The 52678-nt window shown below is 42.5% G+C and overlaps 5 protein-coding genes across 6 annotated transcripts; 1 reads left to right on the forward strand and 4 right to left on the reverse strand.

Moving 5' to 3' along the window:
- Nucleotides 1–15259: 15259 nt before the first annotated feature.
- Nucleotides 15260–18656, reverse strand: LOC146980151 (transmembrane protein 182-like). Its single transcript, XM_085788415.1, has 5 exons — nt 18309–18656; nt 17082–17193; nt 16585–16683; nt 16031–16168; nt 15260–15697 (listed from the first exon to the last, which is right to left on the reverse strand). Exons 1-5 carry the CDS (start codon nt 18480–18482, stop codon nt 15477–15479), a joined length of 744 nt encoding a protein of 247 aa, XP_085644541.1. The 5' UTR covers nt 18483–18656; the 3' UTR covers nt 15260–15476.
- Nucleotides 18657–18999: 343 nt separating this feature from the next.
- LOC146980152 (sodium/hydrogen exchanger 2-like) lies at nt 19000–25480 on the reverse strand. The gene is made up of 13 exons (XM_085788414.1): nt 25218–25480; nt 24489–24711; nt 23766–24006; nt 23438–23688; nt 23106–23323; nt 22626–22822; nt 22409–22498; nt 21628–21698; nt 21052–21186; nt 20392–20488; nt 20126–20254; nt 19736–19799; nt 19000–19386 (listed from the first exon to the last, which is right to left on the reverse strand). Exons 1-13 carry the CDS (start codon nt 25459–25461, stop codon nt 19202–19204), a joined length of 2145 nt encoding a protein of 714 aa, XP_085644540.1. The 5' UTR covers nt 25462–25480; the 3' UTR covers nt 19000–19201.
- A 4053-nt stretch (nt 25481–29533) lies between these two features.
- Nucleotides 29534–31046, reverse strand: LOC146980153 (uncharacterized). Its single transcript, XM_085788764.1, has 2 exons — nt 30759–31046; nt 29534–30531 (listed from the first exon to the last, which is right to left on the reverse strand). Exons 1-2 carry the CDS (start codon nt 30922–30924, stop codon nt 29849–29851), a joined length of 849 nt encoding a protein of 282 aa, XP_085644890.1. The 5' UTR covers nt 30925–31046; the 3' UTR covers nt 29534–29848.
- A 1253-nt stretch (nt 31047–32299) lies between these two features.
- On the reverse strand, nt 32300–43123 carry sh3bgrl (SH3 domain binding glutamate-rich protein like). The gene is made up of 4 exons (XM_085788416.1): nt 42879–43123; nt 35848–36033; nt 33612–33692; nt 32300–33221 (listed from the first exon to the last, which is right to left on the reverse strand). Exons 1-4 carry the CDS (start codon nt 42921–42923, stop codon nt 33186–33188), a joined length of 348 nt encoding a protein of 115 aa, XP_085644542.1. The 5' UTR covers nt 42924–43123; the 3' UTR covers nt 32300–33185.
- Nucleotides 43124–44126: 1003 nt separating this feature from the next.
- On the forward strand, nt 44127–47365 carry hmgn6 (high mobility group nucleosome binding domain 6). 2 transcript variants are annotated; one of them, XM_085788417.1, is made up of 6 exons: nt 44127–44252; nt 45213–45239; nt 45425–45454; nt 46107–46154; nt 46256–46375; nt 46472–47365. In XM_085788417.1, exons 1-6 carry the CDS (start codon nt 44238–44240, stop codon nt 46517–46519), a joined length of 288 nt encoding a protein of 95 aa, XP_085644543.1. In that variant the 5' UTR covers nt 44127–44237; the 3' UTR covers nt 46520–47365. The 2 variants fall into 2 exon arrangements, with proteins under 2 accessions (XP_085644543.1, XP_085644544.1); XM_085788418.1 differs by lacking the exon at nt 45213–45239 and having other exon boundaries at nt 44127–44279.
- The last annotated feature ends 5313 nt before the right edge of the window (nt 47366–52678 follow it).

Below are 52678 nucleotides of genomic sequence, written 5' to 3' on the forward strand. Positions count from 1 at the left end.
TTATTAGAGTTTAGCTCCTTATTCTTAATAAATACTGAGGATGTTGTTGTGACGCATCAAAGGCATCAAATGGGAAATGATTGCCGTGTTTACTTCATGGTACACTGAGGAAAATTAGCAGTGGAATGGAAATGTCATCCTTCCATGCTTTCCTCGTTCGATCAGGTGCTTCCTCTCTCTCTGGATTTAATGTCTCTAGATCTCTGCGCTGACCTCAGCTCTCCATGACTCAACCAGCAGCGTGCTGGCTCCGTATGTCAGTGTGTGTGTGTGTGTGTTGGCCGTGTTCATCGGTGTGCGTCGACTTCCCGGATCCCTGCAGGTGTCTGTATTAATAATCCACAGGGCAGACTGAAGAGAACCAGCGGAGGCTACGTCCGCTGTTTGGTCTGTCTGCCCAGCACCGGCCTGTCTTCATGTTATGTCACAGAGTTTGGTGAGGTGGTCTGTCTTCTCAGTCATACTTAGCTTTTCTTTCAATCGTATCATATCTGTTGGTCATTTCAATAATTCTGATACATATTAATTATCAGAGCATAAAGTCAAACAGGTTCATAAGTCAAAACCTTAACTTTATGTGGCTGTTTCTGCTTTTAACTTTAATAAAATGAAGTGTCATGTGACCACCTCTGCTTTTTTGACAGGAGGTGTCATGTTTTTGGGTTGTCTGTGCATCTGTCCATATATATGTCCTCCCATCCCATTGAATTGTGAACGTTCACAACTTTGGCACAAACATTCACTTAGATTTCAATGGTCAAAGGTCAAAGGTCAAGATCACTGTGGCAACCTAAAAAAACATTTTGGCCACAAAATGGCTCACAAAATTACCAACTAAAACACAGCTTAAGTTGAACGCCCATTAGGGATTAAATAAGCGATGACATTTCATATCCAGATGGTCAAAGGTCAGCTTCACTGGGACTTCATAGCGCTCTCAAAAACACTCATGCTGTAGCTCAGGAAGAGGAGATTGGCAAACAACCGCTAGGCAGTAATTCTAGTTTTTCTGTTTGTTTTAGTGTTGTTTGGCTTTTTAATGTGTATTTTAATGTCTGAGTGACTGTAGGGATGCTGCTAAGTATGTGCGGAGATAATGATCTGTAATGCAGCGATACGGAGAAAGAGAAACATTTCCCAAAGGGGGCAATAAAGACATCTGATTGTAATGCATTACTGTAGTCATTCAGTGGAGGCAGATCTGTCTCAATATTGTTTGTGTGAGCAGATTGACAATCTGTGCGTGAATGCATCATCTGTAAATATATGACACCTTCCACTTCCACAAATACAAAGAATCAATTTGTCAACTCAAAAATATCTCGCAAATATGAAACGGATCCGCAAATACACAAACAAATACGGATCTGTGAATACATTCAATTAATATATAGAAATGAATGGGAAACATATCTCTCTAACATTTACAGCTTTCAAATAGGCACTAATGAACGTACTATTTGTGAAAAGAAAAAGCATTTGTGGATTTGAAGTGTGCTGAAAATGTAATTAATGTTTGGATACATCAGGTGGAAGATTACAACACAACCTCAGAAGGTCAGTGTTTTGTGTAGCATTATGTGTGATGGACGTCTCTACCATAGAGAAGCTTTCTTACTTGTAATGATAAAATTAATATGAGTTGAATTGATTTAATTGTGACTATACAAACCAAGACACTAGTTTAACAGGGAGTAAAGTGTCTGTCCGTCTTCCTGTCTGTCTGTCTGTCTGTCTGTCTGTCTGCCTGCCTGCCTGCCTGCCTGCCTGCCTGTCTGTCTGTCTGTCTGTCTGTCTGCCTGCCTGCCTGCCTGCCTGCCTGTCTGTCTGTCTGCCTGCCTGCCTGCCTGCCTGCCTGCCTGCCTGCCTGTCTGTCTGTCTGTCTGTCTGTCTGCCTGCCTGTCTGTCTGTCTGTCTTGCTTCATCTTGCACTGGGAAACCGTCTATCAGCAACTGACAAATCAAAGGAAAGACCTAAATCAATGAGTCATCAATCCATAAATGTGTCATAACAAATGCAGATGGAAACAGAGTATGAAAATTATTGATGTGTTAGCTTTGAGTTGAGATAAGCCTTTATTGTTCTTTCCAATAAGGCAATATAACACTTCTGACGATATTTATCTAGTGGTATTTTATTTTTTTTATCTAGTGGTACCTAAGTCGATCGAAACACTTCAACACTGTCAGGTTGACAACATGGCTTCATCAACCCTGATGCCTTTCACATCATCCAGGCCTCAACCCAAATGAACTCTCCATTATCAACTAAACACAAAAACTGAATGAAATTTTGGTCGTCATCTCAACTATATCACAAGGAGACACCAACCACACGATTAACTGACTTGATAGACGTGTTTTTCAGATTCATTCTAATCCGTGAGTCTATTTGAATATTGTTCCTGTCAGTCGAGCGTCCACAAACTTAATTGTCTTCAGCTCACCTCTCCTTCTCCTCTTAAAGAGCTTGTTATTGTTAACTCATCAGCAGGGTCAGACACTCTGAAAACACACATTACAACACAGCCAAAAGATCACATTACACAATTTGAATAAATACAAGGCAATTTGTCACTGTCATGTCAGAGTTGCCCCTTTCTCTGTCTGCCCTTGCCGCCTCTCTTATCCCTCGTCCTATCCCCGCTCCGGCTACACGCCCTTCCTCCTCTGCCCCGGCACAGCAGCAGGAAGCAGTAATGGTGATTGTATTAACCCCTCGTAGAGAGCACTGACCTTCGCTTCTGTTCAGCTGGAGGTAATAGTCCAGGAACACACATGTGGACATATGTTTGAAAGCATGCACGCTCACACTATGGGATTTAACACATTTTAAAGATTTAAGAGGAACTGGGGGCTTCGTCAAAAAAAAAAAAAATAGTAAGGTGATGTGCAAAAACATGTGTGTTTGGCTAACACCAGTTCTGGGGTCCATCACACGAGGGCCAGTGTCAACTGTGTGCCACATTATTGCCACTTTAATAAAAAACTAACTCACTAATGAGATAATTTTTGTCACCATTACAGTATTATCATCATGTCACCATGGTCTCCTCATCCACATATTCAATTTTAGACTACCAGTTATACTATCTGACTTGTCCCTGTCTTATAGTGTTATAGAGCTTTTAGTGCATGTAATCGGTCTGTAAAGTCGCTCAAAATTATGCAGCAAAGTGAACTCCCTGATTGGGGGTCCAGGTCTTACTTCCTCGACTTACTGACATGAGTATGTCCCTCAGCACACCTGCAATCTGGACACTCACTGCAAACTTAACACAAAACTACTTAAATTTAAGGCCAGGAGAAAGTTGTTTACAGAAGATAGCTACTCTACTAAAAAAGGAAAAAATTGCAGACCAGCTGGGAAAGGCATAGAGCCCCATAGGCAAGTTTTGGCAGCAAAGGAGAAACACCATCAACAAACCTAGAGTTTTGCCAAATGTCTGCGCATGGCTGCTGAGAGATCCTGAGGGTGATATGGAGTTGCAAAAAAAAGGCAAAATATAAAAATGTGGATGTGATGATTTTAAGTATTCTATTTGTAGACAGATCACAAATATTTAGATCAAGTTCACATTTTTACCAATGGATCAAAGGACAGTGCAGGATCCGCCAATACAACTTCAGTTTACAGAATGACATAGCCTATTTAAACTCATTTCTTAGCTGAGTAGGGTTGAGATACTAGGCTACTCAGTTCAGTCAAGAGCTAGACTAGGCTAACATTACAATCATATTCTTATCGATCCAGCTCAGCTATCACAGGACATATTAGCCAAGTAAGCTAGGCTATAAGGAAAGGAAATAAAGACCACAGTATTAAACTAACCAAACCAGAGACAGGCAGACAGACCTGCTGCACAGAAAACTTTAAGCTTATAGAGAGAGGAACATGTAAACAGGAGTCAGATAACATCACCACAAACTAAACTTGGAGCTGGCACTTCAAGGAGGCCACAGGAACTGACTTTCACAGAAGTCCCGCTCACTGGTTAGCAGCAAGCAGCAACACAGACATGCTTTTGTCGGTATTGACTTCTATATCTTTTGAGTATGGATAAACTATCCTTACCTTAAAACGGTCTGTCTGAAGTCCGATTCTCCGGCCATGTCACAATTATCCGGGTCCCTTCGGTCAGTCCTGAGTGTCCGTCCATGTCCGTCCATGTTTGTCCATGTGTTTTCTTCCATAGTCCGTTTGTCTGTAGCTTGTTGTCCTGCTTCGGTCCAGCGTTTGAAGGTCCATACGGTCAGTCATCTTCTTGTTAAACATCTGTCTCTAAGGCAAACCAATGATACTGACGGCCTTTTTAATACCCACACCGGTTTGTTTACAGGTGCGCGAGTTACCTGTAGTTCCCGCCATCGAGCTGACCAATCAGCTTCCGGGGGCTCTTAAAGAGCCTAGGCCGTTAATATAATACATCCATGACCTAGGCCCAGATATGATGCAGGATACAGTGAGATGTGTAATGTAAGGAAAATAATTTATTTTTGCAGCACTGAAGCATGTGACTCTATTTTAGTAGACACCAAGAATGAAAATTAAAATACAATAAATTATAGCCCTATGTTCTCTTTCAGTTTCATCAATTTAGTGAGGCTGTGCTCTTAAAAGCTGTTCAGTTCACACTTGACATTTTTCAGTTTCTGCTTTTAATAGCCTACATAGTAGGCTATACATCCTCCTGTGCAGTTGTTGATATTATGGATATTGTTGCTTGAACATACCTTCACACTTATGTTGTTACATTCACACCAAATCTGCGTAAACAATCAACTAATTTATTCCTGTGCACTTTATGATGACCTCTGTTCTAGAAAATCTTGAGGCTGCTCATTGGATTTTTTCCCATCCTTGTTTTTCTCTCAAGCCCCTCTATAAGAAGTAATTAGCTGTAATAATTAGCCAGATAAGGGATACTGTGGGCACGTGTAGGCTATTTTTGTATGATATAGATAACAGTGGTATGTAAGTCATATTGATACATGTTTGATACTGAAGTAAATATTTAATTACTATCTGAATGAACATGAGCTCTGTGGTGCTATGGCATTATACAGGTGGTTTTTCAGTATTATACACTTTAGTGTCAGTGGGTTGTCTAAAAGACTTTGTGGTTTAATAGGTTACTATGTAGGAATATTAGGCTATGTGATTGTTGTAGCTACTCAATCAACATGTCATAGCAGTTCTTCAAATGTGCTGTGGAAGTGTGTGGTACAGAGGTTACAAATGCATCTCTGAACTGATGGGTCAATGCTGATTCGCTGCTGTAAGTGACTGAGCAGCAGAGTTCAGCTGTGGAGCTCCCCTCACTGGTGACTGGAAGCACAACTCAGAAGGGATGAACTGTAGGCTACTTCACTGCCTTGCTATAAACTAACTTGAGGACCAGTCACAGAAATGCACAAGGTTTACTATAGTGAAGACAATGGGAATTCGAAATTAAAAAGTGCTCACTTTTTGTTGCAATTTAAATGAGTGAAAGTGATTCATAATTTACACCTCTACCCTGAATGTGCTGCATTTGTTTGTAAGTGAGCCAAATATCTCACTTGAGGCCTTATTTTAACACCAATGCAGTGCAAGACAGTGCTCGTACTGTATAGTCTCAGGATGAATGTAACTGGCTCAACTAAGAGAACAGCTGGCCCCTGACGTTTAAATGGGCCACGAGTGCTACCGCTAAAAACTGCAGTATCTCCAATACTCCCTCATAATCACTTATATCCTGAGGAATGAATGTCAAGACACTAAATACAGCTTCATATCTCTTCCCTTGAGAGTTACAACCTCATTGGGCTTATTTTTATTGCTGGTTTGACAGAAGATTAGTGTATCTATCACCAGTGACTCCCTGTCTGTGTGATGTCTAACAAAAATATCAGCCACATTTGCCCAGGTACCTATAACAGACAAATTGTTAAGAAAAAGAGGGCAACATGAAAATATCCAGATTGTTTTATAAGAATGAAAATGATATAGGCTGTTACAGTATAATAGAGACATTTTCTTTTTATACATTATAAAGCAGATGTTCACTCTCGTCTGGAGTAGACCATCTTATCTGGCTGGCCTGAGAGGAAAGCTTTTAATAAAAGAATTTCTCAGGGATGTGTGTGGGGCGGAAGTCACACGGGGCACCTCGGAGGGTACGGAGGTTAGCACAACAGCTCAGACCTCCTGCACTCTTTCATCTGGCTGTTTCAACATCCCACTGTCCCCTCCGCCCCTTCCACTGCACTCTCTTAAACAAATCCTCTTGTTTCTGACAACCTACTAACTCTTAAATAAATCCTGCCCAATGTGAGATCCCGGCCGTTCCCTCCTGACCCAGACAATACCCCTCTGAATACACACACACACACACACACACACACACACACAAACACACACACACTGGGCTCTGGCTCAGAACTATGACCTATGGAGACTTTGACCTGTGTGGGTGAAACAGTCCACGTCCTTGTGGACCCAGATGTCCTCTTGGCTTTTATAACCGCAGTTTCTCCTCTACTTGCTTTTCTCCTCTTCTCTTCCTCACTCTCTCTGCTTTCCCTCCAGCCCCTCTGGAGACTCAGTGATAACCAGGGTAGACGGGAGGAGGAAGGGAGCGGAGGAAAGAGGGATGGAGGGAGGGGGAGGAGAGTGGTGAGAGGGAGTTGTGATGTCCCGACTCAGGGATATTTAATCCTCTCTGTGAGGGGCGAGCGTCTCTCTCCCTCTGTTTGGCTTTGGGAGATCAAAGAGGCGGTTCAGATCCTGGCGAGATCGCTCGCTCTCTCCTCCTGAGTGGACCAGAGACTCACACAGACTCACACACACGCCTAAGTACTTGGGGTGACTGGCGAGGATGATGGTGGTGGTGGTGGTAATGAGGCAGTGATTGATGGGACTTTATGCTTCTTTACCACACTGTCTTAAACCACCAGTATATGAGTACACTCCAAATCAAATCAAATCTGTGTGCAGAGGAGAAATGCCCCACGTTTGGCCTAACATCAGTTTAAAAAGTGAACTTCTTGTGTGTTTGCTCTCACTGTGACTCACACTCTTCTTCAGGTGTCAGGGACATGATGAAAGAAATACACCTGGAGCTGCAGTCACTACAGTGGTATTTTCATTCAGCTTCACACTGAGATCACACAAAATGCAATTTTGTTTCAGAGTGTACTGTTGGCTTTAGGCTATGACCATAATGGTAATGTGGATGCATTTGAAAAACCATCCTTTTTTTCTGGTTTGGCCTTCCACCCACACTAAATTTATAATTCATCCTCCAGAAACAGATTATTTAAAAAATGCTCTCCAAATGAAGACATTAGAGAACTCCGGCTTCACATTATGCTGTGTGAAGGAAAAGTGGATTTTTTTTTGTTTTGTTTTGTTTATATTTGTTTGACAGGACTAATTCAGAACTGTTACAGGTGTCTGATCCGCTTGAGTTTGATCTTGGCTGGTGACCTTGACCTCCTCTCTTTTTACGCTCTTGTTGTTTTTAGTGTGTAGGTGATGAACCTTCAGGAAACAGACAAAATAGTTCCTAGAGATACAGCGAAATCAGATTTATACTGTAGGAGTCGGTCTATAACATCAGATGCTGTCCCTCGAAATTCCTACAGACTTGGCTCAGAGTTATACGTGTTAAACAACTCTGTGAATGTACTCATCATAGGCGGAGCGCTTCATTGTTGGATGCAGTAATTTTTTTTTTCATCTAATGCCTAAAATGAGTTTTACACCCATTGCAGTGGAACTCTTGCCAAGTGTTTATAATATTACTTGAAAGATATTCTGTGAGTCATGAAGTGAGTACATTTCAGCGCTTTCTGTTTCATCACCCTGGAGGAGTTTGTTAACAGTGGGAGCTGTAAACCGTATAGCAGGCGATAACAAAAGTGATGATTCCAATGTTTCCTTTCTATTTGTATTTTAATTTTATACCAATCCCCTGAAACACACACACACACACACACTCGTGCACTTCCACACACGAATGTAAACCCACGGCTCCCCTGCCACTCGGCTTCTGAGGTTTGCAGGTCTCTGATAGGAAGCCTCTGAAATGGAAAAGAGATAAGAGTAAATAAACAAATAAATACAATAAAAACGAATTTGTGCTGGTTCAGTGCACACAGAGGGAGAGGGGGGAGAGGGAAATGGAGGGAGTGCACTCTGCACGGCCTGACGACAAACCCCACAAAGATGCATTCTCAATAAAGCAAAGCAAGGTAAATAGCTAAGTGAATTCATGCAACTTCCATTTATTTAGTGAAATCTGTTGAGACTTTGCTCAGATAGAGAGAGACACCATTTGGCTCTCTAACAATGGAGCTATCAGTTACTGTCTGTGTTCCCTCGATATGATCTCTGTCCATTTTCTACAACTGAATCGCTCCAAAAAAAGCATTTTATTTCCATCACAATAAAGTTATTTGGTGTTGTCAGCTAATTCTCAATGGCATAACAAGCTTTCTTTTAGCCCTCGTCGATACCTTCGCGGAGGAACCGTGCTAAACCAAATGTTCTGCATAGCCAATCTTCCTTTAAAGCAGTGCCACAGGCTTTGATGTGCACCCACACCAACACGCCACTCCAGCAGCCTTTCTTCTCAGATGTTGCTTAATTACGCTATCATAGTCTGTTAATTACCTTATCAGTGCTGCATAATCCCATGGTCAGTGTCTGAACGCCATGTATCAAAGCAAAGCAAGTCTCTTTCATGTGCTGTTTTTGGTTCTGATTAGTGAATTCCGTGGTTTAGGATTGCAGATGAAGTAAGTTATTTTTTTTTACTAACAATTAATGTCTCGAGGAGAAAATAGAAGTAGGTGTTTGTTTTATTTTGTTTATTTAGTGTAGTGGTGCTCTGTTAACTCTAATTGTTGCCCCAGAGAATAAGTCTTATGTCATAGGAGTAATAAAACAAAGTAACATGCTGGCCTGGCATAGATATGTATACTGCTCAACATTTTTCTTTTTTGAGAATATGCTTATTTGTCTCTTTTTTTTCTGAGAAAGAAAGGTAGCCTACCACTGTCATGTCTGCCTTTACATACAGAGCTGGAGCTGGGAGGCGACTAGCACAGTATCACAGGGGTAAACAGCTATAGGTTCTGTTTCAAGTTATAAATGTGGTTATAAGGCCTCTTTAGCTTGACTTCTACTTCTTAATCGTATTCACAAAGAGAAATGTAAACCAAGTTTTCTTGTACTGTAAACACAACAATGACTGAAGCTCTCGGTTTGTAGGCCTGTAGGCTAACATCTTCACTGCCATGCTATGTAGCAATAGCAAAACTAATAGCTCCAGCTCTGGTTTCGAAAAAAAGGGAGGACATTAATGTCAATCTTTGAAAGAAAATGTTATTTTACAATTTATACAATTTTGACTGTCACTGACATGCTGATGTTTCCCTCTTAGCAAAACTGAACCCGCATGGACAGCCAAAGGTGCCGTTGCAAGTCTGGAGCCTATATCTGCATCAGCTCAGTTTGATTACATCTCGTCATGTTTGTTTGTTGCTGCAGAGAAGCACAGAAGTAATTTCTAGGTGCATAATCAAAATATAATGTCAGTCTTGACGGGCATCTGTATGTTTACCTTGAGTGCATATGATGTGTTGCATACATGTCGACTGTCTCTACACACAGCTCTGTTCCGACATGGAGATGGTAATTAAGAAATAATTGGAGGGGCTAGTGAAATGTTTCTCAAGCGTGGAAGATGCATGCCTAAATGTTAATTCCACTCAGAATATGTTAACGTATGCACAGATGTTAATGAAGACTCCACGTAGGGCTCTTGTGTTGTGCACCTCAGTGCTCTCCCAGTGCGCATGTGTTCTTCCCCTCAGCTCAGCCAGCAGCCTAGTGGATCTGTCAACTTGGGGAAAATTTCCATTTTGGAGCTAACTCTGCAGCCTTTTGATGGATACGTCTTGCCGACTTTTATCTCTCAGTGCGTCTGCAAACTAATTAATATTTTTTTCTCTCTCACTCTCTCTCTCTCCCCTTCAGGCAAATATTTGTTTCCTCAGAAGTGAACGTGGGCAAACCTTCCTCACAGCTCCATATGCTGCCAGCTGCCAATCAAGCGGGCTGGAACCCTGAAACTAATCGCAACCCCCTCCTCCTCCCCCTCTCCTACGTCTCCTCTTCCTCTCTTTCAGCAGAAATGAAAGAAGTTGGGGAGAGGACTTGTGTGTGTGCAGGGGGTGGGGGTGGGGGTTTATAGGAAAATAAAGACATACAGTTGTGAAGAAGAAAAGAGATGGTTGAGACACAAGCCCAATGCAGTGTGTCCTCTGTTCTGTCTGTCCACACAGAGCTCTTCATATTTATCTTTATACAACACTGATTGTTTCTATTTTACTTTAGTGTATGTATTTATTGTTAAATTGGATTGCACTGTATCTACACTGGACTTGGTTTGCCAGACAGATCCAACAGTGAACAGTAGTATTGTGACTGTGTGTATCTGTGTTTTTCACTGTTTTCTAACCAGGTAGTTGTGTCCAAAACAGCTTACATTGCCTTGTAGTTCAGCAGTAAGTGAAGGCTGAAGAAAGCTGCAACGAGAAATCTGACTTAGGTTTTTTCATAGTGGTCACACTGCTAGATTGAGTTTGACTGGGGGGTGAGCCCTAAAACAAACACAAGCACACATAATTGGACCGGAGCAATTTAGAGTAGTACATTTAGTTCCTGGATGCTTCTCCTAACTCAGATGATAAATGGTCCGTTTTTACATTGTGTTTGCACTGTGCCAGGTTTTCCTGAGCCCAGTGTCAGCAGTTGGGCTAAATATAGCATCAGGGTGTAGTGCCATATTTAAAATCAACTACATCCTGAAAAGTGATAATACAGAGTTGCCAGTAGGAGATTGAAAGAGAAGAGAGGGAGAGAGAGATAATGAACAACATGCAGGGAAGATCAACACCAGACTCATGGACACTGTTGTCATTGTCAAAAAGCTCACTCCTACCAGGACATCCCAGCATCACTGTGTTTTTCCATCATCCGTGTGTTGGCTGTATTTCTTATTAAACATGAAATGTCCTCCTCATGCATTAGTCACAGTGCATCCCTAACTATTCTTCAAGATTTCTGACTTCTGTGTGTTTTTGTGTGCGAATGACAGCTCACTCTGTTAAGTCCACAAAGTCACTCATGGTATTACACACTACAAATCACCGAAATAGTGTGTTAACTAAAAAAAAAAATTGACCTCTGCAATAGAGAGGATTGGATTTGCAGTTAGTTAATTCAACAAACACATGTGTTTTACAAAGGCCTTATACTGTATGTTTGCTCCGTACAATGCCTTCACTTTGACCAACAAAGATATAAGCAGAGTTATATGGTGGCTTCTATTTTTCAGTCTACAAACAAGTAGCAGCCAGTAGCAGCTCTTCCTCTCTGTGGTGAGTGCCAGTAAATGCAAATACAAAGCAGCACCTTGCCAGTACTTCATCCCTTTTCCTTGGCACCCCTGCTATCTGCACCTCACCTTGTAAAAACAAGCTGCTTCCATTTACTGCACATACAGTATTTATGTTCTCAGGATGACACACAACAGTGCTTACATCTTGACTTTTTAATTTCTTTACTTTTTTCAGCAGCAAAAAGCAACATCTGGTGAATTAGCGGGGACACCTGAAACCATGCTGCGTTCAGTAGTTTGAACATGTTTGGTGCTACACAGGAATGTTTGCACGTCCTCTCCGGAGACAGAGCAGGTGATATAATGTCCACTCATAAGTTACCCATTGTATCTTGACTATGGAGCAGAGGCTGTCTGTTACAGCAGCCAGTCACGCACGCACACTCCTCACTGTCTCCCTCTCACTATCATCATCAGAGTATGTATGTGTAAGTGATCCTGTCTTTGTGAGGTTAATTGAAGGCAGGAGCTCTGACTGTCTGAGACATAATCTGTCTGCATGAACAGTGTGTATGTGTGTGTGTGGAGAGGGGTGGTGTTTGAGGGAGGGATGTCTTTAATAAGACCACGCTAGTTATTTATAAAAAAAAAATGAAAAAGAAACACACACAGCAACTATTCTTTATCCCTCCACCTGCTCCCTCTTTCTACCTCGACTACGCACTCCCCAATACAGATTAGTGGTGTGTGTGTGTGTGTGTGTGTGTGTGTGTTGGGAGGTGGTGGGGCTCCTGGGGATTTGGGGTGTACAAAAGAAACAAAAAAAGCAAGAGTGATGCCATAAGGCTTGCTATTCTCTCATATCAGCTCTTATCAGGGCAGTCATTTTTGACAGGAGAAAAGCCTTTATCTGGGAGAAACTGTGTCCGTCTGGCCCTTTGCACACACACACAAGCACACACACACACACAGACACATACACACAAAGAGCCATGCTCAGGCCCTGGTGGCCGGGAGCTCACACACACACACAGAGCAGGTAATCGGCTCACTAGTAGAGTTAGGGGGTTAGAGAAAGGATGGAAAGAGCTCTCACCAAGTGTATCCCCCTCTTTGACTGGATTAGAGCGCACCAGTATTCAGTCCAGGTGCTCTGAAGGACGAAGGGGTGAGGAATCCGCCTAAAGGGTGCATTTTCCCCGACCTAGCGTGAGACCACATGGGACCTTTAGCAAATACAGGGAAATCATCAGCAAATATCCATATCCATGCAAATGCATCCACACATACACATAGATAGGATTCACGCTCATTACCCCTAATCAATGAGATATATGCTCTTTGGGTTCCTTGGGTCTGCCGGGGTTAATTTGCAAAGCATTTATTACTTTATTATCATGTCATGTCTTAATTCACGTGATGCTCACTATGCCATATGCATAATATTATAATGCCATTATTGCTGACACTTCAAGTGCAAGATTATTTCTTCCTTAAATGAAGTGATAGTGTGTTTCCATTGTTGTGGATGACAGGGGAGGAGACATAAGAGTTAATTAACTATGATTAGGAAGAGCTACAGTCATTGAACAAGCCAGCGTTCTAGCTCAATACTCTTTTCAGTAATTGCGTCCTTTCCTTTCCTTTCCTTTCCTTTCCTTTCCTTTCCTTTCCTTTCCTTTCCTTTCCTTTTCTTCCCTTCCCTTCCCTTCTCTTCCCTTCCTTTCCTTCCCTTTCCACTGACTCACTCTTCCATATTCTTCCTTCTGTCTGTCCATGCATGAGAACTAGAACTTATCCTATTGAAGAAGAGAGCTGGAGAGCCCTCTGCTGGCCGACTCTAATTATTCAGCCACCTCGAAGAGTATTTATCAAGGTTGTGGATAATGACTCATTGGTTTGCTGTGGTTAGTGAATCTCATTTGCATGACCTCAAAATGTTGGCGGGCCGATTCTTCAACCTCTTAACCTATACATGAAGTGTGTTACTGCAATAGTGTGCTCATGTTTCTTGGCTTACCCAAGAAACATGAGCACACACTCATTCCTTGCCTTAGAAGAAGTGAGGCCAAAGGATGGTAATAATCAGAGCTGCTGGTTTATGAGCCAAAGTGAGATGTGCCATCAACTGTTTGCCAGATTGCTGTTAAATCTACTGTGGCCCTGTATCATGACTTTGGTTGCCCTCCTGACCTTTCCACTGACAGGCCAATATTTGCACCAGTGAAAAAACAAGACACAAAGAGAAAAATAAATGCTAAACCCAGTTTTACATTCATGCCTCTCCAAGGATTCACCCTTTTGACTTTACTGTAATGACCCCATAACTTTTCATCCACTACCCTCAAGATGAATGTTGCATTTGTTTTTACTGGTAAGGAGATTATAAAAATGTAACTGTAACTACAGTTGTTGGTGACAGTGAAGTTAAGTTTCAGTGAGTGTTTTAGCTTTATCCAGTCCACCTTCACTCACTGAAATGAAGAAGCACAGATAGACACAGAACCTATAAATTATAATTTATTGGAAATTTAATTATTTTGCTTTTACAAGAGGAAAGCTTTATAGATGAGAAATATTTGGCAAATGTACATCGAGTCAATTTCTTTTTGTCTGATTAAAAGCTGCTTCCTACTCACTAGTGAGAGATTGTTAATATAATGATAAACACAAGCCACAATGCTGTATATAATATAACCACCACACTTACATTTGCCAAGAATCGTGTAGAAGACAAGCTCTGCAATGCTCTAAAGTTATAAGGTGTCCTTTTCACATCACAGGCAGCACAGTAAACTCAGCCAACCTATACCAGGGTGCTATATTACAGTCTTACCACAACTTATATAACATTACATACATTGACCAGGATCAGCGCTGTTTGTGGAAGAAGAGCACAGTTTATTTCAACAATTAGCCCCGGTGTGTTCTAGTTTGTTTGGTAGTTTGTGTGTGTGTGTGTGTGTGTGTGTGTGTGTGTGTGTGTGTGTGTGTGTGTGTGTGTGTGTGTGTGTGAATGTGTCTGGGAGCAGATGGAAGCTGATATGTGTGACTGAGAGTGCATGTGCATGTTTTCACATGCTGCCCATTCAGACCAATGAAAAGGAGGATGATCTAATTTTGTTGCAGTTATGCTACTATCACAAGTCTGTGTGTCTGTGTTTCCCCTTTTGGAGCACGAGAGATTGTGTGTATGCGTGCACGTGTGTGTTTGTAATGGATATGCCATTACAGTATCTTTTAGAGGTGGGGGGTTTCTGAATGTTACATTTTACATATAGGGTGGGATAGACATGGTAGAAAACAGAAAGCATAAGGATTTAAATGGGGGGTGAAATATGATTGGGGTGAAGGAGGCAGGTGGCCGGCCCGCTGCACACCAACCAAACAACCAAACCCACAGACAGCTGTTCATTTCTCAAAGCCCCCTTGTGCCCCCCCTGCACACATCAATTCTTTCTCTATCCCCCTTATACCCACATCCATCCCTCCTGTGCTCCACCCCCCACTCTCCATCCAAACCTGCCATTTCTGTTTTCAGTCCGTCCAGCCATTCCTCCCTCCCACCTCACTCTGCTCCAGCTAGCCGACTCTGATCATGTGCCAAAAGCAGGACAGGGGACACAGCTGGTTCACCCATACGTTTCCCTTCTCACCGTCCGCTCATTTGCAGCATTGATAAAAGAAGCAAATGGTAGAATGACAGAGGGATTCAGCTGAGTGGAAGATATACTTATGTTCACAGTTTTTTTATAGAAATACATGTCATACTTCTCCTGCTAGTATCATTTCCATATAATATCACATTTATACTATAAAGTCTATACCGCTGAAATATTGTGGTATTAATATTCTTGTGTAATGTGGTTTTTGTGGAAATTGAGCAAAGCAAATGATAAAAAAAAACACTTCTACACCAAACCAGTGTCTTCCTGCATGCTACTTAACATCCAAAGGGTGGTGCTGCAATGTTGGTCAAATATTTCCTGCCAGTATTTACGTCCCACAAGTGTGCTGCTGCGTCTCAGTGCAGGACATGATAAGGTCAGTCCACTCTTTTCCTTAAGGGGCCAGATGATGAGCTCACTTGCTGGCAAGCAGCGCCCGGCCAACCATCATGAAGACCAAGCCAGAGACGAGCTCCAGAGGCACGCCGGCCGCCGCCACCATGAATGACAGACCGTAGAGCACTGAGACCTCGGCGTTTGGACATCCGTTCCCTCTCTCCTGCAAGATGTAGGGCTTCACGTCCACCACCTCCATCCACAGCACGAAGAGCAGCAGCAAGACCAGGAAGAGGCAAGCTGTGGAGTGATAGAGAGAGTGTCAGGAAGACTGGGAGACACAGAGGCTATCACTGCCATGAGTAACACCAGAAGAATGCAGCTCCTACTCATCTCTACTGTTGCCACAGTAGCAGTGTTTACACCTGCTGTTGTTATAGTGATAGCGCTGCAGAGTGACATCTGCTGCTCTGTGTGTATGTATTTGTTATGTGACAGGCATGAACAGCTGACAGCAGCGATGACTGCAACATGTGTTTGTGCCTCCACATTCACCTTGTCACCCTGCAGCAAACACTACATTTGTTATGAAATCTCTACAAGCACACATAGGCTACGAGTTTTATATTTTACCAGAAGTGATGAGGAAGGCTCCTCCCAACTTGTAGAGTTTGTGGCTGATGAAGGGGACACCACAGACCAAGAGGAAACCTCCAGTTAGAGCTGAGACCAGCCCAAGGATTATCAGCAGGGTCCAGAAACCCCGAAACACTGCAACAAACACAGCAGCATGGCCACCGTCAGAGCAGAGGACCTTCTGTTCTATTGGCAGATATCAATATTTTCACAGCTAAAGTTACTTTTAGGTTTAACAATTGATGAAAGATTCAGTAAATCTCCACTAGAACTGTAATACTTGAAGTGTGGATGGCTAAAGTTGCAGAAACTATTAATGAAACCAAATAAATTAAAAGTGAACTAAAAAACTAATTAAAAACTGTGGCTATGGGGAGTTATATTGCGGCCCTTTCAACCATTACTCCTAATAGCTTGACCCTTGTTTTCAAGAGGAAATAATTATGAGTCTTTTCATTTATTACTCAGTCACAAGCTTGTAATTGTAGCTGTTCACTGTTAGTTAAAGTGTAAATACTTCAGCATGTAGTGTCTGTAACTTTATGAAATACCTGCTGTAGCATCATAACTTGGATGAGGCACTGGTCCAAGTGCAACAGGCAGAGGGAAGAGGTAACCATGGATACACACCTTGGACTCTGGTTGGTTAGCTACAGTTAAAAGAAATGGGCATAGTGAAAAGAGAAAAGTAAATAAATAAAAAAAGTGAAGTAAAAAAAAAAGAGTCTTAGGATCAAGAAGAAAATTCAAAACCTTAGAAAAATAATGTGGTTCTAAAAACGACTGGATGTGGTTGAATCCAGGGAAAAACAAGCAATGCCACAAAAGTGCAAAAACTTACAGAAATGCCTCATAAACTGAAATGAAGGCCAACATAATTCCTCTCACTGTATATTTTCTGTCAAATATCCAAATTATAGACATTTTTCTTTCCTACACTTGTGAGCATGTCAGAGAGACCACACAGCTGAGCGCGAGACATGCCACACATTGGACGAGCCCCAACAAAAACGTCTTGCTACCTTAAAAAAGAAGGTTTTCTACATACTGAAGAGAGTGGCCAGGACCGCATGTGTTGTGGGCTCCACCTGAAACACGCAGCGCCAGAAGAAACCCTCATGGTGGAGGGTGAGAGACGGAGGAGAAACCTCTAAATTGATCTAAAGAAGAGAAAGAGGTTGTGGATGAGCACACTCAAATATCTAAAGATGGATGAGCCTTAATGTCTGTCAGCTTTGTCATCACATGTCTGTGTTAGCGGCTGTGTGTGTGTGTGTCTCTGCTTCAGTGCCAGTGCCACGACATCAAACGTGGTTCTGATTATGGCCTGCTGGTCTGTGAGGTTTGAAGGGGAACTTATGAAACACGCATGAATGATACTCTCCACTAGCTTGTCAAAAATATGATTGATGGCACCGAATAACACACAGCAACTTTAATCAACGTCTTTTATTGAAAATGAAAGACTGTTTTGCTGTGATGTTCGGGAGGAATTCAGAGGGGGATTAGTTTTTGATAAATATATCCCTTACTGTGCATTTTGAGATCTCTCTCACAAATGTGGTATGGAAGAATAAACTGGGAAATTAAAGGAGTAGTGCATGTAATTTTACACATGAGGACCGGTTGACTGGTCTGGTCCTACTCAGCCTATGAAATCATTTTTGCCATGGCTGATGATGTCACCTGGGTTATTTCAGACTGCTGCTAAATGTTAGCTCTCGGAAATGCCACACTAGTGAACATGTTAAAGATTGTACCCGCTTTACATCAGCATGTAGCGTCGTAATGGTGAGAATGTTAGCATGCTAATGTTAACATTTTAGCATGTTAGCACAGCCGCAGAGTCTCAATTTGTCAACACAAAGCCTGTGTTGCAAACTGAGGGAATGAGGGTTGACAGACATGGGCGTATAGACTGCATTGGGACGATCTAATGATGCTGTTAATTGTGTTGTGTGAGTGTAAGACCCAGTATTTTTTGATCTGCTGTACTATCTCTGTCTCTTGTGCAGAAGTGCAACACATCTTTAAATATCCTACAAAGGCATTCTGTGCTTCCCACTGTCTACACAACTCCTGATCAGGTTCCACACTGGTCTTTTTGTAGTTATCACATGTGATGTTTCACTGTTAAAAATAATATAGTGACTATTTGTTAAACTGGAAATCACAAACCTGTTTAAAAAGCCAGCAACAAGGTTTGCAATCATTGCATGTAGCCTATTTGTTTAGTAAATCTGGACGATTATGTGCACACATGTGTCTGTCCTACCTCTGTCCCATTGGCATCTTTTTCGCCTGTCAGGGTTGTTTGCGTTGGCAGTGTATATGGTCCACAGTTGTCACTGGCCACCAGCCAGTAGTCTGTACCAAAGGCCAAGAAGAAACACAGTGTCGCTATCGCCCCAAAGATCCCCCCAGCCAAGGCTGCAGCTCCCACCCTCATGACTCCAGCACTAATACCTCCTTCACTGTGCCCTTTCTCCTCAGCTTTCAGCCCTTAGGTCAGTGACTCCTCAGCCCCTCTCTGGTGCCCACTGCAGCCCTCTGCCCAGTCTTCAAGAAAACAGTCTGGCTCTACCAGCCACTCCCCGGCATGCTGAGAGCTGGGGGGAAAGAAACTCCAGCAACCGAGGGGGTCAGGGTGGGTGGGGGGAAGTTATTTTAAGAAGGCTGTCCTTGTCAAATTACCAGTGGGTGTGCTGCGCATTTATAAAGAAAACAAGGGGGGCCACAGGATTGGTTTGTGTGTGTTACAATGTGGACAGCAACTATCAGCATTTATGACTGCAAGGTATTTCAAAGGAAGGTGTAACTCTTGGAGAGCCACTTTGAAAATGAATTAGACTGGAGATGCAAATGACCCTAAAACCTGCACCAGAGCTGTTCAAGGGGTGAAACCTGGGGCTGAGGAAAGCTTTATTGTAGCTGGCAAACATACAAAACGATAAAACCTGAAGGTGAATTATTTAACCCAGTTTAATCATTTTATTTGGAACATGTCCATGAAATTGCTAAAACCTTTCATCAACCCATGCTTGCACCTCACAAATAGTAAATTATGACTTCATAGAGCCACTTTTAAATGGCTGAACACACAGAATTCATTGCTTTACGTTTCTTTCTTTCCCCCCTCATTTTCTTTCTCACGGTCTGTCTTCACTGCTACTTCTCGTTCTCCAAAACAAAGCTGAGATGTTTCTTAGGGGCTCTTCCCACGGGTAATTGATGCTGGGGAGAGATCCGATCCTCTCTGGCAGCTGATGAATTTGGTTCCACTTGCCCAGTCTGAGCTGAGGCTGCTGGGACTGACGGATCCTGGAGGAAGGGCCTCGGGCTTATGGAGCACACTGGCAAGAGAGGAGAGGTTAAGGCGGTGTTTAAGAGCCACAAAGTCAGACGGGTCGAACAATGATTGCCAGGGTCAAAGGCTGGAAGGAACAACCAGGGACAATTTGATTTGATGTCTCAATGACATGTCTCACATGTGAAATGATATGTTTTTTGGTGAGGGCTGGAAACTTCAAAGAACCATGGTGTGAAACAAAACTAAACGTGCTTGTGGATTAATCAGTTAATTTATTTCTTGAACAGACTGTTGAACCCACCATCCAATTGCCAATAACTGTTGAGTACTGGAGTACGTGAAGAATAGCCTGCTTATATGTTGTTTTTTGTACAGTGTGTTGCGCTCTTTACCTGTGTGAGACCTGCTGAGTCCTGCTCTCACTCTCTGTGATCCGTCAAACTCTCTGTCCTCCCGCTACAACAACAGAAACACAGTGAATTTCATTTTGTTACTTGATTAGTTTAATCCAACTGACTTCCATGAGGGACATCACTAAAAATGAATAAAGTTCAAATAACGTTTTTAGAAAATATTGATATTATTATTGTTATTAAATTATAGATTATACTGAATTGATTCAAAACAGGACAAAATACAATTTGTCATTCACTGTCTATGTTGTGTGTCACACCATGTGGTCAGTTCTCTCAGCACAATGCACAACGTATGTACTGTAGCCTTTTGGAATTAAACTCCACGCATTGAATTTTTATGATGTAATTTTTGAATACATTCTGTACCTGTGACCAGTTTGTGACTGTATTATATGAGTATCTCTCTCCCAGACTCTGGTGTCTGTGAAGAGGTCTCCTTGTTTTCCCTGTGGTTGCATCCTGGTGCAGAGTGTGTCTGCTGTAAGCCGGCGTCTGCTGGATTGAGACCACACACAAAACCCAGGAAGGGACATAAGAATAGCACACGCAGAGCACTGTAGACGTTTCATGCTGTAATTTCTTGATGGTACAGTACAAACATATTACTTTGATACCAAAAGTTCAGACATTACCTTATTGTTGAAGTTATGAAGGTTTCTGGACAGGATACGTCTAATGCTGTCCATCTCCTCTGGTAAGAGAGGACGGCTGTGAGAGCGAGGGTCTACTCTAAAGTGAAATGTGAGTAGTCACAACCATTTAGCCAAAAACTGTCAAGACCATTCATGTAGTGGGGCATATGCAGGTAGACAGTGTGTACGTAGCTATTTTTTAGTTGGCAATGGTGTGACCTGCTCCATTCTGCCTCTTATTGGCAAGTACTTAATAGCTCTGTTGGAAGCCTTTAATCATGAGCAGTGATTAGGTTTGACAACAAAGGTTAAGTGACAATGTGAAAAATACTACTGGCCCATCTTTCAGTGAACTAAGTATGTAGAGTAGTCTTGTCACATTTTGTAACAAAGGGTTTGTATCCTTTACTGGACTTAGCTACTACTTAAACAAAGTAAAGGATGATACGTTTTTTAACTCCTGTGAAAGGGACTCGTACCAGGCTTGACCACTGAGGAACAGTCATTTCTTAAAGAATTAAAGTGACATAAAAACATGTAACAATCATGAAACCTTTCTCTGTTTTCAGGGCTCTTATGTGACTTATTCAATGAAGACTAGTGGATTGTTTCTGTGCAAGATAAAAAAAAAACAAGATAGAAAACAAACTATTTTCTTACATCGCCGGTGCCTCCTCAAGTCCTCGCTGCTCCCTTCTCTCCAGCTCCTGGTAAACTCTGAGGATGCTAGAGCGAGCTTGGTTGTCCTCACGGATCAGGAAACGCCGGAGGTATTTTTTGTTGAACTGCTCAAACCTCACTCACACACACAGGTACACACACAACATGCATTAGATCCCTGTTGAAATGGATAACATAATCTGATCTGTTTGCATATGGTATTTGCTGCCATCTTCTGGTGATTTATTTTCATCAACATGTTCAGACACATTCCAGGACAAATTCAGAGTAGGGAGGTTCCTGTAGGACTGGACACTGCAGTTTCAGGACCCTAAGAAGTGGACAACAGGATTCCAGTAGCAACCCTTAAAGCTATTCTGGGAACATTATGCATTTTTTGCAACATAGGGTCCAAGAGTCTTTGTGTTGAAATTGCAGCCCTGAAATCAGGTTCTGGTACTCCTAGTCACTAGGTGGCACTGGCACGAAAAAGTAGGACTGAAACTACACTGTACACTGAGAACATACTGGAGGGAAATTCATAGGTAATTCACAAATGCAGCAAGTTAAACTAACTTGTCTTTCCAGTAGTGCTGTCCCCAGTAACCAACCACGTCTTCTATCCCAGCCAGAAGGTGATCAATGAGCTGAGAGGAAACACCATATCAATATTTTGTTTATGTATTTTTCGTGATTTTACATTTCTACATATACTTTGTGTCATGGTTTGTGTTTAGTGTGTTGTGATTCTGTTCATTGTGCACACAAACCCTTCCCTGCATATTCAGTTCTTTCTACGCACTATGAAACATGCTCTTATTATCAGTTTCATTTTTGCTGAAAAACAAAAATGCCTTTTCTATATGTGCACACTTAATTGTACAATATGTACATTGTGTTGTAGTGTATTCCCAGAAGGAAGAAAACTGAAATATGGTGAAGTGTTAAAGATGTGAGTGATACACAAGCATTGATTGATAATAAAGCATTGACAAAATCTGATCTTTTTAGTGATTCACAAATGTAATGCAAGCCATATTTAGATTAGATCTATACTAATCTAAAAAAAAAAGTGCCTGGTCAAAAAGAAAAAGTGAATTATTTATGTGAATTCCATGTGGTTTTTGTTTTTGTTTGGTTTTGTCTGTGCTCTGATGATTTTGTTTGGTGTCTAAATATGATGATAGTGTGTCTTGTAAGCCCTTATAGGCTGGGCGCCTTAATTGGTGCACGACACGTAAATAAATATAAATTCATTCATTCATTCATTCACTAATCTGTTTAAATTCAGCATACACTTTAATACTGTCATCCCAGATTATAGACACACTTTGGTGTGATTGCTGTAATTTCTCACCCTGCTGTGGATCTCCTCACTGACAGTTGGCAGAGCTCTCTTCTTCCTCTTCACATCCAGCAGCTCAACCAGAGGCTTTATGGTCATCCCCTGGAAACCAGACCAATATAACAAACAGAAAAAAGGAAAAAAAGGACCCCATGAAATATATGCACAACACAAATATTGACTGGTTATTCCTCCAAATTCACATTATATTTGACAATTACTCTCCCACCTGTACAAAGACAGTGAAGAGAATGACCACAATGGTGGTTGTGATGAAGAGTCTTTTCTTTGGGAAGTCGTCAATGAGGAAGACCAGGGAGAAACAGATTGCCCCTCTCAGGCCACCGTAGGCGATGATGAACTGATCCCTGAAGGTCACAGCATTCCTCCGGAGCTTGTTGACCACAGCAGTCAGCAACAGAACACCTCAGGAGAAGGACAAAAATGTTCAGCCCTCAATTCGACAACTATTTATCTAGGATTTCCAAAGGCTGATGTGTTTATAGTGTAATTATGAGGTAGTAGCCGGGGTTTGCCTTCTTGGACATTCTCTGATATTATTTCCTGGATATGCCTGAACTAAAACCCTGAAGTTTCCATATGCCAACTGTTTATCATGTTTCTGACCAGAGGATCATTGGTGCGTTGGGTAACGTAACACACAAAAAGATTGAGCTTGTGTAAGTGCAGGAAAGTTTTTTGAAGATACCTGTGGCCCTCCATATGAGGCAGAGCAGCAGTGTGGAGCAGACGAAGGGCCAGCTCCACATATGGACGTCCTGTATGGTGGAAACACCGAGGAAGATGAAGATCAAGGTTTCACTCACGCTGCTCCACATCTTCAGGAAGTACTGGATGCTGGTGTTGCTGCGTTCTGACACATTAGCCTCCACGTACTGCTTCATGGTGACAGCGCAGGTCACAATGCTAGAGAGAGAGTGGAGGGAACAGGGACTATAAAGACAAATATTCAGATTTTACGAAGCAAAGATTTTGCGAAACGTTGTGTTTGAGCTGAAGCTGATATTCAGCAGCACTCACGCCATGATACCAGAGAGATGTAGCATCTCTGAAGTCAGGTAGGACAAGTAGGAGTAGAGGAAGACAAAGAGTGGGGCTATGACCTGGGCTCTGGAGGTGAACCGGGAGGTGAGGGCTGCCACCAGGCCAAAGAAGAGGCCAACACACAGGCCACCGAGGCCCACAACCACCACCCTGCACCCACCCAGCAGCACATCCAGCCCCGACACTGACGGCAGACGGAGAAACGACTCAAACAGCTTGTACAGCACCTGATGGGAAAAAGTGTATCATGTACAGAACACTATGATTTCATTTCATTTCAAATATCCACCACTTGCTCCCTCACCACAGTAACAGCGTCGTTCAGAAGTGACTCTCCAAAGACTAAGATATGCAGTTGTTCGTTAACATGCATCTCCTGGAAGACAGAGAGCACGGCCACGGGGTCGACGGCAGCGATCAGAGAGCCAAAGAGCAGGCAGTGAAGCAGAGAGACGTCTCCCAGAGAGCTCTGAGCCAACACACACACACCGTACAGAGACAGCCCGATGCCCAGCACGTTCCATAGGGTTCCCAATACTGCATACCTGGAAATATGTGCAGAATCAGTTATCGGCACCACAATGCTAAAATCACACTATATGTAGGCCCTACTCAATAAAATGCTTTTTCCCCTATTTTCTTCTGTCTGAATGTATCCATTTTTGAGGCACTTGGCACTTTTGATATGTCGATGGAGAGAAAACTGTTGGTAAACAGTTGTAAAGGCCATAACCAAAATAATGAACTGAAAGAGCCAAAAGCTTAGGGGGGTAGGGCAAGATTGTATGTAAACACAGCAGTACTTTTAGCTAAATGCTAATACCAGTCTTGCAATGACAAGATTAAACAAGGGTTATGTTTATCATGTTCACTTACTAGTTGAAAATAAATGTTCACCTTTAACAGAGACATATTTATTTAAAAAACAGCTTAAAAGGGTTCAGGAAAAGTGCCCTTTCAAAGCCAAAGTGTATTCAGCAGCTATGCGCTCTGACATAATGGCATGGGACATTGACTGTGTACCAACCAGAGGATGGTACCGAGATTTTCAAAGAACAGCCTCCCTGGCAGGAAGTATCCTGCGTCCAAGACGATCGGCGGGAGAAGAAAGAGGAAGAAGGCATCAGCGCTGAGAGTCGGGGGAGCAGAGTGACGGACACCATATATCACGCCTCCCACCAGGAGGCCCACCATGATGAGGAGACAGCTCTCTGGGACGACTGCAGGGACTCGACCAGACCAGTGGAAACCTGGGGGGTAGAGACCAACAGAGCACACAGCTGAGACTGTTGAATTTACACCGTGTCACTTTGACTGAGCCGCAGAGTGCCACTCTCATACACATCACTCACACACAAATTCTTACAGTGATAGAGTTGGATTTTAATTTCCCCTCCAATGTGTTTTAGCGAACAATTAGGGAGAAGTTGAAAGTCAGAAACTGAGAAACCACTGAAGTTCTAGTTCTCCATGAAATAGAGAAGAGAGAAACTTCTTTGTTCCTGAGGTATAAACAAGCCAAATTTAAGTCACACCTTTTCCTTCATGTCTTTGTGTTTCAAATATCTAAATAAGTGATCACAGAAATCTACGTTGCTATTATTGAAAAAGTAACCTTTACTAAGATTTCCAGCCCTGAATAACAACTCCCTTGTTTCCAGTTTAATTTGACACATATTACAACATCTAACCACCTGTAACATCCAATCATAAGCCAGCTTGTAGTGTATGTGTAAAAGTAAATTTAAGGGTTTACCCAGTTTGGCCAACGAGGCCAGCATGATCCACAGCACGATCTCAAAGGGGGCCTGCACATGGTTGTAGTCCACGCTGAAAACCCTCAGAGCCATGGGCAGATCCACAGACAGGCCACCATCGCTGATGTTGAAGCCCAGTGAGGGGGGCTGGTAGTGGGGCTGAGGGACCTTAACAGGGGGGGTCAGGCCCAAACATCCCAGGCAGACAGAGAGCAGCAGAGGGAGAATCCACAGAGCGGCCATCCTGCAGCCATGCTGGGACAACAGGAGAGAGAGAGGGAGAGAATAGGACAGGGGGTATGGACATGGGGGAGGGCAAACACACACACACAAAACAACCTGACCACAACTCATGCAGCCACTAATGTGCACAGGAATCCCTGAGCTAGCAATGATATCCAACCAGCAGTGCAGAGCTCAACACACACACACACACACACACACACACACACACACACACACACACACACACACACACACACACACACACACACACACACACATGCGCACGCACACACATGTTTGTATGGCTGTCTTTGTGAGGACACTCATTGACATAATGTTTTCCTTAGCCCCTTACCCGTAACCATCCAAAATAAATGCCTAACCTTAATCATTACTCTTAATCTAACTTAAAGTTACCATCCCAGGTGGCACATTTTTGGCAAAATTATAAAAATCAGAGTATATCTGGTAAGTATTAGACAGTAATCGATGACATAAGTGATTTGTCATATAAATTATTAAATTGGTCATCTGTGTGAGGAGCAGGGGCCAAAATTTGGCCTACCGATCAAATTCGTCTCAGACAACTTTGGTTGGATGGCCCGGCCGTCTGTCAGTCAAACTGCCAACTCATGCAACCACCATCTACATTTACGGGACACGTTTGTGTTGCAGACTGAGAGCTGTGACACCGGGTCCAAGGCTCTGATCGCAGGTTTGGTTTTCAGCAGCAGTGTGGAAGGTAGAGAGCCTCCACTCTCCCACACGTAATTTATCTAACATCACAACTAATCCCAAGCTGTTTAACAACGGTAAAAATGAAACATAAGGTAAATCCTGCATAGTTCTTCTGCTCTGTGCTACTCCGATCAGAGCGGCGTCCCTAGCAACGGTCTGTTTTACTTAGCTATTTAACGGTTTTGGTGATTCCTGATTGGACGGAGGGGGTGGGTGCTTTGCTTATCAGTTGTGCAATTTGAAGAAAAATTGTAAATCCAGCCGCCTGGGATGGTAACTTTAAATCTAATTATAATAACCTAATTATTATAAAGTCTAACCCTCAAACAGCCCTTGGAAGGGGTCTGCGGCCAAAATGTCCTCACTTTCCCAAAATGTCCTCACTCTGCACAAGTACACACACACACACACACACACACACACACACACCAGTTAACATAATTTGAATTTGCTTTGTTTTCCAGTACTATTCTTTTTTTATTTTTTTATTTGCTGCTTAATATCGAGCTAAGTAAACATAATTTGGATGATAAAATCAATATTTCAAACAAACAAAATTGATAAATGATGAAATTAGATGATTTGCGATGCCACAACATATGGAGTTCTTGAGATTTTCTTTCCAAAATGAACAAATATTTTTTTAATTTGCAGCCAAGAAAATATCTTTTCCTTCCAGTGTCTTCTTATTATTTTACAGCTTATCATCTTTCATTGCTGTTCTTATTTACTGTAATCTCAATATGCCTGGACAGTCAACAGTTTTCATGGCCAATAACAGGGCTGTTGTAAGAATAAGGCGTTTAATAAAATAGTGGGCTCAGTGAATTTAGCTGTAGGCTACAGGTCATTTACACAACATATGCTCTTACAGTAATATCAAAACATGTTGCATGTTCTTGGTGACTATAATTTACTTTAAAAAAAATTTAACATATGGCATGTGAAAATAGTTTGCAGCTCTCTTTGTGTTGTTTCACATCCTTCTGTGGTCCAAGAGAACAGATTGAAGCTGAATTTTTGATAATATCTCTTGAATGATGAATTACTAATGAAACAATAACCACTGATACTGAAATTTGTGTGTGTGTTTGTGGGGGGGGGTTCTGGAAATAGCCTGTCATTTGAAATTTGACAGTGAATGCAGAATAGTGAAAGGGTTACCAACTAAGTAAAATAAGATTATTTTCTATAATTCTATTAAATTATTTTGTGAACACTTTCTGATGACTCATCAAAATGTTGTTGTTAAAACTTAATGCCTTAAATGATTTATCAATAACTTATTTATTACGTAATAACATTTAGGATGCCAGACCTCAGAAGAAACACCTGCTTTGTTTGTTTCTTCAGTTAAGAGTTAAAGCGCTTATCAAAAATTCCTTGTAAAAGGATGAAAGTGGTGTCTTTTAATATGACTCTAGGTTAACTCATAGGTAAACGAGTTTTGAATTAAGTCTGAAATCGTTAGCAGGCAGTTCTCAAATAATATTGCTGACTATTGGCTCCAAGTGATGATAAACCTGTGTTTTTTTTTGACCAGCAATGAACAGATGTATAATAACAAGGAAAACACACGCTGTCAAAATGTCTAATGTTGGTGTAATTTACCTCGGTTAATCTTATAACTGGTAATAAGGTTATAGCTTTATATCGTGCCTTTTATGTTTGCTGTTCAACTGTTGTGTTGTACCCAGGTGAAAAACATACAAAGTAGCTACATGGAACACAATTTCATGAAACATATTAAACATACAGTAACAAATTGACTGTTTGAACAAGTGTTAATGACTGATCTACAATACTGTTCACTAAATATTTGAATTTGAAATTGTGTAGTCTTTATATAAGCTAGAGATGCGAATGTGGCATCAACTGCATTTCTGAAGTCCTGTGCCACACTGATGCACTATAACTGCATTTTGACTTGTCATCATAGGGCAGATTTTGTAAGCAGTGGTTCAGAGACAACCCTTCAGCATCAGTGAGTCAGACAGCAAAATATAAGGAACCTGAATTTAGCTACCCTAAATGGAAAGTGCTTTTTTTGGTTTCAGATCCCAAGGGTAAATCTTCTTTTTCCTCCTCTTCTTTTTTGTATTTAATTTTCAGATTAGTTAATAAAGGCTCTAATGTCCTCACTGAGTCTGATTAGACACTGACACCTCACATCTGTTAATTACAGAAAAAACAATCTCTGTAAATGTCTATTTTCCATCTTTTTTGCACAGATAAGTGAGGTGGCATATGTTTCCAAAAAGACAAGTGAGCCAGAGCATGTCATTGGATCATCATTATCCTCACTGTGGGAGCTCTGACAGGCCGTCTGCCTGGGTGAGGGATCCCTCCTCTGCTGCTTGCCCTGAGGTTCCTCACGTTTTATTCCCCCTGTTGAGGTTTTTATTGGGAGTTTTTCCTCAATCGATGTGAAGGCCAGAGGATGTTGTCACGATGCTGTGTAAGGCCCTTTGAGACAAACTGTAAAAGTGGGTTACACAAATACTTTGTACAAACATCAAGGTCTGTGCCTCACAGGTTACAAATCAACCTGATGGAGGCAGGAGCATCATCTTCAGACTGTATCCCTAACAGCTCCTGTTGGAGCTCGCTTATCTGCTTTTAAAATAAGCTCTGAAGTTTTCGCCACACAGTAAAGTCAGCATATATAATATACACAGATTAGTGTTTTCCTAAGGTAAAGGTAGAGGTACTTTATTTGTCACTATACAGCTTGTACAGTCAAATTCTTTCTCTGCATTTAACCCATCCCTGAGGAGCAGTGGGCAGTCGCGGCGGCGCCCGGGGAACAACTTGAGCCAGTGCCTTTGGTCAGGGACGCTATGGAGGATTAACTTAAATTACCCATTTTTAGTGGTGAGAAAAACCACAGTAGCCAGAGGAAACCCACGCCGACACAGGCAGAGCATGCAAACTACACACAGAAAGGACCTGGGTGTGGCTGGCCGGGGATTCGAACCCGGGACCTTCTTGCTGTGAGGCAACAGTGCTAACCACTGCACAACCGTTCTCCAAATTAGAAAAGTAAAAATCTAAATATTGAGCTCAATGTGTCATCAGGTCGACTCCAGTTAGACAATTAAAACTGAAATTGTAAATGAACAGCAGAAGAGACTCAGAACTTTGGCAAAGGCATCATCTGTTGTTACAGACGATAATCTGTCATTTCAGAGTGACATCGGGTTCCAGTTCAACATTTAATCTGGGAACGTGTAATAACTTTACACTCTGGTGTAGAGACAAACAACAAGCCCAATTAATTTTTTTAATTAAATTTCTCCAGTCAAAGCACAGCACAAGGTTTCAGTTTATTCACCAAATGGGTTCCTATCTTAGTTGCTCTACCATATTACCTGCTTTACTTATGTCAGTAAATAAATTCTCATGTATAACAGGTAAATTCAGTGTGTTGTAGTACAACAATCTAACAGCAGGTGGCACATGAGAACTGGTATATTTGAGACATCATTTCATCAAGCAAGAAAACAAATATATTATGTAGACAGAGTGAAAATAAGCATGCATTGTTTTACTGAAGTGCACTTTCACAGTCGTATCAATGTGTGTTATGTGTAAAGTTACTTAAACAGAAGCAAAACAAAGCCCAACTACCCTACAGTTAAAAGTTTTGCACAAAGTATTCATCATGTCACTGATGAATATTGTCAGTCTCTGAAATCCTCAGCACAGGGGAGCTGAAATTAGACGAGTAGGGAACTAAGTTGTGGGTGTTCAGGTAACTAATCTTCCTGTCGGTCTCTCCTGATTCCTCCAGACCAGTGACCACCAGTGAGTCTGGCCCCTGCTGCTGGCTGCCGCGCTGAGGCGGTGGCACCAGGCCGTGCAGAAGGCTGTTCCCCAGGTGAGAGTTGCATCGAGCCAAGTTATCAGTCAGGTGCTGCATATACACCTCTTCTAGTTGTTTCTCTAGCAGCCCATTCAGTACAGAGTTTGACATGGGCTCCAATCCTGATCCGGGAAGATCCAGGCTCATGTTCACACTGGCCCCCATTACCAGATATCCCTGGTCTGGTACGGATGAAACAAGGTCCCCTTGTGGTTCCTGTTGGGTTGCCCATCCATCAGAGCCAGCGGTGTACAAATCTTGCTCGGGGGTGGCCGCTCTCAGCAGGTTGTGTGAGATGCGGCCTGAGTCGGCCACCTGCAGATCTGGATACTGTTTCAGGAGGCTACAGTCATCTATGCAGACTGTATAGTCATGGTTGTGGGTGAGCGCAGGTGAACACCCAGGGATTAAGAGGCCTGCAGGATCTTGTGGCAGCACCCTCAGACCCTGAAACCGGGACGATTCTAAGTCTTCGTGGTTTGAACCTGATCACAAAAAATAAATAGATGATTTGTTTGTTTTCAGTTTTGATTCATTTGGTCCGCCATTTTACTATGTGGTATGAACTCGTGACGAAGATAATGTTGCAAGGGAAGCAAGGCAAGCAAGGGAACTAGACCGTGTAAAATTAACACGTGAAAAGAGCATGATAAATTACCTTTTTACTACATCAAGTACTTTGTATGTAAAATTATTTGAAAAGGCTGTTCACCTGCTGTAGTTGAATCTGTCTGTAGGTCTGTCGAGTTGGAGTTGAAGAGGGAACTCTTGGACGGGTCCGGATGACTGTGTGTCTGTGTTTTGTGCCGCCTAGAAGCATTGGCAAACTTTCTCTCCTCCCTATAAAGCAGCACTCGGAGAAAACCTTCAGCCAGCATGGCGCAAACACACTGTCCTCTTGTTTAACGTCTCCCTTTTGCTTCTTCTGGTTGTCAAACTTGTTGCCGCGCAGTGTTACAGCATGTACTGACTGTACAATTCTCGAGGCCTGTTTCACTTCTGCAAATGTGAGCCACTCCACCCACCACATAGTCTACTTCCTTAATCAATCTATAACTGGAAATCAATGTCACACTAATGATGAGAAAAGTTAAGAGAAAAGTTATGAGAAAAGATCTTAAAAGACCCATGTGTCGCCTGTGTTTTGCTATTGCTACATAGCACTGCATTAGCATCAGGAGCTGTTTAATTACCAGTGTAGAAGTAATGTTGTCCATTCAGCTTCAAACTTTGCTGAGAATTGTCTCCAGTAGGCCTATCGAAAAGCAACACTAATGTTAACTCTCTCTACAAAAGTTAGCATGCTGGACAGCTCACCTGGTGCTGCTCCTTCAACTGACAGCTCAAACCACAGCCACCTCCATAGAAACATAGCATACAGCTCTGGAAAAAATTAAGAGACGACTTCCATATGATCAGTTTCTCTGGTTTTACTATTTATGGGTATGTGTTTGAGTAAAATTAATACTTTTGTTTTATTCTACAAACTACTGGCAACATTTCTCCCAAATGTGAAATAAAGATTGGCATTCAGAGCATATTTGCAGAAAATGCTAACTGGTTAAAATCAACAAAAACGATTCAGTGTTTTCAGATGGCCGCTGTGAAGAAAACAAGTTGATATTCATTTTTAAACAACACCACAGCAATTTTGTTTTAACTGACCCTACTTTTAATCACAGCAGTGTTTTTTATACTCTTCCTTTAAATCTGATTTGGTTCAGTTGATCACCTAATCAGTGCCTCATTGAGTAGAATGAGCTTCTGTTGGAAATCAATAGACACTGGAATGGAATGGCTGCCACACATGTAGAGAAGCAGATTTAAGAAACAGATGGAGTGGTCTCTTGATACCTACTAGTCTTCCTCTTGCGGTTGTATGAAGCTGAATGGGCAACATTACTTACAGTATAGACCGGTAAGTGAATAGCTGTTGATGCGAATGCTGTGCTATGTAGCAATAACAAAAATTACACATAGTTCCTTTAAGATCTTTTCTCTGATACTGTACCCTGTGACATCATTTCAGCAGAATATTCATCATAGTATTTTTCCTGGAATACTTCTGGCTCCTTGCTTAACTTTTCTCATCATGAATGAAAGTAGATTTTGCTCTATCATGTTTTATCTGCTGTGGCGAAAACAGTCCAATTTTGTGACCTTTGATGTATTTATTGAACATACAAAAGAGGCCATTATGAGGAGGGAAAATTATGAACTATTCCCAACAGGAAAGAATACTGAGAGTCATACTTGCAGTTTTATTTCTATTTTATTTTAGGGAAGGTATCAACTTATGTAAGACAGGGATTTACAAAACAATGTGAAACAGGATGCGACCAGCGAAATGAAACAGCTACCAACTCCCTTATTAAACAACAAAACAGCAAAAAAAACAAAAAAAAAACAATTTCACATCCCTCTGTGTTTGCATACTTGTACATTTTGGCATGTGTTATGCAAACATATATCATCTCGTAGAAAAGGTTTTGCTATTAAAACAGCATTAAGACAATATAAAGTAAAACAAAACACAGAGAATGGGATTGTCCTAGACAACTCCTACAGAAGGTGCTGCTGTTTTGGCGACAACATGACTGGCAGGAGCACAACAATTGAATGGATTTTTCCAGACTTCAACAGATAAGACATATGCAGATTAAATCTGTCGAGTTACATAAATAATAATAATGTCTGATGATCCATGATGTTAAGATGGATTTTGGTATGTTGGTCAAACAATTAATCTTATTAACAATTTTCAAGGTGTGCACTTTTTATTGTGTGATGTGGTCTCAAGCAGGGAGCTCCACGTTCATGTGTATGGTTGATTGGCATGTCATTGGGCCATTGGCTAAGCAGGCTGTGGTTACTGGAGGAAGCAGAGCTGTTTTCAGATAGGTTACCCAAAATTCCCTACTTCAGTACCTCACTTCGCTACAGCTGACAAGGCACAGCTGAACACAGAGTAATAAAAAAACATATTGAAAAATCAAAACCATCCACATATTTATAAGCTAAGTGAAATGTTGCGTCTTTTTTATTTTTTTATAATCCTGGATTTTCCAGGGTCAGTCTGGGTCCAGGGTCTGGGTCTAGCTCTAAGCCTGAGGTCTCAGGTAGAAACGGTGTAAAGCTGCTACTGCTGTGCTTTCTTCGCTAGAGCCTCGGCCTCCTGGAGAGAGACAGAGGGGGAGAACAAGAGGGAGAGAGTGTGTTAAATTAAAATGGAGGATACTGGTTTATATATCTCCTGCCACAGCTCAGAGGAAAACCCCACTGTTTCTATGGTAACTGGCACACCTCCCTGTAGTTACCGTTGTGACAGAGAGGAGGCGCCAGTGTGCAGGAGGTAGAGGAAGAGGAGAGGAGGCCTGCTTGGGTGTCAGATTATCATGAACAGATGTATTATGTAATATGTGTATTTTCTGTATGGAAATCACACTGTGAGGATAAATATATATTTAGGCCCATAAGCTGGTTTTACAGGAAACATGGTGAGGCTGTAGGAATGCAGTTCAGAGTCAGGACAGTTATCAGTGAGTGTTTGTGTTCATAAGCTTACCTTGGAGCCCGGGGGAGCGGTCAGACCCAGAAATGCATAGACGGCATTGTCCTCTCTGGCATCGAAGAAGGCCTCATAGTTCTGAGACAAGAGGAAAGACATGGCAAGGAGAAGTTTAGATGTAGATCGATCGGCGGATCAGCTTGCCTGGATCTGGACTGCCACCAAAGGAATGATAATGTGAGACGAACTTTGGAGCAGCGCCTGAGGGCAACAATCTGAACACGTCCATGAGAAACAGTGGAGGTTCTGTTATTTGTCCAAGAACAGGCCTCTGTAGTCAATCTGATGGGAGGGTATTGTCTCTGAGAAAGCAACCCTGTGTAAACAAACTAACACATTCACCCATTTACTGTTTAACTGTCTACAGCCTCTCGCTCTCCTGATCCCTCACTCCCTCTCATTCCTTTGTTTCTCTCCACTTTCTCCCACACTCACATACCAGTACACACACACAAACACAAAAGGTTTCCTACAGCTGCAAGTATCCTGGGAAATGATGTCCTCTTTGTCTGTGACCTTAAATATGGCCCATTCTGTATGTGCAACTTCACTTCCAGCCATCCATTAGCTGCACAGCATGATGCCTCATTGCACTCAGGCTAAGGGTCCTGTCTATCAAATGGGATTAACACTGGGCAGAAGTAGAGTAACGCAGGGCCATCATGAGGATGCCATTCCTGAACAGCCCAAAAACACTGTCTGATAGCTCTGTTAGTTTCATCCCCTCACACGTTATATTAAAGGAATACTTTGACATTTTCAGGAATACACTCTGCAGAGCAATAGATGAGAAGATCAATACCAGCCTCATTTTTGTCCATTAAGCTGAAACCAGGTGACAGTTAGCTTTACATAGACATGCAGACATGAGGCGAGCCTATTGTTGGTCTTTCTGAAGGTTAAAAAAAATCCAAACAGTACTTATAAAACTCACTAATTTACTCATTACATTGTGATGGTTTAATCTTCACAAAACCAAAGTGAAAAGACACGTTTTAGGTTTAAGTGGTACAAACTGTGGTTTAATGGGAGTTAATGGGATACAGTATAATGTAAGCTTAAAGGTGTACAGAAAAGAAAAATGAATTTGATTCCACTATGGGTCATAAAATTAGTGTAAAAACTCAACTATCAGACGATGTAGCCCAAACTTTGTGCAAAATTCTATTTTCAAGTAAATCCAGGAAAGTGTGGTATTTTTTTTCGCATTGGCTAATACAGGCACGATTCATCAGCCACTGATATTGGATCCGTCATCCGTCAATCAAATGTCTGAGACAACACACACACACACCGAGCTCGGTCTCGCCCCAAGCATTGAATATCCCGCGCGCTCGATAACGACCGATCAAATTCGTTTTCCTTACTCAGGTAAACTCGTGCGGCAACTCGTGGAAACTCGGCGCGACAAACAGGACAAACGGCCATTTCTGTACACAGGCAGACTTTGTTACCTTTTGACAGACACTGTGTGGCTGTTTCTCTGTGTCCAGTCTGAACAATGTTTATTCCTATAATTTTATAGCCTATATATATATATATTTTTTTTTTTTGCCTTAAATTGAAAGGGTTAGTTGAGAGAGACAGGAAATAAAGAGGCAGAGAGAGTGGGAATGACACGCAGCAAAGGGCCACCCGATGCAGGATTTGAACCAGGGCTGGCTGAAGAGAGGACTAGCCTCTACACATGGGGCGCCTGCTCTACCCATTGAGCTAAACAACAACACAAATGATCACTGAACAGGTTTTTGGCTGAATAAAAAAAAGTCTGAGATACTTTGTAGAACTGAGGGGACTGCAGACTTGGGTGATAATTTTCTATCAGTCATCACTATGAGCAACAACTTACACATCAAACATCTTTGAAATAAAAACAATTATTTTTTAGATTAGCATTTAACTCTGACTAGAGAAGTCCTGCTCTTAGGTGTACTTATTTTGACTGTTTTTACTTTACTGTATGCACCTTTAGAGGGCCTTTAGCACTTTCTTGTGTTTTTATGTATTCTTTTATTGCTTTGATGTAAAGCACTTTGGGTACCGTCTGGCTATTGTAAAGGGCTATACAAATAAAATTTGATTGATTTGATTGATTTAAACAGGTTTAACAGAAATACACTAAAATCAAAATCAGCATTCAAACTTCCCTGTGCACTGAGGACATGAGCTTAACTTCCTGGATGACTGTGACCTGTGATCTGAGCATCTGTATGTGTGTGTGTCTCACTCTCACCCCGCAATATTTGCTTTCATTAAATATCTGTGGGGGCAGAGGGTTCCCCGTGGCCGGCCTGGACTCATCCGGAATATTCTCTCTCATCCACTTCCTGTTGGCTTCATTGGCTGCGATGTCACACTCCTCGAACTCGATCTTATTGGCTGCCAGGAAGCCCATCACATCCTGCTGCTGCTTCTTGATCTGCGTGCGGGGGTGAAGAGACAGGGGAAGTTGTCAGTTAGACATGTGATAACCTCAACCGTATGAGGAAACGTAGAGGCCTCAGTGTACCACACTCGCTTACTGAAGGGTGAATGAAGTACTAGAGTATTAAAGAGGATGAACTCAGGCAATGCCCAGCAAATACACACTGTGTTATATCTGCAAGACAGCAACTCCAAACACTGGACTCTCACCATATTCATTTAATTTAATCAGTAAATGACATTTTATTGAATGAAAATTTAACAATTTCCAAATCATTTGTGACACATTGCATACTTAATTTAGCAGAATGTCCAAACCTATCATTTTCATATAATAAAGTGAGCAGAGTTACTACAAAGAAGCACCATGTTGACAGTTCATACATGAGAGACTTTAATGCAGATGGGATTCTTTCTGACAGGGACCCCATTCTAAATATAAAGGCTGTTGTTTTGCATCGCTGCAATCTATTCAACAATACTTGTGTCATTTGTGATATCTAAAATAGTCCACCCTGCTGGAGGCAAATCTGCAAACCTTTCATCTAAGAACAAAACCCTGAAACTCAAAGACAAATGAAAGTGTTACTAGAACATGGTGACATCCTTCGGGATCTCACCTCATTTAAAGTGAACCATTAGGTGTGTCCTTCACTATAATCAGAAGGTTTTCCAAACACTGTCACACACACCAATACGATGGGGATGCTACACATGTGTCATTCCTGCTTCTTTCTTAAACTGTATGGATGTGTGTGTGATTTACTGTATCAAACAGTGGGCCAATGAGATCTCAGTGGGTGTGTTTAGGAGGGAGGATGGCCCTACAAGGCCAGACGGAAACAAGAGCTCCTCTGGGACTCGAGAGGAGGTAACTGGTCAAACACGAGCCAAATAAGGCCTGCTGCAAGGAGACACACTCATCCAGCCTCTGCTGCATACACACACACACACACACACACACACACACACACACACACACACACACACACACACACACACACACACACACACATTCACACACTTAAAATCAAACTAAGCCAACATCATGCTCAAACATATTACAGTTATTTAATAATGGCTTCATCATCCTCATATCATCCCAGAGAACTGCATGCAGGGGCTCCACCCTGCTTTATGGTGTGCAGACGAGACAGACAGGTGGATTATTTAACAGCCATCTGCTGAAACAACACCGAGGCATGGAAATGAGGGAGCTGACAATGCCGGCAGATTAGCCGTGGCACAGTTTGAATCATTTAATGGCCGTTGCACTCCCAAGGCCAAAGTCCTAAAAACCAGCTCTCTCTCCCTCCACCTGCTTGGGACAAAGCAGCCAAGTGGAACGCCATGAGCTCAGACTCACTTTGACTCGCCCGGTCTTTCCAAACACGCACACACACAGACAATGCTCTCTCAGAGGGAAGAATCTGCACAGCCTGCTTTTTGCACTCGCTCCACACGTTGCCTCTCACTTGACAAACCTGAACCTAAATTACTAAAATGACAAATTAATCATGGGGATCGTTACGCTTCCTCTGCTTTCCTCTTTTCTCCCCCACTTTGGCGCACGCTGACCATTCCCCCAACAAGCATGTATTGTGCTGTTGCCAAGGAAAATTAATTTGTAGGGCAAACTGGCCACATACCATCTGCCACTAACTGTAATTGCACAGTGAGAGTTCTCAGCTTTGCCCCCTCCAGCAATTTGTATTGCTCACTGGTGTCTTCAGTGGGAATCCTGGTGATTTGTTTTTGTGTTTTCATGGAAGAAACCAGATTGTCCCTGGGTTTTTGGGTGTGGTCACAAACAACTACTCTTCTCTTGTTGCCTTGTATTATTCCCTCCTTATCTATCAGTCTGGAATGCTACAAAAATGACTCCTCTGTCCTATAGACAGAGCACAACCAGAGTCAAGCCTGCAGACAGTCAACTGACAGGAGCATTTGATTTCCATTATCCATGCCTTCTCGCAGCTTCCCATGCAAATGTATATTGACACTGAGTTTACCTATTATGCAAAACCAGATGAACAGTGTCCCTGCGTTGACTGGTGTAGACACGTGATCCACGTAGTGAGTCTAAGTGTTTTCAGCCAGGCTGCACCCGTCGATTCACAACTTTTTACACTTTGTCTCAACAGATGTTGGATTGCCCAGTAATATTTTACACACTGAAAGTGAAATATCTTCAAATCCGCTGGGTAAATCACACCAAATTCTGTACTGACATTCATGGCTACCAGATGATGTACCCTCCTGATTCTGATGATCCCCTATGAACCACTAAGAGGATGATTATATGGATTACTACAGACAGTAGTGCTCCATTCAGGATTGTAATAACTTTGCTCATCTCCATACTAGTCTTATAGCCACCATCAGATCAATGATAAAGATCTGAATCAGAATTACAGGCTACGTTCAAAAACCTGCAAAAAACCTTTTTGTACAGTGTTAATTAGCTAAGTGCTAAACTAAGATTACAACAGCAGCAGCAAATGTGGCACCTGCTAAACACCAGCCATGTTAGCTTTGTCACTGTGCACTGTGCTCATTGCAGTTAGCTCAAAGCACCACTGCACAGCCCTGACACAGCTGCTAGCATGACTGTACATCTTCAGTCGCCTGTAATGAATTAGTAAAGTGGAAAGGTTACCAGGTTAACTTTCACTCACGTGGAATTTTACTAAAGTGATTTGTGATGTTTCCTTCTGATTTCAGTTCCCTGATACAAAAACTACATGAGGTAAACACTACTTGGCACAAATCTGTTATTAACTGATACCAATTTTATCAGCACTTGGCACTCAATGAATGTGTTATCTCATTCCCAAGCCTGCCCATGGGCACACCCTTGGAAGAACTGCTGTATCATTAGATGATTCACAAAAGGAAGTCAGTCTAAAACAAGCACAAGTGCATGTGGTTGTCCCTGAAACAATATCTGCAGAGCTCTGAGGTTTCAGATTCATTCAATAATTACTATTGTTTCTATTTTAGACAACAATCCAACAACAATGCAATAGATTATTATTATTATCGATGATAAGAACCTAGAAGACTAGGGCAAATGCAGAAAAGGATTCTACAATCATATGTCTTTTGGTTTACATGATAACCATCATCATCATGTGAGTTGTGGCAACAGAGCAATGAGATGAGAGTCAGACTTGATCAGTCCCAGAAAAAAAAGGCATTAACAGCTGCCAGACAATGGAAGGCATTGATTGGATGTACTGTATCCACAACACAGGCTTGGATCAATATGATGGAGACTGAGTCAATCAATGATGTTGACTTAGGACTGGGGTCAGTTTGTGTTCAACTCAGCCAGATGAAAATTAAAGGTGAATTTGTTTTTAAAAAATCCTCACAGCAGATACTTTCAGACTAAATGACCTCTCTAGACCAACATTTGAAGGCAGAACAATCCACTCTCCTTTCTCTGGACTAAAGGAAACATGAATCAGTCACAGCCCTGTGTGTTGGTAAGGGATAAAGGTTTTTGTCTTGATTAGATCTAGTCTGATTTGTGCTGAAAACAGTCACTTACTGGAATTTCAGCAGCAACAGTAGCCTCCACCCAATCCTGAGCTCAGTCAGCATTACAACATTATTACAAAAGAGCCTTACACTGCTGTTCTGGCTGGGTTCCCTCACTGCTGCCTAAAGGTGAAACAACACAACCCCCTCCCCAAAAAAAGACCTGTTATATCAAATAACTGACTCATGGCCAACTCACAACTCACTGACCTACACAAAAGAAATGTCAAACCAACAGAGGACAAAGTTGAGTAAATCTGACATTCTGAGTTACAAATCTTAAAGATTAGACATAGACAGATAACACACATACACACATACACACACACACAATCTCACAGAGAATGTTCAGTGTGAAAGTTATTGCTGTTTTTAGCATGTTTATTGTGGCAATGAGGAAACAATATGGTTGCAGGCAGTAAATATGCTCCTCTTAAAGGAGTGGCTTCTTTTTGACCACTTTGCTAGATGTGGCTGCAGTTTGTGTGGGTGCATGTGTCTTCTGTGTGTGTATTTGCATGTGTGTTTACATATACTATGGATTTTAAAGCATTTCCAGGTTTGAAATTCAAATTTGGCCTCAATGCAACCAACTGAAAAAGGAATAATGTTGCTATTCTTACAAAGATGTGACCATGTGTGCAAGGTTTTCACAAGGATGTGTGTACACAGTATGACCTAATCTTTACAAAAGCCACTGACGGTAACACTAGAAGTGTCTCTAGAGAACTGACAGCAAGTCAAAACACCATTTCTTCAGGTGACTCAAACACTCTGCTTCTCATTACTCGGTGGAAATACGATGACGTCAGTCCTCATTCGGTTTGCTGGTATACCACCCTCCACAGTGGATTAGCACAGGTCAAGGGTCAGGAGAGAGTAAGCCGGCAATCAGTGCTTTGCTCAGGCTCACTGGGCCTCACTAGATGTAGCTACAGTACAGTCTGTCTCTCTTGGCAAATGTTCTGTTGCTTTCTGTTTTTCTTTCACAAAAGTGCTAATTCCACACAATAATAATACGTGAGACTGTGGGTTGTTACGTTTTCCAATGTTACGTTAATACAACTATTATATTGGACTGTGGTAAGTATAAGTATAGAGGAAGGGAAAACACACCCAAACTTATCTTTTCATCATACCTGCAGATGGTAGATAGATACTGAGGAACAATCACCTTCCCCAACTTCTTCAGTGTCTATTAACATACTGTGCTTCTCTCTAACTGTGCTTTGTGGATTAATTGCACATAGCCTATTCTGTGAATCCACCATTGTTGTCTCAAGTTAGAAATGGAGAACTTTTTCCCATTAGACCTTAGAAAACATAATTCTTGATATGTTTGTGTCTTGTTTGCCACATCACATGATTTCTGATAACACTCTACACTTATGTGGATCACATTCTGCATAAAATCAGTAAGCACCATAAGCTATTTAAATGCTTGAACACAAACCAGAACTTAACTCTTATAACTGTCTGAATAATGCTGACTGTTAGAACTCGTCAGCTGCTGAATCTGATGCATCCCTCTGGCTAACACTTCACACTGTCTCCCTCACTGACCTGGAGTCATTTCCTAAGTGGGGCATGAGCTCTAAATGTTGGTTTTAATATACTCCTACTTGCCTCCCTGCTCTGGCTGGTGCCCCGTTCACATGCTTAACTAGATTGGACTGATTAATGTAGCAGCAGACACTGCTGGATAGTGGAATGCAAATCAGATTGCTGTGTGTAGTCACTGATGCAATCGAACTGCAAGCTCAGTGAGGCCAGAGTTTCAACCACTATTTGTCATTCAGTCGATCAGCAAATGCAGGCTATTTCACAAACATGTACCCACTGTCTGATGAAGAGACTTCCTATAAATAAAAACGGTCTAAACCAGACATAGAAGTGAGTCCTACAAACTCTATAGTGTGACAGCATTTTCCAGACAAAAAAGTTACCAGATGAAACAGACAGGATGTGTTTGTGGCAGCTAAACTGATGCTGATCAACCAACTCTAAAAAAAAGGATGCTGAATGAAAGTGATAATGTGAGTATAAGTGTGTGTGTCTATGCAGCATTTAGGAGAACACAACCTCTCCCCCTAATTCTGGCAGCCTCCGCTAAAGACAGATCAATAAGAGGTAATGCATTTCCACATACAGGCTACAGCACAGTGATGGCATCACCTGCTCTAAACTCGAACTGCTCTGACTTTATAGGAAGCTCTTGTTCTATGACTGCTGGGGCAGAGTCTGTGCAAATGTCACTTCTCTGTACGAGCAATAAAGCAATTCAGAGCTGAAAAGAAGCTCTGTGTTGGATCATTACCACTGTGAGTTAATGAGGGTAAATTATCCAAAAGGTGATCCACACACTTTTAGACAACGTGTCTTTTTGTTATGTTTTTTTTATAAAGCCTGGACTACTTTAATTACCTTTCAAATTTGCACCATTGAACATTTTTTGCAACAAACCTAACTATGACAGACAGATGCTTGGATGCTAGAAATACTTAATGTCACAGATGATGTCAAGTGTGGTGCAACAGCTTTGGGAAAAGTAAATCTAACTGCAGAAATAAGATATCAAAGACAGAATTCAAGGTTTTGGTGGACTCCTACTTTAGTTTAGCATACATCTAAGCTGGTCCAGACCTCTAACATGTCCTAAACAGTGCCTAAGTAGTCCTGGCCTGCAGCTGCATATCTGAAAGGGGGCCCTGGAGAATTGCATCACCATCATCCCTCCCCACTCTGGAAGAAACTGGCAAAAAGAAGAATGAAGCTGAAGATCCTCCAGGCTGCAGCACATTGAAATAAACACTGAGGTACACAAGCTGTCTTTCCTGGCACCAGGTAACAGAGTGGGTAATTTGGATACGTTTATTGATTTTCGCTACATGCCTTTCCTTTTTATCTGCCTGGTTCCGCGCACTCAACTGTCACTACAGGAAGCAACCGAGACACAAGGCTAGGTCCTGGACTTCTCTGTTACCCACCTCAAACTTCCTCTCTGCATCTGCATCCGTGACAAAGTTTAAATAAGGCCAGAGAGGGAGAGAGGAAAGACTTTGACAGACTTCATCTGTGTCCAAAGTCTTGAGGAGGGCAGAGCTGCATGCTTACTGATGAGTCAGACCACTCCACACTGGGAGGATGACAGCCGGATGGACATCAGTTAGTGAGTTCAATAAAAGTTCAGCCTCGTCTCTCCTGCCTAACAAGAAGGACCCTGCAGACTAACCCCGGCTGGAAAAAAAAACTCTGTTATGTTATACAAAGCCATGCCATTCTTTTGTCCCTTACCGAAGTGGATCCAGAGGACGAGGCTATGTACACTTTGATCACCATTGTTAAATCCCTGATGCTGAGTCCGGTAGAAAGCGGCGGCTGGTCAGCTGCTCCTTGCAGACAGCGTGCAGGCGGATTGCTCGGGCAGCGAGACGAAAACAACAACAATACCAACAACAACAAACTTCCCAGGCTGATCTGCTGTGTGTCTGTGGCAGGCAGCGTAGACTATCTGCGCAAATGCTCCGGTTCTCAGCACTGGATGGAGCTTGGCATTCCTCCTCCTCCGCCTCTCCTCTGCCTCCCCGCCCCTTCTACTCTCTCTCTCTCTCTTTCCCTCTCTCTCTTCCACTCTCTGTAGAGCAAGAGCACACACTCGGAGACACGTACACGCACGCACAGACAAGGCAATAGGCCCATGATGATGGTGATGGCAAGGCAACACACTGAGGGCAGCAGCTATATTGTCTGAATTCCAGCTCCGACCCCATTGTCTGCAAGAGAGGCATGTGCTATTGTTGTGTAAACGTTGCACACATGCACCGCTGCAGGCGTTGCAGTAAAATAAAATAAAAACGTACGGAAGGTACGGTTTGTGTTGTAAAGAGTCAACAAGGTATAAGAATCTGCTCTGGTTTTTAATTGAACACTTCTGTGTGTGCTTTTGTGTAACAGCACAGCCTCTGGAAGCGCCGTCTTTAGCAGCCACATTGATTAGACGGGCTTTGTGGGCCCCCTGCAGGCGTCTGGGGCAGACGACGCAAGGCTTTTCCCCTGAAACGAATTTAGGAAAGCCGACTGACAAACAAAAAAAATGTGTCGGAGAGGAGTGGGCGCCATATTGGACTGAAGCACTAAGTGATTTTATGTAGACATGTTTCCTCGCTGGCTGCTGCAGATGTGAGCTCTGGCTTTTAGACGAGCCAGCGTGGTTGCATGGCTTTACACCGGGGCATGTTGCCCGCCGCCGGGGCCTGTGTAACGGTGCATACAGGTTAGCCCCCGCGGCCTCTCGGTCTCACGGCAAATCATCACACTCGCATGAAGGCAATATGTCCTCGAATGCAATCCTTTCATTCTTGCAGGCTTCCTCCCATCTCGCCCCGCAAGAAGCCATTCGCGCAGACCCCAGAACATCACCGGCTCCAAAATTCCAAGTGTTCTGCAGCCCCGAATGGCGTCACCTGATTGGCCGAGAGCCTATCAATCATGCCTTTAGCCGCACCCCTCCCCCCATTCAACCACTCGCCTCTCTGTTCCAGTGTGTTTACTACACTGCCGAGCATAAGGGAGACACTCGTCTTCACATGCACTGAACCCACTAAGAAAAACAGTTTTTAGTTGTATTTGTAAGAAAACCTCCAAGAGATCAACATGCCCAAGAGAAAGGTACGTATTCTCAAAATAATAAAAATAGTTTGAGGGGGATATCAGTTTATAATGCAATGCAAACGATTGTGAAGACATCCCTCTGAGACATTACTTAATTATAACGCAATGTATATCCGTTATTTCTCGCTGGTAATTTTTGCCTATTTTCTAGATATAATCTACATTTTTTATGTGTTTGAATGAATATTTTCCTGCTCGGATACGGCCTTTAAAACGCGTTTTACTGTGAGAGCCGCTGTCCTTTGGGCAGTCAGAAGTCTCTTTCGGTCTCCATGCAGTTAAAGCACAAGCAGCAGCCATGCTTTGCAGCTCTTGTCCACCTTCGTCGCCGACCTACCGAGAACAAACGCTTCACTTATCGCCATTTCGCCACCAAACCGGCCAAAAGTGGCGCCAGAAAATGCTTTAGTGCCTTTACTTTGCATTTTGACCGCAAAAACAAACATTCGCCTTCGCGTTTCGATAAAATTATATATTTTCTCTCTTTGTTCATAGTCCCAAATGGCTGCGATGGCGTCGCTGTGCCGCCTGGTGGCGCGCGCGAGCCTTAGGTCCCTCCCCCTTCTCAAAGACTCCCGCGCCAGCTTTCAAATCTGAGCTTCATGCATTGAATGAGAGAAAGAGACAGGGGAATGAAAGGGAAAAGCAGGGCCTGGGCCCCCAAAATATAGTTCCAGAGGCCCACATGGCTCAGCTCTCACAGCCCATAACTGAAATGATGCATTACCTCCACATTCCTGGGCTCTAATCCATTAAATTTAGCTGAATTTGAAATATTTTTTTGTTTTCACATGAAACAAAAAAGTTTTTTCAGCAGGCCTATAATCATCAGTAATATGCACCTGAGGCATTTAGCAGCTGTTTCCTGTTAGTATAAACACAATATAAACTGTAAATAACAGTGTTATTATATTTTTTGTATTTTAACCCTTTTCTGTGTGTGTGTTTTGTGCACAGGGAACAGAAGCAGGAGAAAAGGAGGAGGTAAGCTGCAGACACGTCAAGCAACACCTCACATACGTGATAAAAAGTCACTTTTAAAGAGTGTGTGGCATGTGTGTGTTCATCGTCTTAAAGAAAGTACCTTGGTGTTGAATACAAGTGTGTTGACTGAATACTGTCTCAATCAAAACAAACCCCCCCTGATAACAACCTTTGTTTTGTTTCAGCCCCAGAGGAGATCAGCTCGGTTATCAGCGGTAAGAAGACACGCATACAATGTCACAAAACTAGTTTACATTAACAGATGTAGTTAATTAACATGTACAACATGCTTGTACTCTTAAAAGTGATTACACACATTAAACCAGGTTAATTAAGCTAAACAGTGCTGTAAGTGAGGTAAAAATAGGTATAGGAATACTTTTTCACTTCAGAAAAACTTTAGCTTGATTTTTTGCAATACAAAGCTTCAAAATCTGTTTTTTTGCATAACTAAGCTTAAAAATCACAAATGAATATTCATATAGTGCATTGGGCAGTAATAAAGTAGTCAGAAATACCTCAGAGGTGATAAGATCAGTTATTACACAATTAAAACTGTATTTGTAAGTGTTACAGAGATAAAACTGCAGGACTGGTCACTAAAAGCATCTGCACATGTATCTGCTTGTAGTTTTAACTAAATACCAGTAGCTGGCATAATAGAGGCTCTTAGAGTTATTACTTCTTGTATCTTTGTATTGGCTAAGGTCCTGTATTGGCTGATTAAAGGATTGTCATGTTAAGGTTATAAAGCCTCCGAGAGTCTCTTTATTGAAAGAGGTTTCTTTTTGAGGAACATTTAAAATCTTGATTCTTTCTCATCCATATAAGAAAGCGCCTTCATCTCTTTCCCTCTTCCTTTTGTAGAAACCGGCCCCACCCAAGCCGGAACCAAAGGTCAAGAAGGCAGCAAAGGTAAGAGATACAAGCCACGACTCTCAGTGAACCTGCGTTACAAGACATGGGTTGTATGTGAATGTTCAGACCACTAACGGCTTGTCCCAATGCCTCTGCAGAAAGAAAAGGCTGTGAATGACAAGAAGGAGGACAAGAAGACCAAGAAGGCAAAGGAGAACGCAGAGGCAGAGGCAAACGAGGAAAACCACTCTGAGAACGGAGAGGCCAAGACCAACGAGGTGAGTGGACAAAAAAAGTTCTCAAGTAGGCTATAAAAGCCTCCAGATGTACAGAAGGAAAAGTTTTGACCTTGGCCTGTCTTCTCTGTCCCACAGGTGGAGGCAGCCCCAGAGGAGGCCAAGGAGGAGGCCAAGTCCGAGTAGCACCACTGCCCAAGCTTCCTCCTCCTCTACAGTCCCTCCCCCCTGAACCCCCAGCCAGCCAGCCAGCCAGCCCCCCCAAGTCTCTCACATGGTTTCCCTCCAAGGCGTATTGTTAACAGAGGAATATTTTTATCAATGATTTTATAAGTATCCGTACAGATTTTTAGCACAAAAAGCAAAGCTGATTATGGAGCGCCTTGCAGATTTGCAGTGGTCATATCAAGTGTCTGCAAGCAAGATGAACACACTAAAATCTTTTTTAAATGGCATTTCATGATTGTTGAAGGCTTGTTTGGTGTAGAAAGTGCGTCCCTGCCGGATTGGCTATGTTGTGAGTTGTGTATTCCTGTGTTTTTCCGCCCTTCCCCTGATCTTCCCCCTCCTCCCCTCTTCTTCCTCCACAGATTAGACCTCCTTCCCCCTACAGTTCAGCCTTTATCCATGTTTTATTAACGGTTCAGCCATGTTAATGTGGGTGATTCTTTTAGACCTCTAAATGTGCAGTGAGTTCCCTTTGCTTCTGTCTCATGGTCTTGTTTTTATTTTCTTTCATTGAAATCGTGTTTTAAAAAAAAGCGTATTGAAGAGTGTTGTCCATAAGAAAGAGGAAGACGAACATGTGAAACATTCCGGGAACAGTGATTGCCTCCGACCCGTCTCCAAGACGACCCTGCGTGTAAAACAGCTCCTGCTCCATCCACGCTGTCATGTCAGCTTTTCTAAACACTCTGGTTTTTTTAAAACGATTGAATTTGGAAACCTTCTCTGACAAATGCAGGTGTCTGGTCCCTCTCTTATGTTCTGAAATTCTCTTAATAAAAAGAAGTCCTGGGAATTTTCCTCGAATCTGCGTCTCGAGTTTGTTTCTTCAAGATGCGTGATGAAAGTTGAAGCATCTATATTATCACCACAGTGGAAGTCTAGCCTTGCTGAGCATATGCCCACAGCCACAGTCAACAGCTCGGAGTGTGCAGCTTTAAAACCCCAGTGGGTCACTGCAACAATGGATCATGTTGAGATAAAAGACTTTACCTTCTAACCTGTACTCAACCAGGCTTGTATACCGTCTTCATTATTTACCACACACAAGAGTTTTTGTACAAAGGGATGTACAGTACAATCAGACATGTCATGTGCATGATTGTATTCACCTCAGTAGAAGTGGGACTTGTACAACAGGATTCAGATTAGAGCAGTGACCTCTGACTAAATAAAACACATCTGTAATGTGATATCACTGTAGACAAATGTAGCATTTATTTCCTAAGTCCTATTGGCAGATACAGTTTAATACCACATAACAGAGGCAGGCTCCTCCAAACTTACGTCAGTAATTGTTAACTGGGAGTTTCAATTTTGATTTTGTATCTTTAAAGCAGTGTGATTTATTCCACAGCTGTGTTGCTACAGGGCCAGGGAAGCATAAGGTCACTAGCTGGGACACCAGTCCAAGATTCCCTGATTAGGAGTGTGTGTCTTACTGGGAGACAGTCTCACTGATTCATCATCTTTAAAGAATGATTCACTCTTGTCATGAATCAGTAAAATGTTCAAGTGAAGGACATTATACTCAACTGGATGAAGGCCTCTAATATACATTTAATGCCTAGCAGAGTTAGACTAAAAGAGGTTCCAGTGCACAGTGAATCCTCTGAAGGAGCAGTGTCTGTCTACCCAACATCTGCCTTCCTCTTAAGGCTTCTCAGGCTCATATTTAACTCTAGCTACATGAAAGCATGAGCGATTGACTCGCATAGACCTCCACCCTTCAACAAAACAAGCAAATTCATTTAAAGACAGCTCCATATTGAGTTGCATTCAAAGCAATCTGGCCAAGAGCAGGCCTGAGAAAATGCACACAGTCTATTAAGCAAACACAGATTGAAAAGGCTTTCACTGAGCTTTGTGTGTGCATTCGCCTCCAGCACCGACAGTGTGTAAATGTGTACATCTATGCATCCATCCGAGCCCTAACCTCACTTTGACGTGCATTAAAACATGCACTTGGACATTTTTGTAATCCTATTGAAGGATTGGATTGGCTGCACCAGGCCCTCTGCTTCACATGCAGCAGCAGCAGCCGCAGTTGGTGTTATTTTAACCCTGAATCACTGCCTGCATTTCCTCCAGCACATGACGCTGCTTTCGTTTTTGACTGATCTTCCGCGGTTTCGTGCAGCAGTTGCAGCTCCTCTGACCTGCATTGTCATGGCCGAGCACCGGACACCATTTTGTCGATATTTTAGTTTTGTGCGGAGCGCTATAGCGCCGCGCCACCACTAGATGGCAGCCTCGTCTTAGCTTTACCCCTGCGCTCACAGAGGAGCTGTGCTCACTGTGCCCTGTGGAGCTTTAAATAACCTTACATTTTATTAGCTGATATATTAAAAGAGCTTTTACTTTTCCTCAGGCATATTTCGAGGAACCTTTGAAAAATAGGTGGCAGATCACACACGTTAGCAGGAAAAAGCACTTCAAACAGTCAAAAGAAAAAGTGAATCCCCCTGGGCTTTCATCTCCCATTCCTACTTTGTTTTAATCCTCTGTCAGCATCATCTGTTTGATACATTTACTTTCCTATTTAACTAGTTTTCAACCAGACAGTTCAATTAAGAGAAAATCCTCAGGCCTGGGCTGTGGATCCAGCTTCCGCTATCTATTGATAAAGTGCAGTGATGCGAGGGAAACAAAAGGAAATACATTATTGATCTGACAGAAAGTTTCAGATCTCTGCCACGCTGGTGTCTTTTTTGCCTTCTTTCATCTGTGTGCTCTTTGTGCTTTTTTTCCTCAGCTCTTACACCTTCACTGATCCATCCATTCATCCAGTCCCCTGTGATCAGCCCTCATGGCTCGTTGAGTGCTTTGATACTGAGATGTAGACAAAACACACACCAGCAGACATACACTTTGACATTAAAGAGCTAATTACTCCGGTTATATTTAATGTTTTGTCTGTGCATGCTCTCTGCCTGCTCTGCCTGAACTCAATGTTTGTCTACATGCTTAAAGGGATAGTTCACCCTAGAATGATATTTCGCTCATTATCTACTCACCCTCATGTTGACTAAGGGCTGGGAGAAGTTTCAGAGTCCTCCGTCCCTTCTCTGAGTTACAGGGGGTCTCGGCATAGCAGTGCATGTCCATATAACGGTTGCAAAGGGACACCGGAGCTCTTCGTAAAAAAACACACACAAAAAAACATCCAAATACCTCCATGATGCTCGTATGTAATGTCCGTCTTGTGCTGAAGCCCCAAATTGCGTAATTGTCCCGAAAAAAATTAAATAAGTCTATATTTTAAGCTTGTTTGTAGCGGAAGCTTCTCGAAGCTCCTCTTCCTGGTCCGTCCAAATCTCGCGTGATTCGCAGTAACCGCACTGACGCATGCTGACGCCGGCGCAAATCACGCGAGATTTGGACGGACCAGGAAGAGGAGCTTCGAGAAGCTTCCGCTACAAACAAGCTTAAAATATAGACTTATTTAATTTTTTTCGGGACAATTACGCAATTTGGGGCTTCAGCACAAGACGGACATTACATACGAGCATCATGGAGGTATTTGGATGTTTTTTTGTGTGTGTTTTTTTACGAAGAGCTCCGGTGTCCCTTTGCAACCGTTATATGGACATGCACTGCTATGCCGAGACCCCCTGTAACTCAGAGAAGGGACGGAGGACTCTGAAACTTCTCCCAGCCCTTAGTCAACATGAGGGTGAGTAGATAATGAGCGAAATATCATTCTAGGGTGAACTATCCCTTTAACTGTCTGTGTGACCATCTGCCAGTCTGCCTGCTCGTCTGCTGCTCATCCTCGTCTGTCTCCTTTCGCTGTCTGAGCCTGAGTAATCACAAGGGAGTTGTGTCCTAGCCACACATCCCCCCCTCCACCCTCCACCCTCTCCCCCTCCCCCAGTGTACACCCTCATCTCTCTGATGGGTTATGATATGTTGACTAAAATAGCCCGCTTTCCCTTTTTAAACATGTGCATATCCTATTCTCTCATCCCACGCACTTCCAGCCCCTGTCTCCTCCCCCCCCACACTCACCCATTCACATCCACTGTCCACACACATCATTCTCAAGGTCTCACGGGCAGCAGGGTATGAATGAGTGTTTGTGTGTGTGTGTGTGTGTGTGAGGGACCCCTGCGTGTTTGCACACACACCAACACCTTCGCATGTGCGTTGGTGTGTGTAGAGCGAGGAAGGGGGAGGGAGGCAATTCTTGGTGTAAAAGATGAGGATGACCTTTTTCGAGGAAGCGTTTTTAAATGATGTCCTGGCGTCACCAGGGGATACTAGTGTGTGAATGTGGATGAGCATTTGTTGTGGAAAGAACGTCACACTTTTGCACATGCTCACACACAGTCACACTAATACACAGGACAAGACTATACACACACACATTCTGCCAACAGGTACACAGGTACTCATTCACATTTTGTCTGGAGAGATCTGAGTCAACGCTCCTCCCTCCAGACTGGACCTCAGTGACGTTAGAGATGAGCAGATGTTTAGTGGCAAGGTTCCCTTCTGAGAGGACGGCGCTGCCTGGCTGTCTTAAATTGTTTGTGTTTGACTGTCTTGTTTATCTACCAGGCCCACAGCACTCTACGGTGGTGGGATGTACAAGAGCGAGTGAATGAGAGGAGGCAGGGTGAGAAGGAGAGGAAGTGTGCAGGGTAGAGGAGCTGGATGCAGATGGGGATCTATTCTCTCCACACACGCAGACAAGATGGAAATGAGTGGGCGTCTGTGACGTCAATCAGTGTACAGACACACACAGGCACACAGTGGAGCTACTCCCCTCCTCTTCCAGTCCCATGCTAATAGCTACATGCTTCACTGCAAGCAGCAGCAGCACGGATCACAGGCACAAACAGACACCCCCCCCCCCAAGCCCCCTCCCAACCAAATACAAACGAGCATACGCACATTCAGACATTCAGACATGTAGATCTGAGTTGCATCTCTGACCTGGCTGATGACGCGACGCTATCATCTCTGTCAGTCATTCCTTTCATGGGCCATATGGTGGGAGGAGAAAGTACTCAGATCCTTTAGTTAGTGAGTTAAAGTACCAGGATATCATTGTGAAAATACTTTTAAAAATTACCCTCCCACTCTCACACTTTGTAATGTGCATTTATTGAATTGTGATTTTTCCACATGATTGAACCCATTACAGTAAGACAGAATGAAAACATTTGGCAAATTCAGTAGAGATGAAAAATCTAATCTGTCTCATTTAACGAATATTCGGTATATTCTTTGGATTTTCAGGTCTCTTCACAGATGATCAATGAGATTTAAGTCTGTGTGTTGGCAGGGGTGCAGGGAAAGTTGGACACTTGTTCTTAAGCCTATCCAGTGTTACCTCGTGCAAACATTTCAGGCCAGCATGGTGGCATGTCTGCTGTTCATCATTGGAGGTCTGCCCAAAGAACCCATGTTTTTTGTGACTTTCACAAAAGGTGGCTCTTTTCAGCTACTCTACCAAATAGGCTTGATTGCCCTGTTACTCAGTTTGGCTGGACAGCCAACTCTACAGGGAAGAGTGCTGGTGGCTGCAGACTATTCCCATTTTCACATTATTGAGCCCGCTGTGCTCCTGGGAACACTCAAAGCTTTAGAAATGGCTTTATACCCTTGCCCTGCTCTGCGCCTCATCACAATTTTATTGCAGAGCTCTACAGAGAGATTTTTTTCGACTTCTCTGTGAACTGTGGAACCTTGTATATGGTATACACACATGTATGGCCTTCTAAACTATGTCCAATTAATTCAATTTGACACAGGTGAACCCCAGTCAAGACACATCTAATTTGCAGTGCCCCTGCAAAGAGTAATAAAAAACTAACCAACTCAATTTCTAACAAGCATAGGTCTGAAGCTACTTTTTCAAAAACAGTCTTCATTTCCAACATGCATCTCAGCTGTTTTGCACCAACAAAACACTTCATACATGTGTCAAAATAAGCTCATTGATCCACAACACTGGCAACAAGTCTCACTCTGGAAACACCATCACTCTCAGAACACTGAAGTACAAAATACCATACCAAATAACAGAAAGCTGAGGTAAAATATATTTTATCTTTTACGTTTGAATGCTTTTTTTCCCAGATATCAGTATTTCATCATAGAAAAAGATCT

Source organism: Trachurus japonicus, chromosome 10, assembly GCF_045865225.1.
Source record: "Trachurus japonicus isolate A0001 chromosome 10, Traja_1.0".
In the NCBI taxonomy this organism is placed as follows: Eukaryota; Metazoa; Chordata; class Actinopteri; order Carangiformes; family Carangidae; genus Trachurus; species Trachurus japonicus.

What these genes read in the sequence shown, in the direction of transcription:
- LOC146980151 (XM_085788415.1), bottom strand. Translation starts at nt 18,482, where the DNA reads ATGAGGGTGGGAGCTGCAGCCTTGGCTGGGGGGATCTTTGGGGCGATA. An exon ending in AAGATGCCAATGGGACAGAG is followed by an intron (nt 17,194 to 18,308) that starts GTAGGACAGACA and finishes TCTCTTCTTTAG; the next exon opens with ATCAATTTAGAGGTTTCTCC. An exon ending in AGCCTTCCTCATCACTTCTG is followed by an intron (nt 15,698 to 16,030) that starts GTAAAATATAAA and finishes ATCACTCCACAG; the next exon opens with CTTGCCTCTTCCTGGTCTTG.
- LOC146980152 (XM_085788414.1), bottom strand. Translation starts at nt 25,461, where the DNA reads ATGGCCGCTCTGTGGATTCTCCCTCTGCTGCTCTCTGTCTGCCTGGGA. An exon ending in CATCTCTCTGGTATCATGGC is followed by an intron (nt 23,324 to 23,437) that starts GTGAGTGCTGCT and finishes CTCTCTCTCTAG; the next exon opens with CATTGTGACCTGCGCTGTCA. An exon ending in GTGAGGAGATCCACAGCAGG is followed by an intron (nt 21,699 to 22,408) that starts GTGAGAAATTAC and finishes GTTTCCTCTCAG; the next exon opens with CTCATTGATCACCTTCTGGC.
- LOC146980153 (XM_085788764.1), bottom strand. Translation starts at nt 30,924, where the DNA reads ATGCTGGCTGAAGGTTTTCTCCGAGTGCTGCTTTATAGGGAGGAGAGA. An exon ending in GACAGATTCAACTACAGCAG is followed by an intron (nt 30,532 to 30,758) that starts GTGAACAGCCTT and finishes TTTTGTGATCAG; the next exon opens with GTTCAAACCACGAAGACTTA.
- sh3bgrl (XM_085788416.1), bottom strand. Translation starts at nt 42,923, where the DNA reads ATGGTGATCAAAGTGTACATAGCCTCGTCCTCTGGATCCACTTCG. An exon ending in CGTCCTCTGGATCCACTTCG is followed by an intron (nt 36,034 to 42,878) that starts GTAAGGGACAAA and finishes CCCCGCACGCAG; the next exon opens with ATCAAGAAGCAGCAGCAGGA. An exon ending in CCGCTCCCCCGGGCTCCAAG is followed by an intron (nt 33,222 to 33,611) that starts GTAAGCTTATGA and finishes GTCTCTCTCCAG; the next exon opens with GAGGCCGAGGCTCTAGCGAA.
- hmgn6 (XM_085788418.1), top strand. Translation starts at nt 44,238, where the DNA reads ATGCCCAAGAGAAAGGTACGTATTCTCAAAATAATAAAAATA. An exon ending in GATCAGCTCGGTTATCAGCG is followed by an intron (nt 45,455 to 46,106) that starts GTAAGAAGACAC and finishes TTCCTTTTGTAG; the next exon opens with AAACCGGCCCCACCCAAGCC. An exon ending in GAGAGGCCAAGACCAACGAG is followed by an intron (nt 46,376 to 46,471) that starts GTGAGTGGACAA and finishes TCTGTCCCACAG; the next exon opens with GTGGAGGCAGCCCCAGAGGA.